At 47.8% G+C, this 60,948-nt stretch overlaps 1 protein-coding gene across 3 annotated transcripts; it reads left to right on the top strand.

Annotated features, from left to right (window-relative positions):
• Positions 1 to 6,302: 6,302 nt before the first annotated feature.
• On the top strand, positions 6,303 to 41,539 carry UACA (uveal autoantigen with coiled-coil domains and ankyrin repeats). 3 transcript variants are annotated; one of them, XM_083871142.1, is made up of 19 exons: positions 6,303 to 6,400; positions 20,333 to 20,466; positions 22,451 to 22,539; positions 23,281 to 23,345; positions 24,191 to 24,248; positions 25,082 to 25,152; positions 25,250 to 25,356; positions 27,632 to 27,813; positions 28,716 to 28,753; positions 29,359 to 29,442; positions 30,642 to 30,749; positions 31,441 to 31,473; positions 31,933 to 32,031; positions 32,237 to 32,273; positions 33,063 to 33,115; positions 34,926 to 37,589; positions 38,086 to 38,238; positions 39,429 to 39,494; positions 40,724 to 41,539. In XM_083871142.1, the coding sequence occupies exons 1-19, from the start codon at positions 6,344 to 6,346 to the stop codon at positions 40,793 to 40,795; spliced, it is 4,170 nt and encodes a 1,389-aa protein (XP_083727268.1). In that variant the 5' UTR covers positions 6,303 to 6,343; the 3' UTR covers positions 40,796 to 41,539. The 3 variants fall into 3 exon arrangements, with proteins under 3 accessions (XP_083727268.1, XP_083727270.1, XP_083727269.1); XM_083871143.1 differs by lacking the exon at positions 6,303 to 6,400 and adding an exon at positions 17,200 to 17,410; XM_083871144.1 differs by lacking the exon at positions 31,441 to 31,473.
• The last annotated feature ends 19,409 nt before the right edge of the window (positions 41,540 to 60,948 follow it).

Raw genomic sequence — 60,948 nt, 5'->3', positions numbered from 1 at the left:
CGAGATAATGGAGCTAATTTTCGAGGCTATGTGGGGTTTCTCTGGTTTTAGGATTACTGCAGGAGACGCTGGGGTTGCTATAATTACACCACAAATCCTGCGTGCCTGGAGGGTTGCTAACCTGGGACCTTGCTTGCTTTGCTCCTCATCAACCTAAAAATGAATCCAGGATGTCTCCGGTGCTGACAGGAGTTCCCAAGAAGAGACAGAGGGTGAGGGAGCTCCTGAAGGTCACAGAGCTCCAGTTTCACTGTTGATCCATTTGGGCTCAAACAAGGCTCCGAGCTGTTGATGGTCCAAGCCCAGACATCACACACACACACACAAGGATAAGAAGCTCAGGAAGAGCTTTGCTACTGACTCCAAAGCTTTGGAAAGAGCGCTGTGGTTGCCTGGGAGCTCTGGTTTCCAGCCCATCCCTGAGGAGGGACGAAGATGTGCTGATGACAGCAGCTATTGGAGATGTTTTTCCCTGAGCTGGGCCGGCTCCCCACAGATAGAGCATTGTCTCCCTGAAGACATGTCTGCAGCTCTGCCAGGGCTCTGATGGATTTGCACACTCTGTTGACACAGAGTCCTGTTTTTTTCTCTCTCTTGTGCTGCAAGTGAAACAGTTAAACTGCAGCATGGTCACTCCCTGCTCTGTGCAGGAAGGCATCCAGCTCTGGTTAAGTTCCTTTTGATCTTTACATTCCTTTGGCTCCTTATCACTTCTCCTTATCCCTGCTGCTTGTCTGTCCTCCCATTTACCATTGCCCACGGTAAGGCTTTATCTCCAGGATCAAACCAGCCCAGGGGAGATCAGAGTTTCTGCTGCCATTGCTCTGTCCCCTGCTGCAGCCCTGGTCCCTTTTGCCTCTGCTCTTGTGTGGCAGGAGTTGCATAATCCCATTAAAAGCCTGCCTGTTCTGCTGATAAATCAAGGCAGCAGCAAACCCCATTTCTGTTTGAGGTGAGAGGAACCAGAACCTGTTGGAACAATGTCCTGATGGGAATGTGAGAAGTTTTTGGTGTCCCTTGCACCCACTTTTGTTTCTAATTCTACCTCCCACCTTTGGGTATGACCCCAGCATGTGTGACAGGGTTCAGTCTGTGTGGGAGATTCTCCCTTTGGTTCACTTGGGAGCTGAGCTCCCTTACACTTGCTGCAATGCGCTGTTAATTAACACCATTTATCACACAGATACTGACTGAGACCACAGTGAACACTCAGGGTTTGCTGCCTGTCTCTTGTGTTGTGCCTCAGCACAACGATTCCACTCCTCTGAGAGGGAATTTGTTTTCTCTCAGCAGCTGAGGTGCTCAGCAAGGCTTGGAGCCCCAAGAAAAGATGCCTTCACTGCACACCTCCCCCAGTGACATTCCAAAACCTTCTCCTGGCATCCAAAACAGGAATTTACTGCAGACAGTAAGAAAATTAAATCCACCACTCCACCTGTGAGCGAGGAGCTGCTTCCAGCCTTCATCCACAACCTTGAACTTTACCCTCTTTTGCTGCCAAAACAGATTCCCTCCCTTTGGGGCGTTTTCTTCTTTTGGGGATGTGTTTTAATCCGCCGTGAATCCACAGGACAGCCTGTTCTGTCGGCTCTGCTGGCAGCAGGCAGCAGCCCTGGTTTCTACACCCACTTCTGACCTGACATAGAGCTCTGGAGAGCCTTTTCCCACCTGTTCCCATGGCCAGCTCTGCCCTGTTGGCTGCAGAGCTCAGGAGCTGCTGCCAGGCACGGTCTGGGGCTGGCTCTGAGCGCTCCCTGTGCCTGTTGGGCATCGCTCTGGAGTAGCCGCCAGGAAGGAGGGACAGAAGCCAAGTTGGCACCTCTCGGCTCCCCAGAGGAGGTTGGCACAGGTTTTGTTTTTCCTGAGCTCGGCCTGGGGCCAGGCGGGCTCAGAGCTCAGTGTGCAAACACTGCTGAGAGCAGGAGGTGCCGTCTAAACATGTTTCCTTCCCTCCTCCCTTTCTGGGAACATTTCTGGGATGAGATGGGGGTGAGAGGGGTGAGAAGAAAGGAGGTTGAAGGGATGTGGTGTTGGGACAACTCACAGGATAAGAGCAAACTTCCTCAGGTTGTGCCAGCAGAGGTTTGGGTTGGATATTAAGAAAAATTTCTTCACTGAAAGGGTTATCAAGCTTTTGGAGAGGCTGCCCAGGGAAGTGGTGAAGTCATCATCCCTGGAAGTGTTCAAAAAAAACCAAGTGGATGTGACATTCAAGGACGAGGTTTAGGGTGATGTTTTATGGTTGACAGCTGGACTTGATGAACTCAGAGATCTTTTCCAGCTTTAACAATTAAATAATTCCTTGATTCCCAAGAGGTTGGACACTGGTTTGCTTTGGCTGTGTGTTGTCAAACCTTCCCACTGCTTGTCTGCACATCCCTGAGGCTGAGTCCCCTCCCCATCCAGCAGTGCAGGTCTGTGCACACCTGGCTGGAGCTCCTGGGCATGGGCAGGACCTGCCCTGGGGAGGGTGGGAGGCTCCACCAGGCTCCAGAACCAGCAGTGACTGTGTGTGTGCTCCTGTCCATCCTGGTCACTCTGCTGTGACCCTGGGACCTGAGGGACACTGGACAGACCTGTGTGTCCAGCTGGGGACACTGCACCCAGCAGGGTGACAAACACCCCACGGCAGCAAAGCCCTGCTCTGTCCTTGCAGTGGAGATCAGGACCTTTCCCGGGCTCAGGAGCAAAGGGAGATAAAATTATATCCTCCTCCGTGTGTGTGCCTGGCACGGGGATTAATTTCTCCGGATGATTAAGGCAGCAAGTGAGGCAGGAGGTGGCTGGGTAATTTAATGACCCAGGTGGGAATAGAAAGCCAAGAGCGTGTTTCCCTTTCAGTCGTGCTGGGGGTTTGATTTTTATGTCCTGTTACAAATGGATTGATAAATGAACCCCCTGGAGAAGTGGTGGAATATATTCACACTCATCTGCTTATCTGTTGTATGGAACTGCTGAGAACCAGAGCTTGCTGAGCCCCTTTTTGGGGACAGATGTTGGTGTGGCTCGTGCAGAGGGGACTTTGTGGCTGCAGGAAGGTGTCACTGAGCACAGGTGGAGGTCCTGGGGTCACATCCCCATGGATATGGGGCTCACCCCCTCAGACAGTCAGTACCACCTCATTCTGTGACCGCCTGGCTCTGTGCTTTTTGTCACTGATTCAAAACCTCTCTGAGCTCTGACTGGGGTAAGAGAATGGCACAAATGCTCTTCCAAAGCAGCAGAAACTCAGGCTCTGGCTCTGTGACTCTGGAAATCCCACCGTGCTGCAGCAATTCCCTCCTCCTGCCTGGCTGTACAGTTTGGCTCCAATTAGCTGCTCTCGACTGCTGCATGTGCAGGCCAACACTGCTTCTATTTCAGGGGGACTTGCCAGAGATTAATTAGATCCCAGGCCTGCGGAGGACCAGCCAGCACATTTCGTGTGCCATTAACTCGGCACTTATCAGGCAAACATTGTCGGGCTTAAATCTCTCTTTTGCTGTGGTGCTGCAAGAGAAGGTTGTCACAAAAATGAGCCGTTTGAGCAGACACGGGGTGATGGTTTGGGAGCTCAGCCCTGGTCACTGGGACGGCACTAAGTGTGTGTCAGAGCAGGCAGCTGAGCTCCCCACGGCTGCTCAGGGAAATGCTGAGCCACAGCATCCACCAGGCCCTGAGTCAGGGCACAGGGATGTGCACTGTCAGCCCCTGCTCCGAGGAAACCTCAGCTTTGAAGGGTAAAATCACAGGGAGAGAAATCACAGGGCTGGAGAGAGCAGGGAATAAATCCCCAGCAGCAGCTCCAGGGTTCTGTTTGGGAAGCACAGAGTGACCTTATCTCAGCAGCCTCCTCAGGTTGTGCCCTGCTCTGGGTGCCCACGCACTGGGAACACAAACCACAGCAGGGCTTGGCTTGTCCTGGCTCGTCTCACTTCCAAGAGAGCAGGGAGAATGTCTGGCCAGACAATGAGGGACGGGAGCCAAGAACCAGGAATGGAGTGATGGCGAGAGCGAGACAAAATCAGGGACCAGAAATAAAAAAGAGGCTTGGAGCAAGCTGGTCTGTGGAGGCTGTCCCTGCACAGGGCAGGGGCTGGAACTGGATGGCCTTTAAGGTCCTTTTCCAACCCAAAGCACTCCAGAATTTGATGATTCCATGGTATATCATCCAGCTGATCATCTAGAGGGGATGGGATGTGCAGAGAGGGGTGATGTAGTGGGAACTACGTGCCAAGAATCTTAACAGCAGCAGCCTGAACTAATTTAAAGAGCAAAGTGAGAAGTCTGGAGAAAAATCCAGTGTCCAGAATGAGGGAATAGTCCTGGCAGTGCGGTCAGGGAAGGGCCAGATGTGGAATCTGCCCAGACTGCCCTGGCACAGTGAGGTGAGGCTGGTTAGCTGAGCTCCCGGGGCTGTCACTCACACTGACAAGTCAGGCTCCAGTAATTCAACATGAAACGTCTTGTTCTGGTGCTGACACATCGGGCTGGGAGATGGTGTTCAGATAGGGAACTTCCTGCTTGGACAGCAGGGGGAAAAATGGGAAGGCTCAGCTCCAGCTGCTCTGGCTGACGACTCTAACCCTGCACAAAGTGAAAACCTCAGTGTGCTTTCCCCAGGATGGGCTCCAGAGGGATAAATCTGGATCACAGGGCTTGGTGCCATCCTCTCAGTGCAGCACGGGCTGATGCTGCCCTGCATTTTCTTGCTTTCAAGTGTTTGAATCTTTGCAGCCTGATTCTCACACTGCTTTACATAAAGTATATATATTTTTAGAAATTATCTATGTTTTTGCATAGTTGTTCTCTGAGAGGAGAACTCGACTGATGGTCAGAGTGACCAGTGAGGTCAGGAGGTTGTGACCTCCTTGGGCCAATCCTGGCCTTATGTAAAAAGTGTGTATAACTTATTGGAGTCAGAAAAATAAAGAAGTTTTCCGTGTCTGACCTGCTGGGGCAAACCTGTGGATGTGTGTGATTTATCAGGGGACAAGCACTGGAATTGTCCCAGCACTTGGAACTGCTCCGTGCGGCTTCTCAGCACTGACTCCAGAAAAAGGAGTTATTTTTAAGATTCTGCTTTCCCCTCGTGCTGGAATGACTCAGAAGGAGCTTCCTTTAAACCAGCACAGATTTAGTGGGAAAAAGGGGGATGCTACTGGTGTTAGCTCGGTGCTGAGAATGTGACAACACTTTTGTAAAGCTGAAACTTTTTGGTAAACTTTTGGTGAGGAGCTGTGGCTTCTGCTCCAGGATGTGCTGGAGTTCTGTAGGTGCCTTGGACATGTGGAGGTTTCCATGGGGGAACTAAAGGAGAGATGCTGCCTGAAAAAAATGGCTTTTCAGGGAAGAAAACATCACAAACTTTAAACAACATTTAGGTATGACCAGTGTTTCTCCAGAGAGCCCAAATTTGGGACTGATCCCTGCTGGGTGAGGGGTCACAGTGCCCAGGGGAAGGTTTGGACTCCCCATCCACTTGTTTTTGTGCACAAAACCAGTTCATATTTAACTTTTCTTTCCTTCTAACCAGGCCACCTATAGAGTAACCCCAGTGTTTGAACAGGCTTTGGGCAGATTGATTAAAAAGCAGTGACATTTACCTCCAGCCTGGCTTTATATTAGAGATCCATTGATCAAACAGCTCTCATAAGCAAGGTCTTAAACCCAAGCTGGGGGCTGTAATTAAATAAGTCTTAAATAAGCTTTAAAGCCTTCTGTCATCAGCGTGGTGTGAGGGAAATGGGGGGAGAAGGGGACGGTAAATAAAACTTGGGATGAGCAGAACTGAACTCAAACTCGGACTCGCTCTCGCCGAGGCTGGAGTTAATTGTGTTTAAAACGTTGTCCATGCCCAGCTGGGGCCTCCTCCTTCCCTCCTTTGTGCACAGATTGTTTATTGCAGGATTGTTTGCACAGCGGCCTTTGGTTCCTACCGCCCGCCGCAGGTGAACGGGAGAGGGCTCTGATCTGCCTTCTCAGCCACCTGGAGCTCTGTACTTGGAGAGACGGAGGCGGAGAGAGGGTTTCCCGGCACCAGGTACACTAATCCCGGTTTTTGTCCCGGTTTTTGTCCCGTTCCCCCAGCGCCGCCCTCTCTATGGTGCCCTGAGGGGCCGCCCGCTGCCAGAGCGCCTGCCCCGCCCGCAGCGCGCCCCCTACCGGCCGGGCGGCTCCGCGAGGAAGTCCCTCCCCCCGCCCCGCCCCGCTCGCTGATTGGCCGCATCGCTCGCGAGGGTGGGCGGTGATTGGCTAACGCGGGGGCGGGCGGGGCGGGGCAGGGCCGGGCGCGTTCCCGGCCGTGGCGGCGGCGGCGGGAGCGCGGCGGGGCCGGTGCGCGCCCCCCGCCCGCGGCCGCGCCATGAAGAGCCTCAAGTCCCGCCTGAAGAAACATGAGGCCGTCATCGCGGGGAGCGCGGTGGGTACCGGGGCGAGACCCCCAGAGGCTTCCTGGAGTGGGGTAGAACACGGGGATCCCGGCCAGAGCACGGGGGGATCCCGGTTCGTGGAGTGGGGCAGGGCATGGGGGGATCCCGGTTTGTGGAGGGACGGAGCACGGGGGGATCCCGGCGTTTGGAGGGACGGAGCACGGAGGGATCCCGGTTCTGGGAGTCCCGGCTCCCGGATGGGCAGAGCATGGGGGGATCCCGGCTCCCGGAGGGACGGAGCACGGAGAGATCCCGGTTCCTGGAGTGGGGCAAAGCACGGAGAGATCCCGGCGTTTGGAGGGGCGGAGAACAGGGATCCCGGCTCCTGGAAGGGCAGAGAACGGGGGTCCCTGTTTGTGGAGGGCAGAGCAGGGGACTCCCGGCGTTTGGAAGGGCAGAGCACGGAGGATTCCGGCTCCTGGGTGGACGGGGAACGGGGATCCCGGCGTTTGGAGGGGCAGAGCACGGGAGGATCCCGGTTCTAGAGGGACAGAGCACGGGGGATTCCTGGTTCCTGGAGTGGGGCAGAGCACGGAGGATCCCGGCTCCCGGAGGGGCAGAGGATGGGGATCCCGGTTCGTGGGGTGGGACGGAGAACGGGGATCCCGGCTGTCGGATGGACAGAGAACGGGAGTCCCTGTTTGTGGAGGGGCAGAGCACGGGAGTCCCGGCGTTTGGAAGGACGGAGAACGGGGAGATCCCGGCTCCCGGAGGGACGGAGAACAGGGATCCCGGCTCCCGGATGGGCAGAGCACGGGGTCCCTGTTTGTGGAGGGCAGAGCAGGGGACTCCCGGCGTTTGGAAGGGCAGAGCACGGAGGATTTCGGCTCCCGGAGGGACGGAGCTCGGAGGATTCCGGCGTTTGTAAGGACGGAGCACGGGGGGATCCCGGTTCGTGAAGGGACGGAGCACGGGGGTCCCGGCTCCTGGATGGGCAGAGAACAGGGGTATCCCGGTTCCGGAGGGACAGAGCACGGGGGTCTCGGCTCCTGGAGGGCAGAGCACGGGGGCATCCCGGTTCCTGGGATGAGGCAGAGCACGGAGAGATCCCGGTTCGTGGGGGGCAAGCACGGGAATCCCGGCGTTTGGAGGGACGGAGAACGGGGATCCCGGCTCCTGGAGGGGCAGAGCACAGGGGGATCCCTGTTCCCGGGATGGAGCAGAGTACCGGGGTCCCGGTTCCTGGAGGGACGGAGCACGGAGAGATCCCGGTGTTTGGAGGGGCAGAGCACGGGGGTATCCCTGTTCCCGGGATGGGGCAGAGCACGGAGCATCCCGTCTCCCCCGGGGAGAACAGGGGCTTCTCCGGGATCAGAGAGCGAGGGCAGCCCGGGATCCATCCCTGGCAGTCTGTTCGGGGCTGGGCTGGGCTGGGCTGGAGTAGCCCCCGGCCCCTCCGAGCTCCCAGCCGGTCACCGGTGCCCATCTGCCTTTCCCCGCCTCCAGCACCAATTAAATGCCTTTTTCCCCCCCAAAATCCCCCCCAGGAGCCGGTCCCGCCCGTCCCTGTGCGGGGCAGGGGCAGAGCGGGGTCTGCGCTGGGAATTGTCAATGTGGCACAACCTGAGCGCTCCTGGAGGAGAGGATTGAATTCCGGGGGAGGCAGGACCTCTAGAAATGCGCTTTTGTCATGGTGCAGTTGTCTGTGCCGCCTTGTCCGCCTTCCAAAATTTGAGCTGGCTTTCTTTGTCTTTATTTTTATACTTCATTCATCCCTGCTGATGGCTTTTGTTGAGAGGGGACGAGTAATTGGAGAAAAGCTGTGTTTGGAAACTGCTCTTGGCTCTAAATCACCTTTAATTGTGCCTGTCCAGTGAGTTCTTCCCCGGTTCTCCATCCTGAGCCTGTCCCTGTCCCTCTGCCCTCTTTGTCTTTATTTTTATACTTCATTCATCCCTTTGGATGGTGTTTGCTGGGGGAAAAGCTGCGTTTGGAAACTGTTCTTGGCTTTAAATCACCTTTAATTGTGCCTGTCCAGTGAGTTCTTCCCCAGGACTCCATCCCAAGCCTGTCCCTGTGTTCCTCTTTTATCAGCTCTGCTTTGAGATATTGCCCATCTCCAACATCCTTCTGCACCTTTACATATTTGTCTTTATTTTTATACTTCATTCACCCCTTCAGATGACTTTTGCTGGGGGAAAAGCCGTGTTTGGAAGCTGCTCTTGGCTTTAAATCACCTTTAATTGTGCCTGTCCAGTGAGTTCTTCCCCGGTTCTCCATCCTGAGCCTGTCCCTGTCCCTCTGCCCCTGGCGGGACAGGGAGGTGACAGTGACACTGCTCTGCCTCTTTTATCAGAGATATTGCCCATCTCCAACATCCTCCTGCACCTTTACATATTTGTCTTTATTTTTATACTTCATTCACCCCTTCGGATGGTGTTTGCTGGGGGAAAAGCCATGTTTGGAAGCTGCTTTTGGCTCTAAATCACCTTTAATTGTTCCTGTCCCTGTCCCTGTGCCCCCGGCTCCGTGTGCAATAGCGGGACAGGGAGGTGACAGTGTGACAGTGACACTGCTCTGCCTCTTTTATCAGAGATACTGCCTGTCTCCAACATCCTCCTGCGCATTTACCTCTTTATCTTTATTTTTATACTTCGTTCATCCCTTCAGATGGCTTTTGCTGGGGGAAAAGCCGCGTTTGGAAGCTGCTCTTGGCTTTAAATCACCTTTAATTGTGCCTGTCCCTGTCCCTCTGTCCCTGGCGGGACAGGGAGGTGGCTGTGTGACAGTGACACTGCTCTGCCTCTTTTATCAGCTCTGCTTTGAGATATCTCCAACATCCTCCTGATCCTTTACCTCTGCCCTGTGTTACCTGGCGGTGACAGCTCTGGGGAGGAGCTGGAAGAGGAGAGGAGAGGAGAGGAGGGAACTCCCTGGCAGGTGGCAGCTCCATCATCCCCGAGGACTCAGCACAAAGTGATTCATGAGCCTGTTATGAGGGTTTGTCCTGTGTGGGCTGGAGCTGCTCTCTCTGTTCATTACTCCTTTAGAGCTGTTTGTTATTCTCAATTAGCCCGGTAATTAAATTCAAACAGAGGCTGCTGTTTGGTTTTGAATAGACGTGGAGATTTTTCACTTGCAGCAAATCTCTTCAAAAGAGGTTTGAGGAGTCTTAGCACCTTTGAGAGTGAAGTTTCTCTAAAATAAGTGAAGGGGAAATGCTTTCAGCAAGATCCTGTAAAAACAGGGATTTTTGCCCGTAGTAAATTTATTTTTCCTGTTTATTACATAGTTGGGTTATGTGATCACTCCAGCATCTCATCAAATAGCACCTTCTAATCTCCTCTATGGGGGACAATCCCTCTCCAGGGGTGGCTGTTTGCAGGGGGGATAAAGCTGGGTCTATTCTCCTGCTGGGAGAGGAGGGAAGTGGGAGGGAGCCCTGCCAGCGGCAGCTTTAGAAATCCTGCCTGAAAGGAGTTTTTCTGTCAGAGAAACTTCATCCCTCTCTCTTCTCCTCTCCCCACCCAGTGCTGTTTCCTGGGGGGTGGAGAGGAACCTAATCCAGCCTGCTTTTGGAAGTTAATAAGGCAGTAATTCCTTCTGATCTGTTTTGGCTTTACTACTGATTTGTGATGGAGGGAAGCCACAAAAAGCAGCAAAAAGTAAAAACCACGTCAGTTATTATCCTGCAAGTGGAATTACCTGGTTTGGCCAACTCCAGCCTGGCTGATGGGGCTTGGAAAATCATCTGAGCAGCTCTGCACAGTGAGACAAATGCCTGTCATGGGCAGGAGGGCAGGCTGGAGAGTTGGATGTGAGATTCCGTGGGGCACAAAGGTCAGGGGAGGAGCCTCATTCACCAGCATTTACAGGAAATATCTTCATTAATGTGCTCAATCCCACTGCCTGTGCTGTGAGATTCCAGAATACACCCTGGCACTATAAATGTGTGTCTGGGACGTGGATTGTGATGAGGAAATGTGTTCTTCCAGCAGAGTTATGTCACCAATTCCACACCTCTGCAGAGTTAGGGGCTGTGTCTGTACCAGTGAGATACTCAGGGGTTGGTTTGTTGTTCTGCAGAGTTGTCTGTGGGTCAGACCTTTGTAAATGGACTTTCAGTGGGTTCTTATTGTGGCCTCTGCAGGGGAAAAGGCACCTGAAAATTGCTGTAACTCAGGGGAAACAGCTGGGAAGGGGCTCTGCTCAACCTCAGGTGTGTTCTCTCCTCAGGTGAGGCTTTAACCTTCCTGTCCCTTGTGATGAGGTTTGGAATTTAGGGAAGGGGCACCTGGAATTGCAGGGAAACGTGGGATTCCTCCTTGTGCATCCCAAAGTGTGGAATCCTCACAGCTCAGGAACCACCAGCACTACCTGGGGCACCTGCAGGGAGGTGGGAATCACCTGCACTGCAGATCCAAAGCCATTTGTGAGAACTCCTACCAATCCTTTCTCCTCTGGGAAAAGTGCTGCTGGGTTTTGTTTAATGAACAGAAACCAAAGCTGCCGTATAATTAACGGAAAGCATTGTGCAAGGAACAAAGGGACACCTGAGCACCTGCCCTGGGATGGTGAGATGAGCTGTGATTATTAAACCAGGATCTGAACAAGCTCTGGAGTGAGGGACAGCTGGGCTTGTCCAAGGTTGTGTCAACACTCCTGTCCCAGTGGATGCTGCTCTGTTAACTGGATGAATTTTCCTCTGGGAGAGGAGTGGAGCTTTGTGGGGTGACCCAACAACACCTTTAAACATCTCTTTCTGTCCTGTCAGCAGCAGGGAGAGCAGGTACCATCCCCTCCTCCTCTGGGATTCAGTGATTTGTGAATAAATGCTAACATTTATTGTGCTGACTTGCAGTGATTTGCAACCCCAGTGTGTGCTGTGAATGCACACGAGTAACTGAACATAAATGAAGTGGAAAAAATAGCTGTTTGATAACCTAATTTGAGCCCTCTAAAGATTCCAGAATCATTTACAGGAGAAGAACCTGCTGCTGCTGGGGGCACAGGGGGGTTTGTACACGAACAAAGACACAGAGGAATTTGTCAGCCAGGCTGATCCCAGTGCCTTGAGCCACCAGCAGAGTTTTCCCAGTGCTGCTGCTGTTGGCTGGAGCAGTTTTTGTCCTTTCCCTCCTCCCTGGGGCATCCTGAGGTGACTTTGCTGTGACATCCTCAGGCACTCACAGCACTGTAATATTCCAATGTCACTGTAATATTCCAGTGTCACTGCAATATTCCAATGTCACTGTAATATTCCAATGTCACTATAATATTCCAATGTCACTGTAATATTCCAGTGTCACTATAATATTCCAATGTCACTGTAATATTCCAATGTCACTATAATATTCCAGTGTCACTTTAATATTCCAATGTCACTGTAATATTCCAGTGTCACTATAATATTCCAATGTCACTGTAATATTCCAATGTCACTGTAATATTCCAATGTCACTATAATATTCCAGTGTCACTATAATATTCCAATGTCACTGTAATATTCCAATGTCACTATAATATTCCAGTGTCACTATAATATTCCAATGTCACTGTAATATTCCAATGTCACTATAATATTCCAATGTCACTGTAATATTCCAGTGTCACTATAATATTCCAATGTCACTATAATATTCCAGTGTCACTATAATATTCCAGTGTCACTATAATATTCCAATGTCACTGTAATATTCCAGTGTCACTATAATATTCCAATGTCACTGTAATATTCCAATGTCACTATAATATTCCAGTGTCACTTTAATATTCCAATGTCACTGTAATATTCCAGTGTCACTATAATATTCCAATGTCACTGTAATATTCCAATGTCACTATAATATTCCAGTGTCACTATAATATTCCAATGTCACTGTAATATTCCAGTGTCACTATAATATTCCAGTGTCACTTTAATATTCCAGTGTCACTATAATATTCCAATGTCACTGTAATATTCCAGTGTCACTATAATATTCCAATGTCACTGTAATATTCCAATGTCACTATAATATTCCAGTGTCACTTTAATATTCCAATGTCACTATAATATTCCAATGTCACTGTAATATTCCAATGTCACTATAATATTCCAGTGTCACTATAATATTCCAATGTCACTGTAATATTCCAATGTCACTATAATATTCCAATGTCACTATAATATTCCAATGTCACTGTAATATTCCAGTGTCACTATAATATTCCAATGTCACTGTAATATTCCAATGTCACTATAATATTCCAATGTCACTGGAATATTCCAGTGTCACTATAATATTCCAATGTCACTGTAATATTCCAATGTCACTCCTGGCCAGGCTGGAGCTGTTCCTTGGAGCATGTTTAGTTCCAGGAAAACTTTATTCATGCTCGTGCTAATGTGTTTATTCTTGGGGATAAAAAAAAAATAAATAAATCTCTTTGTGATTCATTTTGCATTTAGTTAATTGGAATTAGAGGTTGTTTTTTTGTGTGATGTTTGGGGAAACACAAGAGGGGTAATTAGTGGAGCAGCCTGTTTACAGGTGCATTGTAATTTTCAGGCTCCGTAGAAAGGAGCGTTAATGCTTTATCGCTTTGGAATGCAGCAATTAAAAATATTTAAAAGAGTGGAGGGCCTGGGAGCTCAATACCCTGAGCTGATTTGCAGACATTATTACACAGATAAACTCTGTGCCTATCTGGAGTTCACAGGACCTTTTGTGTGGCAGCAACTTCTGCAGTACTTTGCCAATATTTAAATATTAATATTAATATTAACAAGCACACGCTGGAACATCTGAGGCTGATTCCTGCTTTTATCACTTCCTGGTGACTGACCAGGGCTGGCATTTGTTGCTCCCTTTTCCCCAGATACAACAATCACATCAGGTTTTCACCACCCCTGACATTTCCCTGATGCTTTAATAAATGGAATAAATGGCACAAATCAATGGGGCTTTGCCTGAGAGCTCAGAAATTCCAGCTAATGCTGTGCCTGAAGTGCTGGGAGAGGGCAGGAGCTGTGCTGCTCCCACTGCCAGCTGGACTCTGACTCTGCTCCTGCTTCTCCCTGTTTAAAGGGGAAATATTTCCCCTGGGCACCTCTGGGGTGCAGCAGGAGCTGGGCTCCCCTTTCTCCAGGAGCTGTGATGATGTTTTTTGGTGAGTCTGGCCCCATTTACCACAATTTGTCCTTAGCAGAGTTTGGAAATTCAGCTGTTTTGTGCCCCAACAGCTCTGATCACCTTTATTGGTGTCCAAGTCAGGCTGTGCCTCAAGGCTGTGCAATCTAAAGCTGTTTTATCAATAAACTGCTCTGGAGTTGCGTGTTGGCCGTGAGAAAGTTGTTCCAGAACAAAAACTGGGACTGTTTTTAATTCTTTGAGCAGCCTTTGCCTCCTGCAGGGCTTCCAGTGTAACCTCTGAGCTCTTGTGGCTGGTGGATTTTCCCCTGGCACAGCCTGGAAAAGAGAAAGAATCCAACAGGGACCTGTTGATTTTGAGAGGATTTTTTGACACCTAACACAGCTAGAAGTCAATTTGAATTATTTCTTGATACTTAATAAATATTGATCTCGATCAATGTGCTGATTTGGGAGGAAAACACCTTCAGAACAGGGTAAAATCAGGACTGTTTGTGAGGAGATTGAGGTGCTTGCTTTAATCTGTTTTTTTAGGACACTTGTCACCTGCAGTGGTGACATTTAAAGGTGAGTTATTGACAGGAGTGTTTTCAGCAGGATTCCAAACTCCAGGGAACTGCTGGTTTTTTTGATCACAGTTTGGACTGAGCCTTGCCCACTCTGTGCCATTCAATGGCTGGTTTTATTCTGCGGGATTTTTGGTGGATGAGGTGGAACAAGGACCCTCTGTTCAGGCTGGGTCTGCTTTTCCCTTGCTCAAACTAAACCCCACATCTCACTCCTGCAGTCTGACACTCCCCAAAGCGTTTGTACATGGAGACAGACATTTCCTGGGGAGTAAGAAATGCCTGTAAAATATAAAATGCCATTTCTGCTCGCCCCAGTGATGTTTAACCCACTATTTGTAGTATTTTTTCACACAGGTGAGCCAAATTCTGCAGGAGAGATGAGTTTACACTGCAGGGGAAGCTGCACCTGGTGAACATTTTAAAAATAAAAACAATTTTCTAATCTAACTTAGCCTTCTATTCTGTCTGGGCAGTTTCAAAACAAATCAAAGCACTTGAGAAGCGTTTGTGCCATTGAAAGGGCAGGGTGTGTCTGTCTGCCCTGGGCTTTGGTGACAAATGTACTCTGCCCTCTGAGGAAAGAGCAGGACTCAAAGTGGATGTGGGAGCCTCTCCCTGGCTCTGAAAGAGGCTGGTTTGGATGGAATGTTGGGAGGAAATTCCCAAATGTGCAGAAAATCCTCCCCCAGCCACTCCCAGCTCCCATTCCATCAAAGTTCTGATTAACAGAAGCATTATTCTAAAAACAAAAATAAAACAAAACAAAACAAAACAAAAACAAAAACAAAAAAAAACCCCAAAAAAACAAAACAAAAAAACCAAACCAAAACAAAAAAAACCAAAAAAAACCCCCCAAACAAACAAAAAAAAAACAAACAAAAAAACAAAAACCAAAACAACAACAACAACAACAAAAACAAACCACCAAAACCAAAACAAACAATCAAAAAAAAAACCCAAAAAAACCCAACACTTCAGTAATTTGTATCCATTATGGGGGATTAAGTTTAAAAGGGGATGGAGGGACAGGGAATGGCTGAGGGCAGGGCTGGGTGGGAATTTGGGCAGAAATTCCTCCCTGTGAAGGTGGGAAGAATTTGCTCCAAACCAACCTAAAACTCCTCTCTTTGCCCCTTGTCCTGTCACTCCATGCTCTGAAGTCATACAATTTCTTACAATTGTACAGCTGTGTCAAGGATGCTCAAAACTCACCTGGATTTGGGGAATAACTGGGAAAATTAATTCTTTCAGAGCAGGAAGTTGGTTGAGCAGGCTGAGCTTAGGAAAACAGCTGCTCTGTGCTATCACAGAATGTGCAATATCAGCCTTGGCTGATGCGGCACCTCCAGAAATCTGCACTGCTGAGGTCTGATAACGTTCCTGATCTTAATTTTGGGAAAAAAAAAATCTGAATTAGGCTATACACTTTGGTTCCTCTAAAGAGCGTGTTTAAATTGGTGCATTTGAGCTCTCAGGATTCAGCTGCCTCGGAGAAAAGGTTTAATCTGTGGGGTTTGGAGCTGGGCTGTGTTTCCTGAGCTGATGGAGCTGCTCTGAGCCTGGCTGGAGCTGGGCAGGGCTGGGCATTGTGGTTTAGAAATCCTAAATCTTGTGCTCAGGGGGATGTGCAGGATGAATGCAGCTCATGGGGAATATTTGCAGGCAGAGGGAGACCAGGAAAAAAAAACTTTGGGATGAAGATTGTACACCTGGACACCACAGTCTCACAGTCTTCCCTACACTTCTCACCAAACTGATTTTGGTGAAGTGGAGATTTCCTCTTGCTGCCACTTGGGAGGTGTATTTATTCCCCCTTCCCAAAAAAAAAAAAAAAAACCCAGCCATTTTTAGCTTGAGGAGCCAGACTGTGGTCAGAAGACAACAGAGTCACTGCAGTTTTTTTGGAATGACTTTATCACAAGGATTCTAATTGCAGAGAGGTCTTGGAACATTCTTTTGGGGAATGTTGGTGCTCTGGGGCAGAGGCTGGTGCTCACACAGGGGATGGGGAGGACAGTTCAGAACTTACTGGGAAAAAGAGAATTTAGCCAAATCCCAGCGAGTGATTTTGCAATTCTCTGCTGAGAAGATCCATTTATTAGTTACCTGAACAAGTGATTCTGCAATTCTGTGCTGAGAAGATCCATTTATTAGGTTATCTGAATAAATGATTCTGCAATTCTCTGCTGAGAAGATCCATTTATTAGTTACCTGAATAAAAGATTCTGCAATTCTGTGCTGAGAGGATCCATTTATTAGTTACCTGAATAAGTGATTCTGCAATTCTGTGCTGAGAAGATCCATTTATTAGGTTATCTGAATAAATAATTCTGCAATTCTCTGCTGAGAAGATCCATTTTTAGGTTACCTGAACGAGTGATTTTGCAATTCTCTGCTGAGAAGACCCATTTATTATGATGTTTATTTGCAGCCCCTGCTGTGTGTCCTCCAGGCTGTGTGTCTGTCTGTCTGTCAGTGATTTGTTTCCCTGGCCCCAGCCCAGGTTTTCTCCCCTGCAGACAAAACACTGCTTTGCTTGTCTCGCTGACCTGCTCCTCTAAATACGGCACTTGGGAGATCTCAGTTTAAATTTAAACTTTGTGAAAGGGGATTCTCCATCTCTCCCTCCTCTATTTAATAATGTTTTCGCAGCCTCTGCGGCTCCTCTGGTTTCACATCTCAGGAGACAGGCTGGCAGCAGCAGTAAGCTGAGACTGCCTTTTATTCACAAAGGGGTTTTCAGGGCTGTTAAAAGGAGAATTTATTATTTTTTTTTTTAAGGGGAGGCATGTGTGTTTTCTAATTTAGAACAGGACGGCGCATTCCATCTGTGCCCTCCTGTCTGAGATCCCAGTCTGGTGCGGGAAAACAGGGGGGAAAAAATTTCCTATTTCAGTCCTGAGCTTTTATCCTTGGTGCTGAGGATGACCTGACACCGTGTCGGTGAGAGGAGGAGCGAGTTTGTTATTTTAAAAGGGTGTTTTTATGCCCTGTCTGCAGGACGTTCCTGTCCCCTGAGCTCACACCCCGCACGGTGACTCAGGACAGGGGCACGCCTGGAATGTGTCCCCAACTCTCTATCGAGTCCTGCCTCATCAGAAAATAGATCTGGTTGATGAGACTGCCCCAGAGTTGTTTACAGCATCCTCAGGGGTCTCTGGGAGGTATTTCCAGGGAGTTGTGTGGGATCAGTCCTGCTCTGGCTGGTCCCATCCCCAGAGTGATGAAGGCTGAGGATGATGCTGAGGATGGCGAGAAGAGCCTGGGGGAGCCCAGCTAAGGGCAGGATGTGGATGTGACTGGTGACTCCTGGAGTTCAGCAATGATTTGTTGGTTCTCTTGTGCAGCCAAGGACACAGTAGGTATCAGCAGGTCTGGAGCTTTCTGAGCTTGGTGGTGGTTTATAGAGAAAGTGTGAAAGCTTTGGGTTGTGTAAATGAGCTTCTGTTTAATTAGTGAGTGTTGGATCTCCTTAGCAGCTCCTCCTGCCAGGAGTTTTCTTCTCTCAGTGTGAGATGGGTTTGTTAAATGTATAATTATTTAATTGTGGGATGGTTTGGGTTGGGAGGGTTCTTAGGGCTCATCTCATTCCACAAACATGAGCAGGGACATTCCCACTGTCCCAGGCTGCTCCCAGCCCCAGTGTCCAACCTGGACATTGCTTTGGACATTCCAGCAGGTCTGGAGCTTTCTGAGCCTGGTGGTGGTTTATAGAGAAAGTGTGAAAGCTTTGGGTTGTGTAAATGTGCTTCTGTTTAATTAGTGAGTGTTGGATCTCCTTAGTGACTCCTCCTGCCAGTTTTCTTCCCTCGATGTGAGATGGGTTTGTTAAATATATAATTATTTAATTGTGGGATGGTTTGGGTTGGGAGGGTTCTTAGGACATTCCCACTGTCCCAGGCTGATCCAAGCCCCAGTGTCCAACCTGGACATTGCTTTGGACATTCCAGGGATCCAGAGGCAGCCACAGCTGCTCTGAGAATTCCATCCCATCCCCTTCCCACCTTCACAGCCAGGAATTCCTGCCCAAAATCCCACCCAGCCCTGCCCTCAGCCATTCCCTGTCCCTCCATCCCCTTTTAAACTTAGCACCCCACAGGCTGTGGATACAAATTACTGAAGTGTTGGTTTGTTTTTTTTTAATAATACTTCTGTTAATCAGAACTTTAATGAAATGGGAGCTGGGGGAGGATTTGGGAGGATTTTCTGCACTTTTGGGTGGGTTCTGCTGGCAGGTATCAGCTACAGAGATACAACCCAGCAATCCCACCCCAGGGTGATGAGATCTCTGTCCTGCAGGGATGGGAAAGTGCCAGGAGAATTTCTGGAGCTGGATGCTGTGTATGTACAACCTCTAAGGTGTTTGACATGAGGAGGTGGCTTTAAAGGGGAACCTGTCCAAGCTGGGGAGGGACATTCTGTGTGATTTCATTCAATTCTGTGACTTCATTCAATTCTGTGATTTCATTCCATTCTGTGCTTTCATTCAATTCTGTGTGATTTCGTTCAATTCTGTGATTCTGTGACATGGCTCTGCTGATGTCACCAGTGCAGTGACTCTCTCAGGCCAGGCTCGCCTTGGCTTTCAGGCTAATGGATGTGTTAATTGATTGATTGATTGATTGATGAGTCAGTGCTGCACCTCAGCCCGGTGCTAATTTCATTAGAGCTCTATTTTTGTTACTCCTGTCACTTCCAGCAGGGCTGGGTTGGGTTTGCTGCTGCTAAACCTCAGTGATTACTGTAATCTTGTTTATTGTGGGGAAAGCAGAGTGAAGATAATCACCTGGGCTGGAAGGATCTTCCAGGATCCTCCAGGATCTGGATCTGGACATCCTCCAGGGCACCAGGGAGGGTCACCTGGAGCAGGTGGGTTTGGGATGTCCCCAGACAGGGACAGTCCAGCCCTCCCTGGGCAGCTCCTCCAGGGCTCTGCCCCCTCTGGGGGGAGAAATTCCTCCTCATGTTGGGGTGGAAATTGTGATATTTTAGTTTTGGCCATCCTGGGTACCACTGAACAATTCGAAATCATCCTCTGACACCCCTTGGAGATAATTATATGGATTTTTGGGATCTCCTCTGATCATGAGTGCAGCTCCCTTTTACAAATCCCTGCAGATGCAGGTGCTGGCAGTGGATTTTTGGGGTTGTACCTTCTTTTACTTAAACAAACCCTAGGCTGGGATTACCTTGTTCAATATTCTTTATTTTATGAAGGATTTCTGACCCAGAGTGAAAAATAAATTCATGCGTCCACAGGCTGCTTGTGTCTCACAAATTCTTTTGCTGTGCAGAGTTAGATTTGAATGCAATACTCCTATTTTTGAGTATAATAGTGCAGAGTTAGATTTGAATGCAATACTCCTATTTTTGAATATAATAGTGCAGAGTTAGATTTGAATGCAATACTCCTATTTTTGAGTATAATAATGCAGAGTTAGATTTGAATGCAATACTCCTATTTTTGAGTATAATAATGCAGAGTTAGATTTGAATGCAATACTCCTATTTTTGAATATAATAGTGCAGGGTTAGATCTGAATGCAATACTCCTATTTTTGAGTATAATACCCCTTTGAAAGCCTCGTTCTTCTGTTCAAAGCTCCTTGAGCATCAAGTCATCAGTGTCCAGCCTTGGATGAGAGGTTTCTGTGACAGAGCAGTTTCCTGAAAAGCCATTCAGAGGGCAGGGAAGAGAATAAACTCTGCATTCTGGGGTGGGAAGCTTGGCCTGGGGCCTGAAATTCTAAGTTTGAAGTAAACAAGAGAGGATTGGGGAGTGATGACTGTCTGGGGCTGAATGGGGGGTGGGTTATTTATAACTGACTTGAGCTTTCTCTGGGAATTAAAGGCATTTCAAAACCAGCAACTCTGAATTTCTTCCTTGTGCAGCTCAGTGGATGTTAGATGATAGAATATCACACTCAGCTGATTTATGAGCCACTGAACAGTCTGGCACAGCCAGGGAAAGCCACGGCCTGGGGTGTATTTTTAGAGCACCCATTTGTTGTCGGAATATAAAAACCGAACAAAGACAAACTGAAACAGAGCGAGGAAAACCAAATAAATTTGATCCTAAAGATCCCCTTTAGGACCAAAAGTGGCTTAAGCAGGCTGTCCCAGAGCTTTGCACATCCAAAAACAACATCATCAGGGGGATGTTGCACAGATAACTCCAAACATCCTTTTGGGTGCAGCGCTGTTTGTAAAACAAGGTGGATTTTGTTGTGTTCAGCCCTTGGTGGATCCATAACCTCCCATCTCTGGCTCTGTCCCCCAGGTGAACCCAGACTGGAACAAGTACGATGACAGGTTGATGAAGGCAGCTGAGAGGGGAGATGTGGAGAAGGTTTCCTCCATCCTGGCCAAGAAAGGGGTCAGTCCCACCAAGCTGGACGTGGAAGGGAGATCCGCGTAAGTGACGTGCACAGCCCTGGGGTGGTGTTGGGGAATCTGCTGAAAACCTTATTCCTGCTGCTCCAGGAGCCTTTCTGAGCACAGAAATCTGTGTGATACCTCATCTAAATGTGGCCTCACTAAGCTGGAATCCAGCTGGCTGGAATGAGAAAACCTCCAACAATCTTCACTTCCAAGTGAGGATCAGTCATTAAAGATTTGCTCCTGCCAGGTTTGAGTATCAAAGAGAAACTGAAACCACCCCACTGGTGTTTTCACCTGGTTCACTGAGCCAGGTAAATAATAATAATCGCTTCTCAAGAAAGTAGCCTTGTTCCTTGAGGTCATATTTGCAGAACTCTTAATTTTGGATGTTGTCCAGGAAGGGAGATCTGTATAAGTGACGTGCACAGCCCTGGGGTGGTGCTGAGAATCTGCTGAAAACCTTATTCCTGCTGCTCCAGGAGCCTTTCTGAGCACAGAAATCTGTGTGATACTTCATTTAAATGTGGCCTCACTAAGCTGGAATCCAGCTGGCTGGAATGGGAAAGCCTCCAACAGTCTTCACTTCCAAGTGAGGATCAGTCATTAAAGATTTGCTCCTGCCAGGTTTGAGTATCAAAGAGAAACTGAAACCACCCCACTGGTGTTTTCACCTGGTTCACTGAGCCAGGTAAATAATAATAATCGCTTCTCAAGAAAGTAGCCCTGTTCCTTGAGGTCATATTTGCAGAACTCTCAATTTTGGATGCTGTCCAGGAAGGGAGATCTGTATAAGTGATGTGCACAGCCCTGGGGTGGTGCTGGGAATCTGCTGAAAACCTTATTCCTGCTGCTCCAGGAGCCTTTCTGAGCACAGAAATCTGTGTGATACCTCATCTAAATGTGGCTCCACTCAGCTGGAATGGGAAAGCCTCCAACAATCTTCACTTCCAAGTGAAGATCAGTCCTTAATTATTATCCTTAAAGATTTGCTCCTGCCAGGTTTGAGTATCAAAGAGAAACTGAAACCACCCCACTGGTGTTTTCACCTGGTTCACTGAGCCAGGTAAATAATAATAATTGCTTCTCAAGAAGGTAGCCTTGTTCCTTGAGGTAATATTTGCAGAACTCTCAATTTTGGATGTTGTCCAGGAAGGGAGATCCACGTAAGTGACGTGCACAGCCCTGGAGTGGTGTTGGGGAATCTGCTGAAAACCTTATTCCTGCTGCTCCAGGAGCCTTTCTGAGCACAAAAATCTGTGTGATACCTCATCTAAATGTGGCCTCACTAAGCTGGAATGGGAAAGTTTCCAACAATCTTCACTTCCAAGTGAAGATCAGTCCTTAATTATTATCCTTAAAGATTTGCTCCTGCCAGGTTTGAATATCAGAGAGAAACTGAAACCACCCCACTGGTGTTTTCACCTGGTTCACTGAGCCAGGTAAATAATGTTTGTTTCTCAAGAAAGTAGCCTTGTTCCTTGAAGTCATATTTGCAGAACTCTTAATTTTGGATGTTGTCCAGGAAGGGAGATCTGTGTAAGTGACGTGCACAGCCCTGGAGTGGTGCTGGGAACTGCTGAAAACCTTATTCCTGCTGCTCCAGGAGCCTTTCTGAGCACAGAAATCTGTGTGATACCTCATTTAAATGTGGCCTCACTAAGCTGGAATGGGAAAGTTTCCAACAATCTTCACTTTTGATTGAGGATCAGTCCTTAAAGATTTATTCTTGGCAGGTTTGAGTATCAAAGAGAAACTGAAACCACCCCACTGGTATTTTCACCAGGTGAATAATGTTTGTTTCTCAAGAAAGGAGCCTTGTTCCTTGAGGTCGTATTTGCAGAACTCTCAATTTTGGATGCTGTCCAGAGCTGTAACACTTCCCTTACACAGCTGTTGGCTTTCCTGGCCAAAATTGCCATTTTTTTTCTGTAAAAAAACACCTGATTTTTCTGTAAAAAAAAAAAAAACAAACAGCTGGGCCTAAGCAAAGTCTTTTTCTCTTTTTTTTTTTTTTTAGATTCCATGTTGTAGCATCAAAGGGAAACCTGGATTGCCTGAACACCATCCTGGTGCACGGAGTTGATATCACAGCCACTGATGCTGCAGGTGGGTTTCTTCTCATTTTCAGGCCCTGAAAATGCTCTCAGCTGGGTTTTATCCTGAAATAAAATTAAAATGAACCACAGGATAGCTCTTCCTTCTTCCTGGAGCTGGCAAAAAAATTGAATTATTTGTGTGACTTGAGGAAAACTGGCTGTGCCATGGAATTCAGTGCAGCAGAAATTAAGGGAATGTGGGGTTTGTGCTGCTGTAATTGTGTTTATAACCTGCTCCAGACTCACTGGAGAGAACAGCAGGATAAAAACAGTTTTAAATGAGGTGAGGATTCAAATGGGATGTGTTTGTGTGCCCAGATGAGGCTCAGAGTTCATTTGTACCTTCCAGGTGTCCTTGTGTGCTGGCAGAGTTTGTGGAAAATCTTATGGAAGAAACAATTAAAAACAGCTGCTAATTTTCAATTTGTTACCTCAGGAATTTAATAGGTTTAATACGAAGCTGAAAACAAGAAAATTGACAGAGATAACTCGTCCTCCTCCTCTTATGGGAGAGTTTATTTATTAAATCCTTGTGTGGAGTCACAAATTCAGTATTTTGAGATGAATTTCACAAACAAAAAACTCTAATCCTTGACTGAAGATTCACCAGAATAAGAAAAAAGCTGTGACAAAGTGAGATATAGACAGATTTACAGCACAGACAGACAGACTTGTGGGGACTGCTGTACCCAAAATGGGAATATTCATCAGGAATTGACTTTTCATCAGGAATTGACTTTTCTGTTTCCAGGCAGGAACGCCCTGCACTTGGCTGCAAAGTATGGCCACGCTCTGTGCTTGCAGAAGCTCCTCCAGGTACTGAAAATCCAGTTTGTCTCTTAGTTCAGGGGGAAAAAGTGCCTTTAAATTCACTGATTTAAAACTGGGATATGGGATTTCTTTCTTAATCAATCAGATTATTTTTTAAAAATAAGAATTGTGGGGAAAAGACTTTTTCATGTTAAATACCAGGGACTGAAAGAGAGCTAAAATAAAGAAAATAATATTTTTTTTTTTTAATTTTTTCACAGACTTTAAAATCAAATTACAGTTTGTGCTTCTTGCTGAGTGTCTTTTAAAGGCTGCAGTTCCCTGAGTGCAGTTTAGGAACAGTGACACTGGCTGCTCCAGAAAAGTGTTTGCTTTAAAATCTGGGCATTTAAAGCCACAAACTCTCATTAATTAAACAATGTTGGAGGGTTGTCTTTAGCTTTGGGTGATATTTATTTTTTATTCATTTATTCCTGGTCAGTGTATGCTCATTAGAATTTTTTTTAATTTTATTTTATTTTTAATTTTTTTTATTTTTAATTTTATTTGATGCATGTCTCCATGCAGATATAAATGGCCCATTATCTGTGAAAAGCCTAATGAATTGTGCAATTTCTGTGCACAGCCTCAAATTTGTTTTACACTGTGCGTCTTTAGAGTCCTAAAGTGCACAGACCCAGAGCTCTTCTTTTCGTGCCTGTCACTATATTTGTAGCTCCAAACTCACATATTTTTTTACTTAAATAATATTTTCTTGCTTAAATTCAAACCTCAAAGCACCTAAAGCTGTAAATGCAGTCTGGATTCTGATTGATAACTGGGATTTTTTTTTCCATGATTTATTTATTTATTATTATTTTTTAAATTTATTTTTTTATTTATTTTAACAGTACAATTGTCCAACAGAGAATGTGGATCTCCAGGGAAGAACTGCTCTCCATGATGCAGGTGAAGGGGGTTTCCTTTGCTGGTAACTGTGTGGAAATGAAGATTTAATTCATGGATTTACTTCCAGATGGGCTGAATTCTTCTCTTTTAATTTTGGTGGTAGGAGGAGAGTGTTTTTTATATTGTCATGACATTTGTCCTCAATAATGAACTCTTATGGAGGTCTGAGATGAAATTGAGTAAAATCTTCAAGTAGCAGAGTTTTGGGGGAGTGCTGAGAGTAGGTTAAGACCCCTTTACTCTGGTTTTTGTGGCACAGGAGGGTTTGATCTCTTGTGTGGCACAGGAGGGTTTGATCTTTTATCTGGCACAGGAGGGTTTGATTCCTTGTCTGGCACAGGAAGGTTTGATCTTTTATCTGGCACAGGAAGATTTGATCCCTTGTCTGGCACAGGAAGGTTTGATTCCTTGTCTGGCACAGGAGTGTTTGATCTTTGTCTGGCACAGGAGGGTTTGATTCCTTGTCTGGCACAGGAAGGTTTGATCTTTTATCTGGCATAGGAGGGTTTGATCTCTTTTCTGGCACAGGAGGGTTTGATCCCTTGTCTGGCACAGGAAGGTTTGATCCCTTGTCTGGCATAGGAGGGTTTGATCCCTTGTCTGGCACAGGAGGGTTTGATCCCTTGTCTGGCACAGGAGGGTTTGATTCCTTTTGGGTGCCTTGGATGGTGTGCGAGCTCAGCCCTGCAGCCTGGTCAGGCTTTATCTCAGCTGTGGGCACTTTGGTGGGACAGACAGAGGCAGGGCTGTTCCTGGAGCCTCCCCAGGCTGCTCTCTCTTCTGTCCCTCCCTGCACTCAGTGAGGCTCAGCTCCCTCCCTGCTCTCTCCCCAGCCATGTCCGACTGCTCCGCCAGCATCCAGCTGCTCTGCGACCACGGTGCTGCTGTCAACTCCAAGGATGGGGTAAGGGGCTCTCCTCCTCCTCCCCCTCCTCTTCCTCTTCCTCCACAAGCCCTGCTGGGCTCCTTCACACTGTCCCTGTGTCCCCTGTGTCCCCCAGGACGGGAGGACCCCGCTGGTGTTGGCCACCCAGATGTGTCGCCCCACGCTCTGCCAGCTGCTCATCGACAGAGGGGCTGATGTCAATGCCAGGGACAAGCAGAGCAGGTGAGTGTGGGACGATTTGCTGTGCCGGGAGTTTTTTCTGGCCTGTGAATGAAAGCTGCCCCCTTGGCAGAATAAATGTGCCAAGTCTGGGGGAAGAGAAATCTGGGGTTTTGTTCAGAAGTGGATCTGTTAGTTGAACACCGCAGATAAACCTCTTTTCCTGCCCCTGCTTGGATCCAGGATATCCCCAGGCTTGTTCTTGAACCTGCACTTGGTTGTTTGAAGGTCCAAAGCAGCCTTTGGGATCAATGTGCACAACGAGCCATGGCAAAAGTGCTGCTCTGGCAAGAAGTCCTGAGTCCATTGGAGCTCCCAAGGGACCTTGAGCTGTTTGTTCCTGGGGTCAGGGATGGGGAGTTCTGTTTGGAGCTGCTGCTTTTGCCAGTGATTTCGTGGAGAATTCCTCCATGACAAGAGCCTGGCTACTCACACTGCATGTCCTGCAGCATTTGGGGAAGCACTGCCAGGGCTCCCAGGCACCCCCCTCTGCAAACCTTGTCTAAACTCCTTTTGGTGTTTGTTGTGTCTGTTGAGATTTGTGTCTGGTAGAGGAAACCAAAGTCATGGGAGTTCTCCAAACACTGGGGTGCCTTTCAGAGGGGTCTGTGCTGGTTTCATGGAAATACTGTCACTCTGGTGGCTTTGTTTGCTTTCCCACAAACATTTAAACATTGCCTGAGTGACTTTTGAAAGCTGTTTCCTCTGTGGACAGAGGGAAGGTGGCTTGGCTGGAGTTTCTGTGATTAGAAATGGGTGGAGTTTGTGTGATGAGCTCTGTGGATGGAGGTTCTGTGCTCTGTGGATGAGATTTCTGTGATGGGCTCTGTGGATGGAGTTTTTGTGGTTAGACATGGATGGAGTTTATGTGCTGAGCTCTGTGGATGGAGGTTCTGTGCTCTGTGAATGAAGTTTGTATGATGAGCTCTATGGATGGAGTTTCTGTGATTAGAAATGGATGCAGTTTGTGTGATGAGTTCTGTGGATGGAGGTTCTGTGCTCTGTGGATGAGATTTCTGTGATGGGCTCTGTGGATGGAGTTTCTGTAATTAGACATGGATAGAGTTTATGTGCTGAGCTCTGTGGATGGAGGTTCTGTGCTCTGTGAATGAAGTTTGTATGATGAGCTCTATGGATGGAGTTTCTGTGATTAGAAATGGATGCAGTTTGTGTGATGAGTTCTGTGGATGCAGTTTGTGTGATGAACTCTGTGGATGGAGTTTCTGTGTTCTATGGATGGAGTTTCTGTGCTCTGTGGATGGAGTTTTTGTAATTAGACATGGATGAAGTTTCTGTGATGAGTTTGTGTGCTGAGCTCTGTGGATGGAATTTGTGTGATGAGCTCTGTGGATGGAGTTCCTGTGATTAGATCTGGATGAAGTTTCTGCGATTAGACATGGATGGAGTTTCTGTGATTAGAAATGGATGGAGTTTCTGTGATTAAACACGGATGAAGTTTCTGTGATGAGCTGTGTGCAGGATGCCCAGTGGGGCCCCTGTCTGTCCCCACCCCACCCTTGTCTGTCCCCCCAGGACTGCCCTGTGCAGGCTGCCTGTGCAGGATGCCCCATGCAGGCTGCCCAGTGCAGGATGCCCTGTGCAGGATGCTCTGTGATGAGCTCTGTGCAGGATGCTCAGTGGGCTCCCTGTCTCTCCCACCCCACCCCTGTCTGTCCCCCAGGACTGCCCTGTGCAGGCTGCCCTGTGCAGGATGCTCAGTGGGGTCCCTGTCTCTCCCCCAGGACTGCCCTGTGCAGGCTGCCCCGTGCAGGATGCTCAGTGGGGTCCCTGTCCCACCCCACCCCTGTCTGTCCCCCAGGACTGCCCTGTGCAGGCTGCCCCGTGCAGGATGCTCAGTGGGGTCCCTGTCTGTCCCCCAGGACTGCCCTGTGCAGGATGCCCTGTGCAGGATGCTCTGTGATGAGCTCTGTGCAGGCTGCCCTGTGCAGGCTGCCCTGTGCAGGATGCTCAGTGGGCTCCCTGTCTGTCCCCCAGGACTGCCCTGTGCAGGCTGCCCCGTGCAGGATGCTCTGTGATGAGCTCTGTGCAGGCTGCTCAGTGGGCTCCCTGTCTCTCCCACCCCACCCCTGTCTGTCCCCCAGGACTGCCCTGTGCAGGCTGCCCTGTGCAGGCTGCCCTGTGCAGGATGCTCAGTGGGGTCCCTGTCTGTCCCTCAGGACTGCCCTGTGCAGGCTGCCCCGTGCAGGATGCTCTGTGATGAGCTCTGTGCAGGCTGCCCCGTGCAGGATGCTCAGTGGGCTCCCTGTCTGTCCCCCAGGACTGCCCTGATGCTGGGCTGTGAGTACGGCTGCAGGGACGCCGTGGAGGTGCTGCTCAGGAACGGAGCTGACGTTGCCCTGACCGATGGCCTGGGCCACGACTGCGCCTACTACGCCAGGATTGGGGACAACATTGACATCTTGGCTCTGATCAAGGCGGCTCTGGAGGACTCCAGCAGAGGTGGGAGAACCTACAGCACCTTCCTGTGGGTGGAGATGTGTCCGTACCCCTGTGTCTCTCTTTGGGAGAGCAGCTGTGACCATAAAGGTCATAAACTGCTTGTTTGGGAGGGAAAAAAGAGTTTTTGGAGTTGTGTGGTTTTAGCTTTTAAGGGGATTGCAGGCTCGAGGGCTTCACAGTATTGATTATGGGAGTTATTTACTCTTATTTATAGAAACAGCCTTTATTTTATTATTTATAATAAAATTATCATATATATATTCTATATTATATATAATATATATTCTATATTATATATATTATAGAATATATTATATAATAGATATAATATATAATATATAATATATAATTATAATTAATATAACATATTACATATTATATATTATATTAATATATTAGATAACATATATTGTGTATTTTATATAATATATCATATATATAATATATAATTATATTATATATAATTATAATTAATATAACGTATTATATATCATATATTATATTAATATATTAGATAACATATATTGTATATTTATATATAATATATAATTTATATTATATATAATTTAATATAACGTATTATATATCATATATTATATTAATATATTAGATAACATATATTGTATATTTATATATATAATATATATTTTATATAAGATTATTATCTTTATTTTGTAGAAATAAATATTTCTTTTATATTTATAATTTATTTTACATTGTTTATTTTATAGAAAACCTCGTGGATGTTTCCATATTTGATTAATTTGGGGCATGATGAGGTATTTTTCGAAAACAGCCCTCCCAGGGTGGAAAGGAGACAGAATTAGCTGAACGTGTGGAGTTGTTGCATCAATATCAATGAAATACCTTTTGTAACTTGGTGTTTTTTGGTGCTTTTTTAGGAAGAGACAGCATGAAGAGAGGGCAGGCTGAGCAGAAGGTACTGCCTGGGGCCATTTGTCACTGGGGGGCTGAGAGGGGCTGTCAGATTATACTTTTTTCTGACCTAGTAAACATTTTTATTCCATTTTCGGTCTCATCAGAAGGGTGAGACAATACAGGTGTTATAATTCACACCATCAGAAGCCAAACTATTTCCTAATTCCAATCCATTTATAAATGTTTTGTGGCCTATCAGCTTTTTCCATTTAATGCTGTTGATGCCTTAAAGCCAATCATCTAAAATCACCCCTTGTAAAGTCCTAATACAGTGCACCTTTCATAGTTCTATTTCTGCAAAGTATCCAGTAATATTTGCAAAAAACATCCTTTAAAACTTCTTTCCAGTTCCATTTCTCTCTCAACAACATCCATCCTATCCCAGGGCATTTCTAAGTCAGCATCTCAAATTTTGCATACAAATTTTATTATGTGAGCCTTCTGTCAGGCTTTAAAAATTCTCCATAAACCCATTTCGTACAGTGGAGGGATGATTATTGTGGGACTGAGGTGATGGACCCCCCTGTCCCAGCAGGAATTTGGGATTTGGGGAGGGCTGGGATGGGCACAGGGGTGGAAAAGAACATTTTCCTGCTGCTCTCACAGGTCACCAGCATGTCCCACAAGTGGCCCCGGGGCTGTGCAGCACAGGAGGAGCTCAGGATGTTCCAGAAGGAGCCCAACACTCAGGTGGGATCCTGGGGGGATCCTGGGGGTTCCCACTGGGATAATGAGGCACAGGCACTAATTATAATATAATATAATATAATATAATATAATATAATATAATATAATGTAATGTAATGTAATATAATATAATGTAATATGATATAAGATAATGTAATATAATATTACATTATATTGTATTGTATTATATTGTATTGTATGATATTATATTGTATTATATAATATTACATTATATTATATTATATTATATTATATTATATTATATTATATTATATTGTGTTATATTACATTACATTATATTATATTACATTATATTATATTATATTATATTATATTATATTATATTACATTATATTACATTACATTATATTACATTATATTACATTATATTACATTACATTACATTATATTACATTATATTATATTACATTACATTACATTACATTATATTACATTACATTACATTATATTACATTATATTATATTACATTATATTACGTTACATTACATTATATTATATTACATTACATCATATTATATTATATTATTATTATTGTTACTATTATATTAGTATTATATTATTAGTAGTATTAGTATTATATTATATTATGTTGGAGTGAGCACTAATGATCCCATCATGTATTGCTGTTTATTTAAAGACTAATTGTGTGATGTGGAGTGTGGCAATTATACAAATGAGCTGTCAAACCTTTTCAGGAAAAAAACAAACTGCACTTTTTTGGGTGATAAATAGTTTGAAGTGTCTCTGTCTTAACCTTTCCTACCTCTTAACCTTCTGCCTCTGCAATAAAATCAGTCACAAATGAGGATTTATTTTTTTTTAACATTCTCAAGAGACGTGTGTTTGTGTCATACTAAAACTAATCAGTGTCTTAATTAATTATTCTACTAAAAAGCATTAATTTTCCCCATGTTCTTGCTGTTTTCAAAGGGCTGGGCAGGGCTTGGAGTCCTCAGTAACTGTTTTACCTTTTCCAATGTATGTGTAGTGTGGGGAGGGATTTTTATTTTATATTTTATTTTATTTTATTTTATTTATTTTTATTTTTATTTTTTATTTTATTTTTTGTTTTGTTTTGTTTTATTTTAATGTTTTTTTTTATTTTATTATATATATATATATATATATATTTTTTTTTTTTTTTTTTTTTTTTTTTTTAATTTCGTATTTTACTTTCAAGGACTTGGAGTTGGAAAACCAGGATCTGAAAGATCGAGTGAGAGAAGTGCAGGAGGAGCAGAGGATGCTGCTGGACACCATCAGTGGGTTACAGCTGCAGCTGAGTGAGGTAAAAACAAAGCTTTTGGAACACCTGGAAATGTGGGAGAGGCACCTGGTGCTGCCAGGAAAAACACATGGAATTAGGATTTGGGAATTACTGCAATGCGTGTGTCACTTTCTACTGGAAAAGCTCTTGTAGTTTCACTGGAATTGTGAGGAGATGATGCAAAATCCTTCCCTGACACCCAAAATTTGGAGCAGAGGAGAATTTTGTGGCTCTGCCTCCCAGTGCAGCTGAGCTGCTCTAGGGGGCTGGAATTTTGAATTTTGCTGAACTTCATCTCTCCGTTAAATGGAAGTGGTGTGTGGTTGATTTTCCAGCTGTTACTAAAAGCACAGAGAAAAAATAAATCTTCAAATGGCAAGAAAACAAAGCCAAAGGTTTTCAACAGAAGTTTCTCATCCAAATTTGAAATGTTGATTTAAAAAAAAAATAAAATCCCTCTTTTTGGAGATCTAAATGTGACCAGTGGAAAGAAAATATAAAAAGGATTTTTTTATTATGTTTTTTGCTTTGTGTGGAGCCTTTTCTCTGCTGTATTTTTGTAGAGCTACATTTATCCATCTTCTCCTAAATGTAACCCCTGAATAAACAGAACATTTCCTAGTGCGGTCACTGCCTTGTCTGAATTCCTGTTTTAAACATTGAGAAAATGATTGGGAGGGGATTTTTTTTGTTGTTGTTATTGTTTTTGCAGGAGCAAATGTTGGCAGATGATCTTGAGAACGAGGTAGGATGTGTCTCCTGCAGGACTGGGGAGCAGGGGAAACAACTCTCTCTTTTATTTCCTCTGCACTTTTAAATACTAAAAGCTAAAAATGCCTCTGGATCAGTTTGTGCAGCCCCACAGCATTTCTGTTACAAATAATTCCCATTCCCCTGGCTCCTCTAAAGCACATTCAGGATATTCAGCACACTGATAACATTAAGCATCTCTGTAGTGGCTCTCAGCAATGCAAGACTAACAAAAATATGAATTAATTAAAATGTTGGTGCCTGTTCTTGACTCATTCTTCAAGAGTAGAGGAGCAGTCTTGAAGGAGAACTCCAAAAGCAAAAAAAATTAGGGATTCTTTTGGTGCTGATCTTGGTTGAAATTCTGTCTAAACCCCTTAAAAAGTTCCTTGAGGGTTTTACAAAGCTGTCCATCCTTTTGGCTTTGGCAATGTGGAACTCCTTCTCTTTTCAGAAAGATGAGCTGAAGAAAATCCTGAATACCAAGGAAAAGCAGCAGGAAGAAAGTTTGAGGACCATCGAAGCTCTCAAAGCTAAACTCAAGTATTATGAAGTACGTCGAGTCATTTGAAATGGGATGTGGCAATTGATATTTTTGCAGTAGGAAACACTTCAGCATTTCAAATTGCTGAAGATATTGAATGCTTATCTCATTGCAAAAAGCTTTTCCCTGCCCCTTCACCCCCCACTTGAACACAGAGCAGAAATTTGGGATGAATTTTCAGCTTTGCTTTTTGTCTCTTGCTCTTTGATTTCAGGGTGACTCTGCGGGGTCTGGAGGTAACTTTGGAAACAGTAAGTGCAGTTAATTCTTAGGGGGTTCTGTGCATGGTGCAGTGTTAGAATACAGGGATAAAAAGTGGTTTTTTTTGGTCATTTCTTGCCATTGTTGGTCTGAAATGCAGCCAGGCAGAGCTGTGTTGGTGGGAGCTGCCACTGACCAATCTCCCAGATCTTGAGAAATGTTCCTGGGCACTCTGCTGTGTCCTCTGACACAAAAAACAAACTGAGCAGGATCCTTTCTCCCCCTGGAGCTGCCCTGTCCTTCCTTCCCACCTGAGCAATGCCTGTACCTGGCTGGGGAGCAGCTTTGGCACCACCTGAACTCCCACTTGTGTGAGCAAAAAACCCATTTCCAGAATCTGGAGCCTCCTGCATCCAGCCCAGCTGCAGAGCTGCCTTGTGCTCGTGTAACACGAGGGCTCTTGAGAGATTTAAATGATATTTGGAGTGTCTGGCTGGGTGTGGAGTGGAGTGCAGGGGATGCTCTCCCTGCTGGGCTGGCTGCCAGCTCTGACTCTGCTGCAGAGACCAAAATCCAGCCTGGAAAACCACTTTTCTCCTCCTCCTCCTCCTCAGGAGCACTTTGGCCAGGCTTCCTGTGAGGATTAATTAAGTAGAAGTTGTTTTAATAACAAGTATTTAAACACCAGCCCTTCAGCCTGGTGTGACCTCAGTGACCAGAATACAGCTGGGCAGGAAAAAAAAATCAGTGAAAAAAAAATCAGTGTTTTTGTGATTGTGTTACTGTTGTTTTTTTTTTTTTTAACCAGAGCCTAAACACTGTTTGCTTTGTAAATCCAGGAAAAGAAGATTTATTGCTTAAACAAGGCCAAGCATTCGCGGTGGAATCCCAGGTAATAAATATTTTAGCACTGGAAGAGCTCTGGAGATGGTCGTGCTGGGAAAGCCAAACGTGCTTATAAATGAGTGTTTATTGAGCATTGCTTCTGAACACACAGTTCAGAGGAATTCTTGCTTTTCCCTGTTTATTTTTAACTGTGGGTGCCCTCTAGAGTCCTGTCAGTGACAGGGCTGTAAATGCTGGGTCTGTTGTGAGCTCCACTCAAAATACTTCATAGTCACTCTGTAAACTGGGGACTCATCCCCATCATGTTTTTCTAATTTAAATTCAGCTAATATTTGAATATCTCATTTTCCTGCCTGCTCTATAATTCCCTGACAATTCTGTTTGATAGCTATCAGCCTTTTAAAGGAACAGTTTGGGTATAATAAAGTCCAGCAGACTCTTGGGGGTGGAATTGAGATGGTCTTTAAGGTCCTTTCCAACCTAAACCCTTCTAGAATTCCAAATTATTGCATTCCTCAGCCTTCTCAGCAGGAAGGGTTTGTTAACCGTGGCATTCTCTGCTCTGATGTCTTGTAAAATCATTTTCACACGCTTGAGGGGTGGGAGCAATATCTTAATAAATTAAATTTGTTCTGGCAGATGAGTGATTCAGTATGAATGCAGAGCAAGGGGAGTGGAATGGACTTTAAGATCCCTTTCCAACACAAACCATTCCATGATTGGAAAGCAGTAATAAAGAGCCACATTCACAATTTTTGCTGTTAAAAGCTGAAATACCTGTTCTCTAATAGAGACAGGAATAACTTTGTGTGAAATAAAAAAAAAATCTCTTGTACAGGGTACAAGTTGTGCTCAGATCAACTGGATTTTAGAGAGTTTCCATATAAAATATGGGCAGTTCCCATATTAAATAAGGACAATTCCCATATTAAATAAGGGCAGTTCCCATATTAAATAAGGGTAGTTTTCATATTAAATAGGGGCAGTTTCCATATTAAATAAGGAAAGATCCCATATTAAATAAGGGTAATTTCCATATTAAATAAGGACACTTCCCATATTAAGTAAGAAGTTCCCATATTAAATAAGAAATTCCCATATTAAATGAGGACACTTCCCATATTAAATAGGGGCAGTTCCCATATTAAATAGGGGCAGTTTCCATATTAAATAGGGGCAGTTTCCATATTAAATAAGGGCAGTTCCCATATTAAATAAGGACATTTCCCATATTAAATAAGGACAGTTTCCATATTAAATAGAGGCAGTTCCCATATTAAATAAGAAGTTCCCATATTAAATAAGAAATTCCCATATTAAATAAGGGCAGTTCCCATCTTAAATAGGGGCAGTTCCCATCTTAAATAGGGGCAGTTCCCATATTAAATAAGGACAGTTTCCATATTAAATAAGGACACTCCCCATATTAAATAAGAAGTTCCCATATTAAATAAGAAGTTCCCATATTAAATAGGGGCAGTTCCCATCTTAAATAGGGGCAGTTCCCATATTAAATAAGGACAGTTTCCATATTAAATAAGGGCAGTTTCCATATTAAATAAGGACACTCCCCATATTAAATAAGAAGTTCCCATATTAAATAAGGGCAGTTCCCATCTTAAATAGGGGCAGTTCCCATCTTAAATAAGGGCAGTTTCCATATTAAATAAGGACACTTCCCATATTAAATAAGAAGTTCCCATATTAAATAGGGGCAGTTCCCATATTAAATAAGTTTCCATATTAAATAAGGGCAGCTCCCATATTATTTACTAATCAATAAACACATGTATATGACCTATCAGAGCTGTGAACTTTGATTTATTTATTATTTTTTTGTACCAATTTCCCTCCAGTCCCGATCCATGCTGAGACCCCTGGAGCTCTCCCTGCCCACCCAATCACCCACCTCAGAGAAGGAAAGTTTAAAGAAGGAGCTGGAGAGCCTGAGGAGCAGCTTTGGGGCAGCCAAGGAGGAGATCAGCAAACTGCAGAGGGAGCTGTCCCTGAAGGGCTCCGAGTGCCGAGCTCTGGCCTCCCAGTGCCAGAGAACCAAGGCTGAGTCTGACAGCCAGGTCAGGCAGCTGGAGGACGCCCTGAAGGACGTGCAGAAGAGGATGTTCGACTCCGAGGGCAAAGTGAAGCAGATGCAGAGCCATTTCTTGGCTCTGAAGGAGCACCTGGCCAACGAGGTGGCCTCGGGCAGCGCCAAAGCCACCCAGGAGCTCAAGGAGCAGCTCCAGGAGATGAAAACAAAATATGAAGGAGCTTCAGCCGAGGTGGGGAAATTGAGGAACCAGATGAAGCAGCATGAGTTGCTGGTGGCTGAATTCAGGAGCGACGAGGGGAGGCTGCTGGAGGAGAAGAAGAGGTTGCAGAAGGAGCTGGTGAAGTTGGAAGGGGAGAGGGATAAGAGGGGCAGGAATGTGGTGGAGTTGGAGGGGCAGCTCAGGGAGGCAGTGGCCAAACTGGCCCAGGCTGTGAGCGCAGAGAGCTTTGAGGAGATGAAGAACTCGCTGGCAAACGAGGTGAGTGAGAAGGCAAAGAGGTTGGCAGAGCTGGAGGGGGAGAAGGAGAAACTGCAGGCAGAGGTGATGCTTTTACAGAAGGAATGTGAGAGCCAGAGAGCTGAGCTGGCACAGCGTGTGAAGCCAGAGGAGCACCAGCAGATGAGGAGAGGCTTCGAGCAGAGGAAAGAGGAGCTGGGGAAGGCAATTTCTGAGCTGTCACAGAAAAACGAGGCTCTGCAGAAGGAGCTGGAAAGATCCCAGGCTGACAACAAGGTGCTGAAGCAGCAAGTGCAAATGCTAAAAACTGAAATTAAAAGCCAGAACGTGCCTTTAAAAATTCATGAGGAGCTGAAGAAAACAAACGATCAGGCTGTGGGTGACCTGACAAAAAAGCTTTTTGAAATAACAAAGAAGTACAATGAAAGCAAAGCAGAAGCTGAAAAGTTGCTGGCAGAGAAGAACGACTTAAGTGAGAACATCAGCCACTTCCAAGCCGTGTACCTGTCTCCAGAGCAGCACGAAAAAGAGGTGGAAGCTTTAAAATCTAATGGGATTGAGCTGGAAAAGCAGCTTGCTGAGCTTCAGAGGAAATGTGATGAGGAGCAAGCAAAAGTGGGGAAATTGGTGGCTGAGAACACGGGCCTGAGGGAGAGCCTGAGCGATCAGTATGTGCTGGCCACCACCCACGAGGAGGTCAAAACTGTCCTCAACTGCAGCCTGGAAAAGACCAACGGGGAGCTCTCAGAGCTGAAAGGCAAAATTGGAGAGATAAAGCAAGAGTTCCTGAGGGTGAACGAAGAAAACGGAGCTTTGAAAAATCAGGTGAAACTCTTACAGAACCAACTGAGAACGGAGTATATCAGTTTAAAGGATCACGAAACCAAGGTAAACGCTTTAAATAAAAACGTGCAAGAGCTGCAGGAGAACAATGCTGCCATCAGGGCTGAGCACGAGAGGGGGCAGGATGAAATCTCACAGTTGCACGTAGAAATTGAAGCCCAGAAGAAGGAACTGGACACGATCCAGGAGTGCATCAAATCCAAATACGCCCCGGTGGCCTCCTTCGAGGACAGGGAGCAGAGCTTTGAATCCACGGTGAAAGAATTGAAGGCACAGCTGCAGGAGCAGGAGCAAAGGTGCAGAGAGAGCGAGGAGGAGGCTCAGAGGTGCAGAGAGGAGAATGAGAAGCTCAAGGCTGGGCTCCTGTCCATCCAGAACGACCTGCAGCAGAACTACGTCCTGGCAGAGAAATCGCGGCGCCTGGAGCGGCTCTGCGCCAGCGGGATGGAGGAGCTCAACCAGCAGCTCAGGGCTCTGCTCACGAGGTGCACAGGACAGCAGGAGGGCCAGCAGGAGCAGCCCCTGGGCCAGCAGCTCCCTGCAGAGCAGCTGGAAGCCCTGAGGGAGGCTCTGGGACGCACCGTGGAGGAGCTGCAGGAAGCTTTGAGCAAAAAGGAGGAACGTTACGGAGAGGAAACTCTGCGGGTCGGGGAGCTGCAGCAGGAGCTGGCTGAGCTCAGGGAATCCTCAGTACCTCTGCTGGAATATACCCAGCTAAAGGAAAGGCTGGAAGGAGAAATCACAACCATCAAGTCCAGGCTGAAGGAGAAAGAGGCAGAAAGCCAAGGCAGGAGTGAGGAGGTGCTGAGGCTGCAGGAGGAGCTGCGGCTGAGCCAGCAGGCTCTGGCAGAGCTGCAGGGCCAGGAGGTGGTGGCTGTGGCAGAGTACAGCTCCATGAAGAGCGCCCTGGAGGCCCAGGTGAGCACCATGGCTGGCCACTTGGCCAGCATGAGCCAGAGGTACGAGCAGGCCTGTGAGGAGGCCGTGCAGGCCAGGAGGAACGAGATGTCCCTCAAGGATGAGAAGGAGCTGCTCCAGCTGAGGAGCTGCAGCATCGAGCAGGAGATCAAGGACCAGAAGGAGAGGTGTGACAAGTCACTGACAACCATCCTGGAGCTGCAGAAGAGGATCCAGGAGTCTGCAAAGCAGGTGGAAGCCAAGGACAACAAGGTGAGATGTGGGGTTTGTGCTCCCCTCGCTCTCAGGGACTCCTGAGGTGTTCCAGCACCTCTTTGTGCTGAGCTTTAGGTTACCCAGGGCTGGCCCAGAGCAGCTCAAGTCCTGATTTTGCATTATGCAAAGTTTTTTCCACTCCTTTATATGTTCCGAGCATTGTGGAGTATTTAAATTTAGTTAAAACTTCAGACTTTTAGGGATATCAGCTCCTCCTTCCACTGGAGCTGTGTTTGTTGGGTATCTCTGAAGGTTCACTGTTGTTCCTAGAAATCAGACCTTGGAATATCTTTGTCTCCTCTGTTTTTTCAGTCCCTCATGTCCCTGCTGATCTGGACCTGGCACACCCCAGTGACAGGAACCAGCATGTCAGGAAAGCCAAATCCTCTCTTACCAAGCTGACCTTCCTCACACTTGAAAAAAAACATGAAAAAACCAGCGAGACATCCTTAAATGACGTTTTCTGTGGTTATGTTTTTTTTTTTTTTTAAAGATAACAGAGCTGCTGAACGACGTGGAGCGGCTAAAACAGGCTCTCAACGGCCTGTCCCAGCTGACTTACACCACTGGGATCCCCTCCAAGAGGCACAACCAGCAGGTGGAACTGCTCCAGAGCCAAGTGAAAACACTCCAGCAGCAGCTGGCTGTAAGTGCTCCCACAAGGTGTTTTTTTCGCCTGATGTGCAGTAGCATTGCTTAATTCTTTGTGTAAACAGGGAAATGTGGCTGGAGCAGGGCTGGAGCTGCAGCCTCACACTTCACTACTGCAGGATCCACTGTTTTGTTGAATTTTTTTTTTTTTTTTCCTCCCTGAGTTGTTGCTTCTCTGTAAATTTTTTTTTTTTTCCTCTTCAGTTTGAGTTGCAGCACTTGGCAGCTTTTCCAGATTAAAGAGGGATGTGAGCAAAGTAGGAGGATTGTTGGTTTTTGTGGGATATTCTGTTATAATCCTGCCAAGACCATTTCTGGATGTAAACTCAGTCAGTTCTTATAATCACATTTTTTTTTTTTTCTCACCTGGAAAAGGGTGAGGTGGTAATTTTTTCATGACCTGGAGTTGTGTTTCCTTTACCTGCAATCCCTGAGTGTGTTTTTCCTGCAGCACTGACATGTCCTGAGTGCTGGAATTTTGTGCAGCTTCAGTGAAAATCATTGTCAAAGCTGTGTCTGAGAAAAGTGAGTTCTCCTACTCCTGCTCACATCCACAAATATATTTTTAGAGTATTTGCAGGGTTGGTTCTTATAAAGCAAAATGTTCTAAAATGGGGTGGTTTTAACCAAACAGCTGATGCTGGTGATGAAATAAGTGTGCAGGGGGTGAAATAAGTGTGCAAGGCCAGGAGTTGGGCTCTGCTGGTCCCTTCCAGCTCAGGATTGTCTGTGATTTTGTGCTCTCAGCTCCTGCCTGGCTCTGGCAGCTTTTCCACCAAAACAGCAACAACTATTTTTTTTCCTTGGATTAACAGACGGGATAAAACTTTTTTAACCTGGAAATTCAGCTTTGGGTCGGTCTGGCTGTGCCTAAAACTGATAAAACTTTTTTAACCTTGAAATTCAGCTTTGGGTTGTTCTGGCAATGCCCAAAACTGATTGCAGAGGGCTGGGAGGGGCAGGAGCAGAGGTTCTGAGTGTGAGGAGTCGAGCTGTGTCCCCCAGGATGCTCAGAGGCAGCATCAGGAGGTGATCTCAGTGTACCGCACGGGATAAAACTTTTTAACCTTTAAATTCAGCTTTGGGTCAGTCTGGCAGTGCCCAAAACTGATTGCAGAGGGCTGGGAGGGGCAGGAGCAGAGGTTGTGAGTGTGAGTTGATCTGAGTCCCCGTTGTGTCCCCCAGGACGCCCAGAGGCAGCACCAGGAGGTGATCTCGGTGTACCGCACACACCTGCTCAGCGCCGTCCAGGTGAGCCACAGGGTACAAATCCTCCTGCTGGGAGGGGCTGGGGCTGCCCAGGGGGTTCTCTGGGGGTTCTGGGCACAGTTTGTGTGCAGGAGCATCCCAGGAGGGCAGGGAGAGGGGGCTGGGACACTCTGGGGTTATTGCAGGGGGAAAAAGGGTTCAGTCACAGCCTGGGCTGGAGGGAAACCCCAAAGAGAGAGGGAGAGGGAGGGTGTGAGTGAGGGAGGTGAGAGATGGGACAGGTAAGAGAGGAAAGGTAAGAAAGGTAAGAGAGGTAAGAGAGAGACCTTGTTCCAATCCATTCCATCTCCTTTTGTGTTGAATATTCTAATTTACAGTGACCAACCCTGTGTGAGATACAAACCCTACAGACTTTGCACACAGAGAACTGCTCTGTCACCACATCACTCTGTGCTCTAAACTCTAAAATCTACTTTTCTTATCCACCTTTTCCCTGATCCTTGGTGGGGCTGCACCCTTGGGTCCTTTTGTTTTCTGTCCTTCATCCCATCCCCAGCTCATCCTCATCCTCCTGATCACATCTCAAAGTTTCATTTCTGTTTCACTCCCAGGTTTTATATTTTGCCAGGCAATAATATATAATATCATTAATATCATATATTATATTAGATTAGATTAGATTAGATTGTGTTACATTATATTGTATTACATTATATTGTATTACATTGTATTGTATTACATTGTATTACAGTATATTGTATTATATTGCATTACATTATATTATATTATATTATATTATATTATATTATATTATATTATATTATTTCATATTATATTATATATTATATAATTAATATAATATATAATATAATTATATAATATTATATTATATTATATTATATTATATTATATTATATCATATATTATATTATATCATATCATATTATATCATATCATATCATATTACATAATATTGTATGGTATTATATTATTAATATATTATATATTATTTTATTATATTGTATTATTTAATATATAATATACAATATTTAATATAAAATATACAATAAAACATTGTATATTTTATTGTATTATATTATTAATATATTAAATATAATATATAATAATATATATAATATAATATAATATATATTCTATTAATATATATGAACATATATATGAATAATAATTGCCAGGCAATATCATATCTGTTAAGCTTTTCCTGTCCCACCTTTCCCACCATTTTTAACCAGTGTTTTCTGCTCCCCCAGGGCCACATGGATGAGGATGTTCAGGCTGCTCTGCTGCAGATCATCAGGATGAGGCAGGGCCTGGTGTGCTGAGCTGCTGCTGCTCTCTGGGCCTTGCTGTGCATCCTGAATTCAGTGATTCTCATAAAACCTGCAGTCACAGCTCTGCCAACACCAAACACCTCTCAAAAAAAGAAAAAAAAAATAAAATCAGAAGCATTTTCTTCTCCTAAAACACTAAAACAGGGCTGTGGCATCTCAGGCCTGACACTTTTTATTTGTCACGAGATGGATAAAAAGGTATAAAAAGAACATCTTTTAAAACTGTCAAAATGATGACATTTTGGAGGTTAAATTATTTCCGTGTTTGATTGACCATTCATTAAAGCAGGATTAAAGCTCCAGCTGATCCTTGAACTTGAAACTCTGGTGGGATGGTTTAAAAATAAACTGTGCAGAGTGTTGGAGCTTGTGCACGTCCCTTAATGATCCAGAAAAAGTGGTTTATTTGTCACAGTGCCTGAGCAGGATGTGCTGTGACAACACAGCAAAGAGTTTCAGTGTCTCTTGTAACTTGGCTGGCCGAGTTACAGCCTTTATTTAATATATAACTTTGAGATTTAGTGCCTTTGCTTTCTACAAGACTTGAGAAAATCAGGGGGTTTTTTTTCCATCCAAACACTTAACACTCCCTCCCCTCCTTCCCAAAAACTGAGCTGTAAATGATGATGTGATTTTAATCTTATTTACAGGGGAAGATTGTCAGTAGTGAGGATTTAATGAAAGGAGAGCTTTTAATTGCTGCAGCCTCCCTGTGAAAAAAAAACAAAAACCAAAGCTTCATTCTTTAACTGGAAAATTCTTTCCATAAAGGAATTTTATAAAAAAAACCCAAACCAAACCCATGAAATTTGTTACTGTTCAAGGGAAGGCTTTGAAAAATGAGCCTGGTAATGAAATGGGGCTGTTTAAATTGATCCAGCAGTGAGTGCTGACCTCAGTCCACTTTTTTAAAAAGCTTTTACTGATAACCACCAAGGGGGGAATCCTGATGCAGAAAAACCCAAACTTCCTCTCCATATTCCTGAAAAATGAGGGCTGGAGTCAGAGTTCCCTTCTTGGTGCTGTTTGGGCTTCCCCAGCTGCCCCTCCAGGCCTTTTTTGACACTAAAATTGTGTTTATCTCCCTTTTTTTCTCCCTTTTTGGGCTCCCCCAGCTGCCCCTCCAGGCCTTTTTTGACACTAAAATTGTGTTTATCTCCCTTTTTTTCTCCCTTTTTGGGCTCCCCCAGCTGCCCCTCCAGGCCTTTTTTTGACACTAAAATTGTATTTATCTCCCTTTTTTTCTCCCTTTTTGGGCAGAGTCTTGTAGGACTGGAGAGGCCGAGTGGAGGCTGCAGACAGTGCTGGATGTGCAGGGCAGTTTTCAGATAGAAATACCTTTAATATATTTACTAAATCTGTGTAGTGAGCCAGATCTGCTGCTGCTTTCCTTTAGTTTCTTAGAGGATTCTTACAGAAAACATCTCAGAGTAAAGAGAGTTATTTTTTTTTTTTTTTTTAGCCAAATTCTTTTAAGATTTCATTACTTGAAAACTTATTGGAGAGGATTTGTTTTGTTGTACTAACTGACCTATTTTCATACTGTGTTTCCTTATCCAGGGAGTTCTAGGTATGTTTTTATTTTTTTTTTTTCCTAAATCTCTTCCCCTATTAAAACATCAATAAAATAATTTCTTCTTTTTTTGTGTGTGTGTTGTGGTGATTAATTTTTTTTTTTTTTTTTTTTTTTTTTTTTGTAAGGTGAAGAAATGTGGAGTTTTGAGTTTTAGCAGGTGTGGATTGTGAATCCTGGGAAAATGGAGTGTCACTTTTAGGGACAGGAAAGAATCAAACACTCAGATTGAAGTGAGGAAAAGAAGCCAATTTTATTATAATTTGGGGTTTAAATATGATTTGGAATTTGATTAAGAATTGCAGGACAAGAAGAACACCTCTCTGACCCCAGGGGTCACTTCAGGAGTCCAGGGCAGAGAAACATGAAAACAATCTGCTTTATTTTTGAGAAACTCCAGAAGAAACATGTAAACAACCATCCAAAAATCTAAAAATCAAATCTCCAGGCTGGCCAAGCACAGCCCTGGGGAAGGTTCCACATCCCTGGCCAGGGGAGGAAATGGGAGGTCACCAGAGTGTCCAAAAATCTAAAAATCAAATCTCCAGGCTGGTGGAGTGAACAAGGCAAAGCACAGCCCTGGGGAAGGTTCCACATCCCTGGCCAGGGGAGGAAATGGGAAGGTCACCAGAGTGTCAAATGCCACCAGAGAGGCCCCAATGTCCCCTGGAGCAGCAGCAAAGCCACATTAACCAGGTAATGGAGCCTTGAGCTGCTCTTGGCACCAGTTTCTGTTGTGAAACAACTCCCTGGAAAGGGAATTTTGCCTTTTTTTTTTTTTTTTTTTTTGTCTGGCTGGGAAGTTGGAGTTTTACTGCTTTTGTCATCCCTTTGCCTGTGTTGCTCTGCCAACTCAGAAAATTACCTTTTAATAGGCAGCCCATCCACGTAATTGTCCCAGCCATTAGGTCAGATGGATTTTACAGGAAGGGAAAAAAGATGTTGAGCGTTTTCAGGGCCATTAACTCGTGCAGGGTTTCATTGGTGGGCTGCAGGGATATTTATTTTTTACATTTTGCAGAGCGAGGGGAGGGAATAAACTGCAGAGGAAAATGAGCTGCTTTTCCACTCGGTGAAACAACTCGTTTTATTTCATAATAATTAGTTTTACACTTCATTAAGTGACGGGGGGGGTTTTGCTTTTATACTTTAAGGATGCAGGGGAGATGATTTAAAAATTCTCAGCAGGGCTTCAAGTTCCAGATTTAGGAATGTAATGAGGAATTTCAGAGGGAGATGGGATGAGAATCAGTGTGAGTTCAGAGAAACCTCTGCTTTATATTATATAAAATATAATATTGTCTCACTGGAATTTGGGGTTTGGGAGGTTTTGAGTTCTGCCCCAGTGGACAAACAAGTGAGAAGTGCTGCAGGATCTGAGGGACACGAGTTGGACATTCAGGAGTGATTTCAAGGAGTGATTTCTCCTGCTGCTGTTGGAAAAAGCTCCAGCCCAGCCCAGGGAGCACCTTTGGGTGCTGGGGGCAGAAATGGGGCATTGCAGGGGAGGGTTTGGCTGCAGAGTTTGAGGGCAGCAGGTCCTGCAGGGCCCTCAACAGATGATTTTACAGGAGCCAGGAGTTCCAGTGTGGGCTGTGGGATTCCCTGGGGTGTTTTCCTGCAATTCCCAGGGGTGACATCCATGTTTTCCTGGAATTCCCAGGGGTGACATCCATGTTTTCCTGGAATTCCCAGGGGTGATATCCATGTTTTCCTGCAATTCCCAGGGGTGACATCCATGTTTTCCTGGAATTCCCAGGGATGATATCTGTGTTTTCCTGCAATTCCCAGGGTGATATCTGTGTTTTCCTGCAATTCCCAGGGTGATATCCATGTTTTCCTGCAATTCCCAGGGGTGATATCTGTGTTTTCCTGGGAATTCCCAGGGGTGATATCTGTATTTTCCTGCAATTCTCAGGGGTGACATCCATGTTTTCTTGGAATTCCCAGGGGTGACATCCATGTTTTCCTGCAATTCCCAGGGTGATATCTGTGTTTTCCTGGAATTCCCAGGGTTTTCCTTGCCTGGAAGGGAATGTCCCCATCTCCTCTCCAGCTCTCAGCACCTGCTCTGAGCTGCAGCTCCTTGGAGCTGCCAAATCCCCCAAAATCCATTTCAGAGGCAGCTCAGAGGGATCTCAGCTCCTCAGGCTGCTCCCCTGGAGGTTTTGGAGGTTTTGGAGGTGCAGAATCCTCCTCACACACGCAGAGTGGGAGGGTGCACTGGGAGCTTTGCTGTCCCCGTGTGCTCCTGGCACAAAATCCACAGAAATCCCTGTCTCTGACACCTCTCACATCCCACTCCTGCCACGAGGTGAAAAAGGAGATAAATCGGTGGGCACTGGAGCAGGGCCTGCCTGGGGTGGGAGGGAGTTCCTGGGCAAGCAGCAGAGGGTGTGGGGAGGGCACAAAAACAGAATAATTTGAGCAGCTTTGAAGAATTCTGCCAGTTCTGCCTTTTTCTTTTTCCTCTCCTGAGTGAGGACAGAAACAGCCCTGAGGAAGAGGATGGAGGGAAAAGGCTCTGGAGATTCTCTGGGTGGAATCCACAAGCAGAGGGGGACAAGGACACACTGTGGGGTCAGAGGGAAGGGTTTAGGTGGGATTTGGGAAGGAACAAAACCACCCCAGGTCACCTTTGCAGTATCTCCAATGGATGCAATGGATGGAGACTCCAGGGACACATTTGGGAGTAAATTACATGGAACAAATCAACCAAATCTGTTCCTAAAGTGCTCCCGTGCCTTTGGAAACACTCACTGACTGCTGGGGAGATTTAAAGGGTGTTTTAATCCATTCTGATTGGGTTCTTGCCTTTCTTTTTATAAGGTGAGCTGAACAAACCCCACCCAGCACTGGGGGAGTCTGTGCTCCATCCCTGCAGCTGCACAGGGGGAACATCCCAAATACTCCTTGGGAAAGGCTCTGGGTCCCCAAATCTGAGCTCTGACCCAGAGCAAGGAAGGAAAAATCAATTTGGAGCCACTTTGGGCAGTTGTCCCCTGCTCCAGTCCCCACCCAACCTGGCCTGGGACATTCCAGGGCTCCAGGGGCAGCCACAGCTGTGCCAGGGCCTGCCCACCCTGCAGGGAACAATTCCTGCCCAAAATCCCATCCAATATCCCTGCCCTGGGCAGTGGGAGCCATTCCCTGTGTCCTGTCCCTCCAGCCCTTGTCCTGGAGGGGTTTGGGGCTCTGTTCCCAGTGAGTTTGGGGCTCTGTTCCTGGTGGGTTTGGGGCTCTGTTCCTGGTGGGTTTGGGGCTCTGTTCCTGGTGGGTTTGGGGTTCTGTTCCCAGTTTTTTTGGGGCTCTGTTCCCAGTGAATTTGGGGCCCTGTTCCCAGTGGGTTTGGGGCCCTGCTCTCTTTGGGTTTGGGGCCATATCCCAGTGGATTTGGGGCTCTATTCCCAGTGAGTTTGGGGCTCTGTTCCTGGTGAGTTTGGGGCTCTATTCCCAGTGAGTTTGGGCTCTATTCCTGGTGAGTTTAGGGCCATGTTCCAGGTGAATTTAGGGCCATGTTCCAGGTGAATTTAGGGCCATGTTCCAGCTATTTCTGGCTCTGTGTTTGGGATCACCTGGGTTCAATCCCTGTCTCCTGTTGGTGCCTTTTCTGCCAGGGGCAGTGCCCGTGGGGGCACAGCAGGTCCCTGCCTGGCTGGGGCAGGGTGGGGACAGGGGTGGGGACAGGGGTGGGGACAGGGGTGGGGACAGGGATGGGGACAGGGGTGGGGACAGGGTGAGGACAGAGATGGGGACAGGGGTGGGGACAGAGATGGGGACAAGGGTGAGGACAGAGGTGAGGGCAGAGGTCCCTGCCCTGGCACGGGCCCTGCCAGGGCAAAGTTGATGTGCCAAGCCTTGGGAATGTGTTTGAACTGGCTCAGGGAGCTGGACTGATCAATACTGAGCTGAGCTCAGCCCTGATTCCCTGTGTGAAAAACGAGCTTCACTTTTTGGTAAATTTTAAGAAATATGTTTAATAAAAAAAATAAAAGACAATTAGGAGATAAAAAAGCAAAGTACGGCCGGGTGACTCAGCACTCAGCCAAGTCCACACTCTGCTATATCAGAGATAATATTTAAATACTCTTTCTATTGCATCAGTTTATGAATATTCATATTTTTTCATAAACTAGTTTCCATGCTTTAGGAACTGTTTCGTATGGCCTTTCTTTGGGTTTGCCTTTTTAGAGCATTTGTGTTTCTGGGCTGTGTCTTCATTGTCACCTCCAGCTGGGCCTGGGGCCAGACTTTCTTCAGGTGGGAGATGCTGATAGTTGGTGTATCAATAGCAGAGTCTTCTTTACGTGTTCACTGGATTTATCCCCACCAAACACACAGTTTAAGCACACACTTACATCAACTACTACCACTATGCTTAATTTTCTTTTACTAATAGCAGAAATAAAAAATAATATATATATAATAGATCTTATATCCTTACCACAACATTATTAATCATATAACACCCACCTTGCCAAAAGCCAATTTTATAATCTACATTTATAACACCTGATTGCAAACACCCCCTCGTTATCCATCCCCAGCCCCGCGGGGACTTCCCCTGGCACTTCACATTCCCGACAAACCGTTTGCTCCAAGGGATTGTTGTCATTTGAAGGTTTAAATCAGCTCTTTGAGCCCTCACTGCTGTAAATAAAGAGCTCCACCACCTTCCCAACCTCTCTCAGGGACCCCAGTGCCGGAATCCCCTTTAACACTCTCGTGTTAAAGAAACCCCAAACTCACCCTGGGAAAAAAAAAAAACCAACTCCTTTATAGGAAAATCGGTGAAACGAGCGGCTGGTTTTTTTAAACCACATGTTCCTCATTTTTTCCCTTTTTTTATTGCTTTAACGTGTCTGTGCTGGAGCGGAGCCCCGGGAGGCTGCGGGTGCCAGCGGCACACCTGGCCCAGGCCGGGACAACCCGGGGCTGCCCTTTCATCTGCTCTGATTGGAACCACGCCTTGGCCCCACATCACACACAAGGAGCTCCAAACCATCCTCGGAGTTGGCCCTGTGAGGCTGGTTTTGGTTTTTTTTTTTTTCCCTTTTTTTTTGGAGCTGATGTCCTGGCAGAGGCAGGAAAGCGTCGTGTGCAATGTGGCGAGCAGAGCTCGCGGGCGGCCCGGCCAAGGGCTGTAAATTATGGCTTTAATTTCTCGCTTTATGGGCTCTTGTTGACTGCAGATCAATAGGAAAAAGGTGCACGGAGCCACCTCTTTTAATTAAAATGCTGCTGGGGGTTGAGGGGAGGAGGGAGAGGAGGAGGAACCTGGAGCAGTTCCCAGTGCGGGGTTTGTGTCTCTCTGAGCGCTGCCCCGGCTTCTCCAGAGGCCGATTCCTCCCGGAGAACCGACCCCAGGGAACCTCAGCGGGACACCCTGAGCTGGAATGGAGCCACAGGGAGCCCTGAGCCAACCCCGGGCCCTGCACTGAGCCCCCCAAAGTCCCACCCTGTGCCCGCGTGGGTCCAAACGCTCCTGGAGGTCTGGGAGCCTTGGGAATGTCACCAAACCCTTGGGAATGTCATCAAATCCTTGGGAATGTCATCAAATCCTTGGGAATGTCATCAAATCCTTGGGAAAGTCACCAAATCCTCGGGAACGTCACCAAATCATTGGGAATGTCACCAAACCCTTGGGAATGTCACCAAATCCTTGGGAAAGTCACCAAATCCTTGGAAACACCATCAAACCCTTGGGAACGTCACCAAACCCTTGGGAATGTCATCAAATCTTTGGGAACGTCACCAAATCCTTGGGAAAGTCATCAAACCCTTGAGAACATCACCAAATCTTTGGGAATGTCACCAAACCCTTGGGAAAGTCATGAAATCCTTGGGAACGTCAATAAATCCTTGGGAACATCAGCAAACCCTTGGGAATAGGACTAAACCCTTGGGAATGTCACCAAATCCTTGGGAATGTGACCAAACCCTTGGGAAAGTCACCAAATCCTCGGGAACGTCACCAAATCATTGGGAATGTCACCAAACCCTTGGGAATGTCACCAAATCCTTGGGAAAGTCACCAAATCCTTGGAAACACCATCAAACCCTTGGGAACGTCACCAAACCCTTGGGAATGTCATCAAATCTTTGGGAATATGACCAAATCTTTGGGAACGTCACCAAGTCCTTGGGAAAGTCATCAAACCCTTGGGAACATCACCAAATCTTTGGGAATGTCACCAAACCCTTGGGAAAGTCATGAAATCCTTGGGAACGTCAATAAACCCTTGGGAATAGGACTAAACCCTTGGGAATGTCACCAAATCCTTGGGAATGTGACCAAATCTTTGGGAATGTGACCAAACCCTTGGGAAAGTCACCAAATCCTTGGGAAAGTCACCAAATCCTTGGAAACACCATCAAACCCTTGGGAACGTCACCAAACCCTTGGGAATGTCACCAAATCTTTGGGAGCGTCACCAAATCCTTGGGAACGTCACCAAATCCTTGGGAACGTCACCAAATCCTTGGGAATGTCATCAAATCCTTGGGAAAGTCACCAAATCCTTGAGAACGTCACCAAATCTTTGGGAATGTGACCAAACCCTTGGGATTGTCACCAAATCCTTGGGAACACCATCAAACCCTTGGGAACGTCACCAAACCCTTTTTATTTCAGCGGAATCTCGTTTCAAACCAGCTCCAATCCCACCTCACCCCGAGCTGGGGACACTTTACCCCAGGCCAGGATTTTGGCCCCGAGCAGGTGCAGCGACGTTTTTCTTGCCCAAGGATTTCCCGAGCGGAATCTCGGCCTCTTTTTCCTGCTCTGGGCCCTAATTAAAGGCAGACCTTAAACCCCCGAGCCCGGTTTAATGTCCCGTCATTCTTGGGAGAAAGACCCATCCCGTGAGATTGTTTGAAGTCTTCGTTAACCTTTAATCATTCGAGGCTGCGTCTGGCTTTGATTTCGCTGCGAGGAAAGGAAAAGAAAAGAAAAAAGAAAATAAAAAGAAAAGAAAGAGGATATTTTGCGAATTCTTCGGGAAGGAAACGTGCCAATCCCGCGGCATCTCTCATCGCGCTGGGAATGCGGCCTGTGGAATCTCTCTGCTGATAAAGGCTGTGGAATGAAGGAATTTTCCATTTTTTCCTGCTTGGCTTCTGCCTGTTCTGCCTGAGGTACCCGGGGCAAGGATTTACCTTTAGCACCGGAACTGCTAAAGGTAATTTCTGCCTTTAGGGACGTGTGCTGGGCACTCTGGATTCCATTTCTGTGTCCAGGGACATCTCCTGGGCACTCTGGGGTCAGAGGGATGGCTCAGGGACATGTCCTGGTCACTCTGGGCTCCATTTCTCTGTCCAGGGACATGTCCTGGTCACTCTGGGCTCCATTTCAGGGATGTTTTCTGGACACTCTGGGCTCCATTTCTGTGTCCAGGGACATCTCCTGGTCACTCTGGGGTCACAGGGATGGCTCAGGGACATGTCCTGGTCACTCTGGGCTCCATTTCTGAGTTCAAGGACATCTTCTGGACACTCTGGGCTTCATTTCTGTGCCCAGGGATGTGTTCTGGGCACTCTGGGGTCACAGGGATGGCTCAGGGACGTGTCCTGGTCACTCTGGGCTCCATTTCTGTGTCCAGGAACATGTTTTGGACACTCTGGGTTCCATTTCAGTGATGTGTTCTGGACACTCTGGGCTCCATTTCTGTGTCCAGGGATGTGTTCTGGGCACTCTGGGCTCCATTTCTGAATTCAAGAATGTGTTCTGGGCACTCTGGGGTCACAGGGATGGCTCAGGGCGAGTCCCAGACACGGAATTTCCCCAGAGCCCAGCCCAGCCCGGTGGGTACCTGAGGAACCACCTCCAGGTGTTCTCAGCATCACAACCAGCATCGTTCAACCCCCGAGCGCATTCCAGGATAAAGCCAGAGCCAAGAGCTCCCCGGCAGCCTCGGGGGCTGTTTGTTTGTCCCGGTGGGAGGTTTTGGGCCAGGGGCCAGAGTTCCCTGCTCGGCTCAGCAGCTCCTCCCAAAACACCCAAATCTGTGCCCGCGGTTCCCTCCCACTGCAGCTCCTTCCCCTGAGCCCTCCCGGCTGTTTGCTCCTGGAGAGAAAGGGAAATAAACTCCCTGAGCGGTGGGGAAGAGCTTCCCTTCCCTTCCCTTCCCTTCCCTTCCCTTCCCTTCCCTTCCCTTCCCTTCCCTTCCCTTCCCTTCCCTTCCCTTCCCTTCCCTTCCCTTCCCTTCCCTTCCCTTCCCTTCCCTTCCCTTCCCTTCCCTTCCCTTCCCTTCCCTTCCCTTCCCTTCCCTTCCCTTCCCTTCCCTTCCCTTCCCTTCCCTTCCCTTCCCTTCCCTTCCCTTCCCTTCCCTTCCCTTCCCTTCCCTTCCCTTCCCTTCCCTTCCCTTCCCTTCCCTTCCCTTCCCTCTCCAAGGGAATAAACTGGGCTGTGATGGAGCTTTGGGCTGCCTCAGACCCCCCAAAAACACCCACTGCCCTTTCCAGGATTCTGGTTTGGGATTCCTTGTTCCCGGGGGGTTCTCCAGGGGGATAAACTGGGCTGGGGGAATCCAGGGGAATAGACTGGGCTGGGGGAATCCAGGGGGATAAACTGGGCTGGGGGAATCCAGGGGAATAGACTGGGCTGGGGGAATCCAGGGGGATAAACTGGGCTGGGGGAATCCAGGGGGATAAACTGGGCTGGGGGAATCCAGGGGAATAAACTGGACTGGGGGAATCCAGGGGGATAAACTGGGCTGGGGGAATCCAGGGGGATAAACTGGGCTGGGGGAATCCAGGGGGATAAACTGGACTGGGGGAATCCAGGGGAATAAACTGGGCTGGGGGAATCCAGGGGAATAGACTGGGCTGGGGGAATCCAGGGGAATAGACTGGGCTGGGGGAATCCAGGGGGATAAACTGGGCTGGGGGAATCCAGGGGGATAAACTGGGCTGGGGAATCCAGGGGAATAGACTGGGCTGGGGGAATCCAGGGGGATAGACTGGGCTGGGGGAATCCAGGGGGATAAACTGGGCTGGGGAATCCAGGGGAATAGACTGGGCTGGGGCTCTCCTGGAGGACAAACTGGGCTGTGATGGAGATTTTGGCTGTCTCAGGCTGGAGATTTGTGCCCCAAACCCCCTGTGCCCTTTCCAGGGTTCTGTTCTGGGTTTCCCTGTTCCCGGGGGGTTCTCAGCAGACTCTGGGGACCCTCCTCGGGAAATGCGGGGCTGGAATTCCGGGCAGGGGGATGCGGCTCTTTCCCACGCTCCATCCTGCGGGAGGGATCCCTCTGCCACCTGCAGATGGTGCCAGAGACGGGGACAAAGCTCTGCAGAGCCGCAGCTCCGGGAAAAGCCGGGAAAAGAGGGGAAATGGGAGGAAATGTGTCCCCTGTCCCATCCTGGCTCTGTCGGGGGTCCCTTCCCACCTGAGCCCGTCGGTGATTTGGGGTTTGGGCTGTTCCAGGAGCGTCTCCCCTGGCTGGGAACATCCTGGGGACACTTCCAGGGGCTGAATTCCCACAGGTGGATGGATGGATGGATGGATTATCCTGCTCTGGAGTTGGGATTTTCCAGGAGCTGCCCCTGCTTTGGGACTGGGGAAACTGGTCCTGGGGAGGAGCTGGGGGACCTGGAATTACTGGATGGGATTTATCCCCTATGGAATACCTGGATGGCATTTATCCCCCATGGAATAACTGCATGATTTATTCCTTATGGAATAGCTGGATGGGATTTATCCCCTATGGAATAACTGGATGGGATTTATTCCCCATGGAATAACTGGATGGGATTTATCCCCTATGGAATAACTGGATGGGATTTATTCCCCATGGAATAACTGGATGGGATTTATCCCCTATGGAATAACTGAAATGGGATTCATTCCCCATGGAATAACTGGATGGGATTTATCCCCTATGGAATAACTGAAATGGGATTTATTCCCTATGGGATAACTGGGTGATTTATCCCCTATGGAATAACTGGATGGGATTTATCCCCTTTGGAATAACCGAGTGATTTATCCCCATGGAATAACTGGATGGGATTTATTCCCATGGAATAACTAGATGTGAATTATTCCCCATGGAATAACTGGCTGTGATTTATCCCCCATGGAATAACTGGATGGGATTTATCCCCCATGGAATAACTGGATGGGATTTATCCCCCATGGAATAACTGGATGGGATTTATCCCCTATGGAATAACTGGCTGTGATTTATCCCCCATGGAATAACTGGATGGGATTTATCCCCTATGGAATAACTGAAATGGGATTAATTCCCATGGAATAACTGGGTGATTTATTCCCCATGGAATAACTAGACGTGAATTATTCCCCCATGGAATACCTGTGATTTACCCCCCTGGCAGACCCAGCTGGTTCCCCAATGGGGCAGCTCAGGGTGGGGACAATTCCATTTCCCCTTTTTTCCCCTCTGTGCTGTTCCCTGGGAGGTGAGAACTCCCCAGAGGACAGGGATGAGCAGATGTGTCTGAGGCACTGCTGGGAGCCCCCCTGAGCCTGTCCTGCCTCCTCAGGAGCACCAAAAGCACCTCTGGAGCTGTCCCAGCACAACCAGAGCAGGTTGACCCTTTTCCCCCTCCCTCCCTGACAGAGCTGTTACCTTTTTAGGATCAAAGCTTTTCACATTTGGTGGCTGCTCTTGAAGCAGCTCAAGTGTTTCCAGTGCAGCCCTGAGTGATTCTGGCTCTGCTCCTGCCACCCAACCCCTGCTCTGCTCCTTCAAACCGGAGTTTACAAAAATAAAACCCAGATTAAAGCCAGCGCAGCTGCCCCGAGGTTTAAATCGATGCTGGTATGATGTGCTGCCAAAGAGAGAATTACTCAGGAGTGTGGATTAGAGCTGTTTGTCTCCAGGAAGGCCTGGCCTTCAAAGCCAGGGAATTTTCCCAGCTCTGGCTGGTGCATCTTCAGACACGAGGCTGTGGTGCCCTGCTCCCCTGTCAGCGAGCTCCTTTTTTTATCTCAGCTGCTTCATCTCCTTTCTTCTTCTTCTTCTTCTTCTTCTTTTTCTTCATCTCTTTCTTCCTGTCTGCTTTTGGTATTCTCCCATGCTCCTGCTTTGGCTGGAATTCTCTGGCCAGGGTTGCCCTGCAGCCCTTCCCCGGTGCTGCAGCTGTAAAAACTTCAAGGCTTTCAAAAATATTTTTCTTCCTGTTGGGAGAGAGGTTCCATTTTTTTTTTCCTTCTTCTTTTTTTATTTTTTTTTTTTTTTTAAATTTTTTGTTTTTATTTTTTGGTCGTGTTTGCTGGTTCTAAACAGCCCCAGCTCTGCTGAGGGTCCTGGGGCTGGGGGGAGGTTTGGGAAGGGCTTTCAGAGCTGCAGTTTCTCCTGTCCTTGGCTCAGATTTGGGGAGAAAAAGGCTCAAAAAGCAAGGCTGGGTGAGCCCAGTTTGCCCTGGCAGGGCTGCAGCAGGTGGGGTTTGGTGCCTGGGCCAGCTGTGAGCAGCCCTGGGTGGGTTCTGTCCTTTCCCTGGGTGGGTTCTGCCCTTTCCCTGGGTGGGCTCTGTCCTTTCCCTGGGTGGGTTCTGTCCTTTCCCTGGGTAGGTTCTGCCTTTCCCTGGGTGGGTTCTGTCCTTTCCCTGGGTGGGTTCTGCCTTTCCCTGGGTGGGTTCTGCCTTTCCCTGGTGGGTTCTGCCTTTCCCTGGGTGGGTTCTGCCTTTCCCTGGTGAGTTCTGTCCTTTCCCTGGTGGGTTCTGCCTTTCCCTGGGTGGGTTCTGCCTTTCCCTGGTGGGTTCTGTCCTTTCCCTGGGTGGGTTCTGCCTTTCCCTGGGTGGGTTCTGCCTTTCCCTGGTGGGTTCTGCCTTTCCCTGGGTGGGTTCTGCCTTTTCCCTGGTGGGTTCTGTCTTTTCCCTGGGTGGGTTCTGCCCTTTCCCTGGGTGGGTTCTGCCCTTTCCCTGGGCCTTTGATGGTGCTGCTGTCCCAGAGCTGCATCCCCAGCAGGACAGACCCTGCTGTCCCTGTCCCCTGTCCCTGTCCCCTGTCCCTGTCCCTGTCCCATCCCTGTCCCTTGTCCCTGTACCTTGTCCCTGTCCCCTGTCCCCTGTCCCTGTCCCCTGTCCCTGTCCCTGTCCCATCCCTGTCCCTGTCCCCTGTCCCTGTCCCTGTCCCTGTCCCTGTCCCCTGTCCCATCCCTGTCCCCTGTCCCTGTCCCTGTCCCTGTCCCCTGTCCCTGTCCCCTGTCCCTGTCCCTGTCCCAGGACTGTCCCAGGAGGCACAGCTGGGAGGTGACAGCCCCTGCAGAGTGCTGAGGTTTGGGCTGTGCCCAGGGTCACCTCTCCCTGCCCCAGGTGTGACCCAAGGCAGAGCACGGATTGTCCCAATCTGCACCTGGGGCTGCTCTGGGTTGGCTCCTGGAGCCAGCACTGACCCTGTGGGGGGGTCTGGGGTCCTCCTTTGGGGGTCTAGGGTCCTGCCCAGGGGGTATGGAGTCCTCCTCTGGTGGTCTGGGGTTCTGCTTTGGGGGTCTGGGATTCTCCTTTGGGGCTCAGGGATCCTTATGGGGGTCTGGAGTCCTGCTCAGGGGGTCTGGGGTCCTCCTTTGGGGGTCTGGGGTCCTGTTTTGAGGGTTTGGGGTCCTGTCCTGGGGCTCAGCCCCCCGTGCACCCCCATCCAAAGGGAATCCCACATTTGTGGCTGCAGGAGGGGAGGCTGAGGGTGCCCTCACCCCACGGAGTGAGTCCTGTCCCTGCCCTGCCCCTGGCCCAGGGTTTGTCCTCCTGGGGCTCTGAAATCCCAAAGTTTACACCCAAACCTCACTGAACCAGAACTGCTCCCCGGGCTCTGAGCTAAGCCTGGCCTGGGTGGGTTCAGGCTGAGCTTTGGCTGAGCCCAGCAGTGTCCTCACCCTTGGGGGGAGGATAATCACCTCAGGGCTCTGAAATCCCAAAGTTTATCCCAAATCTCCCTGAACCAGAACTGCTCCCTGAGTTAAGCCTGGCCTGGGTGGGTTTAGGCTGAGTTTTGGCTGAGGCTCAGCAGTGTCCCCACCCTTGGGGGGAGAACAATCACCCAGGGGCTCTGAAATCCCAAAGTTTATCCCAAATCTCCCTGAACCAGAACTGCTCCCCGGGCTCTGAGTTAAGCCTGGCCTGGGTGGGTTCAGGCTGAGCTTTGGCTGAGCCCAGCAGTGTCCTCACCCTTGGGGGGCTCTCAGGACCAGGGGAGGACAATCCCTGGGGCTCTGAAATCCCAGAATTTACACCCAAATCTCCCCAAACAATCCCAGGGGCTCTGGGGGTCCTGCAGAGGGTGAGGGCTGTGAAGGAGGCAGAGGAACATTCCCAACCTTTCTGCAGGATCTCCTGATGGTTTCTGGCTTTATTTATTCATGTTCCATTCCTGCCTTGTTTGTCCATCTCCTTAACAAGGTCAGGGCTGTAAAACCAGAAATAGCCTCCGCCAGGGATCTCGGCCTTCCCCATTAAAGCTCCTGAAAAGAAACACGGCGCTGGATCTTTCAAAAATAAAAATTCAGAAAAACCCAGCTCGGCACAGGGGGGGAAGGGTGAGCCACCAGATTTCCCCTTGAAGAGCAAATTTCTTAAAAAAACCCCCAAAAACATAAAAAACAACAACAACAAAAAAAAACCCCAACCAACCAACCAAACAAACAAAAAAAAACCAAAAACAAAAACAAAAAACCCCCCAAAAAAACCAAAAAAACAAGAACAAAAAAAACCCTAAAAAACAAAAAACCCCAAACAAACAACAACAACAAAACACAAAAAACCCACAAAAAAACCAAAAAAAACCCCCCAAACAAACAACAACAAAAAACCACAAAAATAAATTAAAATAAAATAATAAGAAAAAAAAATAAAATAAATAAATTTAAAAAAATAAATCACCGAGGACCTGTTTCCTCGTGTGCACCCAGACCCCGGCACGGTTTAATTTCGGTGTCAGCGCTAATTGATTGGAAGCAACAATCTCTGCCAGACAAAGCTGTAAATTAGTTTCAAACGGAGGAAAAACCAAGGCCACCCACCCACAGCCCGAATATCGGATTCCACCAACAACACGGCAAACCGAGCGAGCCGTAACCCGGGCGAGGAAAAAAACCCAAGTGAAACCAGATTTGCACTCCCCGGCCAAGTGGAACCAGATGGGGTTTGTGGCTTTGATAATGAGCCAGGCCGAGCCTTTGGGGCTGAGCCGTGCACAATGGGATGGGATGGGATAATGGGATGGGATAATGGGATGGGATGGGATGGGATGGGGTGGAATGGGATGGGATGGGATAATGGGATGGGATAATGGGATGGGATGGGATGGGATGGGGTGGAATGGGATGGGATGGGATAATGGGATGGGATAATGGGATGGGATGGGATGGGATGGGATGGGATAATGGGATGGGATAATGGGATGGGATGGGATGGGATGGGGTGGAATGGGATGGGATGGGATAATGGGATGGGATAATGGGATGGGATGGGATAATGGGATGGGATGGGATGGGATGGGATAATGGGATGGGATGGGATGGGATGGGATAATGGGATGGGATGGGATGGGATGGGATAATGGGATAATGGGATGGGATAATGGGATGGGATAATGGGATGGGATAATGGGATGGGATGGGATGGATGGGATGGGATGGGGTGGGATGGGGTGGGATGGGATGGGATGGATGGGATGGGATGGGATAATGGGATGGGATGGGATGGGATGGGATGGATGGGATGGGATGGGGTGGGATGGGATGGGTGGGATGGGATGGGATAATGGGATGGGATGGGATGGGATAATGGGATGGGATGGGATGGGATAATGGGATGGGATGGGATGGGATGGATGGGATGGGATGGGGTGGGATGGGATGGGTGGGATGGGATGGGATAATGGGATGGGATGGGATGGGATAATGGGATGGGATGGGATGGGATAATGGGATGGGATGGGATGGGATAATGGGATGGGATGGGATAATGGGATGGGATGGGATGGGATGGGATGGGGTGGGATGGGATGGGATGGGATGGGATGGGATGGGGTGGGATGGATGGGATGGGGTGGGATGGGATGGGATGGGATGGGGTGGGGTGGGATAATGGGATGGGATGGGATAATGGGATGGGAGGAAAAGGCTCCCGGGTTGGAGTTTTGCCTCTGGAGACCACCGGCATGTAAAACTCCTCCCGAGGAAAATATCAAAAATTGGTGGTTTAATTGCAGCCTGGCCATTCTCGCCGGGATGGCCTCGTTCTCCCAGAGCCTCCTGTGGGATTCCAGCGCTGCTCCCACGGCTCCCGGCTGCTGGTGGAAGTCCTGGTGCTCCTGGAAATCCCTGCTCATTCTTCTGGAAATGCCTCCTGGTTCTCCTGGAAATCCCTGCTCGTTCTCCTGCAGATCCTTCCTGGTTCTCCTGTAGTTCCCACCTTGTCCTGTCCCCATGCCTGTCCTGTCCCCATCCCTGTCCTTGTCCTGTCCCCATCCCTGTCCTGTCCCCACATTGCCTTATCCCCATCCCTGTCCTGTCTGGGCAGGTTTGGGTAAAATTCCCTCCCTGGAAGGAAGAAAAGAACACTGGAACAGCCCAGGGCACTGCTGGAGTGATCCCCCATCATTCTGTGATCCCCCATCACTCTGTGATCCCCCATAATTCTGTGATTCCCCATCCCTGTGAGGATTTTCCTGCCCTGTGGATGTGACACTTGGGGACAGGGACGGGCGGTGACCTCAGCAGGGCTGGGGGAACAGCTGGCTTTGATCTCAGAGCTAAAAATGAGCAGGGGCTGTGCAGGTGAACCCCCTGTCCTGTCCCCAGGGCTGTGTCCCCACCCAGGGACCCCCTGTCCTGTCCCCAGGGCTGTGTCTCCACACAGGGACCCCCTGTCCTGTCCCCAGGGCTGTGTCTCCACACAGGGACAGCTCAGGACCCCCCTGTCCTGTCCCCAGGGCTGTGTCCCCACTCAGGGACCCCCTGTCCTGTCCCCAGGGCTGTGTCCCCACACAGGGACCCCCTGTCCTGTCCCCAGGGCTGTGTCCCCACACAGGAACCCCCTGTCCTGTCCCCAGGGCTGTGTCCCCACCCATGGACCCCCTGTCCTGTCCCCAGGGCTGTGTCCCCACCCATGGACCCCCTGTCCTGTCCCCAGGGCTGTGTCCCCACACAGGGACCCCCTGTCCTGTCCCCAGGGCTGTGTCCCCACCCATGGACCCCCTGTCCTGTCCCCAGGGCTGTGTCCCCACACAGGGACCCCCTGTCCTGTCCCCAGGGCTGTGTCCCCCCCCATGGACCCCCTGTCCTGTCCCCAGGGCTGTGTCCCCACCCAGGGACCCCCTGTCCTGTCCCCAGGGCTGTGTCCCCACTCAGGACCCCCCTGTCCTGTCCCCAGGGCTGTGTCCCCACTCAGGAAACCCCTGTCCTGTCCCCAGGGCTGTGTCCCCACTCAGGACCCCCTGTCCTGTCCCCAGGGCTGTGTCCCCACTCAGGACCCCCTGTCCTGTCCCCAGGGCTGTGTCCCCACTCAGGGACCCCCTGTCCTGTCCCCAGGGCTGTGTCCCCACACAGGGACCCCCTGTCCTGTCCCAGGGCTGTGTCCCCACCCATGGACCCCCTGTCCTGTCCCCAGGGCTGTGTCCCCACCCGGGGACAGCTCATGATGACTGTCCCCCATCCCACCCGGATCCATCCCTGTCAAACCCACCGTGCCTTGTGAAACAAGACCCCGCCAGCCCCAGAGAGGCGCAGGCAATTCCCGGCAGGAGCCTGTGAGGACTCGCCTCCCTCCTCCTGGATGCGGCATTTCCCCCCCGGCTGCCGGCGGAATCACAACGCGCCTTCCCCCGGCCTAATCGCTGTTTTCAACAACAAGATTGATTGCTTTTCTCCTGTAATTATTTGCAGATCACTGAGACTTTGCGGAACGCTCCAGGTGACATAAAACCGCAGTTTAGCGCGCTGGCATTTGTCCATCTCGGGGATTTTTATTTTATTTTTTTTTTTTCCAGCTTAACCACCAGCCGGGCTGTGGGAAAGGAGGAGCTCAAACATCCCTGTCCTCTAATGACCCGCATTAATTCCGCCCTAATGGGGCGCTTTGGGGAGCAGACGGGGCGTCTCATCCCTGTCCTCATCCCTTTGCTGATTAAATCCCGCTTCAATTGAAGCACTTGACACTTTTTGACTGTTAATTTGCAGCTCAAACACCCGCCGGGCGGTGCCAAATCGGTGACAACTCGGGATGGGGCCGGTCCAGGGGAGCCCAGGGGGGGTCAGGGGATGCTCCAGCTCCACTGACCTGGAAATTGTGGCCCAGGAGACGCTGCTGAGCTGATCTGAACCTCCCTGAACCTCCCCGGTCTCTGCTTTCTGGAAAGGTCACAAAATCTGCAGAGACTTGTGCGGCTCGGGCGCTGCAGGGTGAGAGAGCTCGGGATTGTCGGGTCTAATCGGGGAGAGAAGAGCAGAGCTGTGGGTGCCTCACAGTGAAATAACTCCTCTTGCTCGGGGAGGGGCTGCCCGAGTGACCGAGTGACTGAGGCGCCTCTGGTGCCTCCCATCCCTCCATCCCTCCATGGATCCATCCATCCATCCATCCATTCATCCATGGATCCATCTATCCATGTATTCATTCATCCATCCATGGATTCATCCCTCCATCCATCCATCCCTCCCTCCATCCATCCATCCATCCCTCCATCCATCCATCCATCCCTCCATCCCTCCATCTGAAAGAAATGAAATTTAGAAAATTGAAACCCTTGATTGTTATGTAATAATTGTATTAATATCTTGAATGTTTATTTTGTAATGTAACAGTAAAGAGACACCTCTGTGGTCCCCCCTCGAGCCACCATTGTAAGAGCTGATTAATAAAGGCATTTTAAGGAGAAAAATATTATCTCTGCCCATTCATAACACATCCATGGATCCATCCATCCCTCCATCCATCCATCCATCCCTCCATCCATCCATCCATCCCTCCATCCCTCCCTCATCCATCCATCCATCCATCCATCCATCCATCCATCCCTCCATCCATCCATCCATCCATCCATCCATCCATCCATCCCTCCATCCATCCATCCATCCATCCATCCCTCCATCCATCCATCCCTCCATCCCTCCCTCATCCATCCATCCATCCATCCATCCATCCATCCCTCCATCCCTCCCTCCATCCATCCATCCATCCCTCCATCCATCCATCCATCCATCCATCCATCCCTCCATCCATCCCTCCATCCATCCCTCCATCCATCCATCCATCCATCCATCCATCCATCCATCCATCCATCCATCCATCCATCCCTCCATCCCTCCCTCATCCATCCATCCATCCATCCATCCATCCATCCCTCCATCCCTCCCTGGCCCTGATCCCATCACACCTGGCCCAGACCAGGTAAGAGGATGCCCACAGCCACCCTGAGCACTGGACTGAAGAATTTTTTTGTGCTGAGGAGACAAACGAGCTGTAGAGAAATTCACGTCTGCTCCGTAATTCCAATTAAAGCTCAGCTTGGTGCTGATTAAATCTCGGAGTTACATCAAGAAAAGGGAAAAAATGTAAATAAGCAGTATTATTTCCCCCTCCCCCCCGTCCTCTCGGCAGATGGAGCAGC

The sequence above is a fragment of the Zosterops lateralis genome (genome assembly GCF_965231275.1).
Source record: "Zosterops lateralis genome assembly, chromosome: 13".
In the NCBI taxonomy this organism is placed as follows: domain Eukaryota; kingdom Metazoa; phylum Chordata; class Aves; order Passeriformes; family Zosteropidae; genus Zosterops; species Zosterops lateralis.
This window is presented reverse-complemented; position numbering and strand designations above follow the sequence as displayed.

What these genes read in the sequence shown, in the direction of transcription:
- UACA (XM_083871142.1), top strand. Translation starts at nt 6,344, where the DNA reads ATGAAGAGCCTCAAGTCCCGCCTGAAGAAACATGAGGCCGTCATCGCG. An exon ending in TCTGGAGGACTCCAGCAGAG is followed by an intron (nt 27,814 to 28,715) that starts GTGGGAGAACCT and finishes GTGCTTTTTTAG; the next exon opens with GAAGAGACAGCATGAAGAGA. An exon ending in CAGATGATCTTGAGAACGAG is followed by an intron (nt 31,474 to 31,932) that starts GTAGGATGTGTC and finishes TTCTCTTTTCAG; the next exon opens with AAAGATGAGCTGAAGAAAAT.